General features: G+C 37.6%; 5 protein-coding genes across 11 annotated transcripts in view; 2 read left to right on the top strand and 3 right to left on the bottom strand.

Moving 5' to 3' along the window:
- Nucleotides 1–7,911: 7,911 nt before the first annotated feature.
- On the top strand, nucleotides 7,912–12,042 carry LOC107599602 (uncharacterized). Of its 3 annotated transcripts, none has more exons than XM_016291247.1 (5): nucleotides 8,008–8,368; nucleotides 9,397–9,509; nucleotides 9,629–9,851; nucleotides 10,019–10,175; nucleotides 11,538–12,042. In XM_016291247.1, exons 1-5 carry the CDS (start codon nucleotides 8,056–8,058, stop codon nucleotides 11,554–11,556), a joined length of 825 nt encoding a protein of 274 aa, XP_016146733.1. In that variant the 5' UTR covers nucleotides 8,008–8,055; the 3' UTR covers nucleotides 11,557–12,042. The 3 variants fall into 3 exon arrangements, with proteins under 3 accessions (XP_016146734.1, XP_016146733.1, XP_016146732.1); XM_016291246.1 differs by having other exon boundaries at nucleotides 8,027–8,368; nucleotides 10,016–10,175; XM_016291248.1 differs by lacking the exons at nucleotides 10,019–10,175; nucleotides 11,538–12,042 and adding an exon at nucleotides 9,943–10,018 and having other exon boundaries at nucleotides 7,912–8,368.
- A 10,133-nt stretch (nucleotides 12,043–22,175) lies between these two features.
- h2az2a (H2A.Z variant histone 2a) lies at nucleotides 22,176–27,230 on the top strand. Of its 2 annotated transcripts, none has more exons than XM_016291249.1 (5): nucleotides 22,176–22,268; nucleotides 26,300–26,377; nucleotides 26,557–26,670; nucleotides 26,762–26,891; nucleotides 26,991–27,230. In XM_016291249.1, exons 1-5 carry the CDS (start codon nucleotides 22,248–22,250, stop codon nucleotides 27,050–27,052), a joined length of 405 nt encoding a protein of 134 aa, XP_016146735.1. In that variant the 5' UTR covers nucleotides 22,176–22,247; the 3' UTR covers nucleotides 27,053–27,230. The 2 variants fall into 2 exon arrangements, with proteins under 2 accessions (XP_016146735.1, XP_016146736.1); XM_016291250.1 differs by lacking the exon at nucleotides 22,176–22,268 and adding an exon at nucleotides 24,422–24,581.
- purba (purine-rich element binding protein Ba) lies at nucleotides 22,275–23,541 on the bottom strand. Its single transcript, XM_016291245.1, has one exon. It carries the CDS (start codon nucleotides 23,312–23,314, stop codon nucleotides 22,340–22,342), a length of 975 nt encoding a protein of 324 aa, XP_016146731.1. The 5' UTR covers nucleotides 23,315–23,541; the 3' UTR covers nucleotides 22,275–22,339.
- Nucleotides 27,231–40,394: 13,164 nt separating the features above from the next.
- Nucleotides 40,395–49,918, bottom strand: neff1 (neuronal intermediate filament family member 1). Of its 2 annotated transcripts, XM_016291243.1 has the most exons (6): nucleotides 49,631–49,918; nucleotides 49,434–49,516; nucleotides 47,778–48,765; nucleotides 44,731–45,048; nucleotides 42,811–42,935; nucleotides 40,395–42,717 (listed from the first exon to the last, which is right to left on the bottom strand). In XM_016291243.1, exons 3-6 carry the CDS (start codon nucleotides 48,654–48,656, stop codon nucleotides 42,231–42,233), a joined length of 1,809 nt encoding a protein of 602 aa, XP_016146729.1. In that variant the 5' UTR covers nucleotides 48,657–48,765; nucleotides 49,434–49,516; nucleotides 49,631–49,918; the 3' UTR covers nucleotides 40,395–42,230. The 2 variants fall into 2 exon arrangements, with proteins under 2 accessions (XP_016146729.1, XP_016146730.1); XM_016291244.1 differs by having other exon boundaries at nucleotides 49,434–49,918.
- A 6,540-nt stretch (nucleotides 49,919–56,458) lies between these two features.
- The window catches only part of mxd1 (MAX dimerization protein 1), a 38,131-nt gene continuing 32,469 nt past the window's right edge, over nucleotides 56,459–62,120 (bottom strand). For all 3 annotated transcript variants that reach the window (XM_016291240.1, XM_016291241.1, XM_016291242.1), the window contains one exon: nucleotides 56,459–59,930. In XM_016291240.1, coding sequence (XP_016146726.1) covers nucleotides 59,737–59,930 — 194 coding nt within the window. In that variant the 3' untranslated portion in view covers nucleotides 56,459–59,736. The remainder of the gene's footprint in view (nucleotides 59,931–62,120) is intronic.

Raw genomic sequence — 62,120 nt, 5'->3', positions numbered from 1 at the left:
ATTTACCACTTAAAAGCTGATTTAATAATTAATTTTACTTTTACAAATCATATTTATTTTCTTAAAGTTAACTTAACATAAAACCAACCAAATCAAGTTTAAATTTCAATACCTAGAATTGTTTGCATTTCTGAAACAATGTTGAACACCAAAGTTGTAACCTTCCCAAAAACAGACTAAACAGAATTTGTTGAGTAAAATTAAATCAAAACTTAATTAGAATGAATGAAAGTCCCCCTGTTGTGAAAATCTAGTTTTTTGTTTTACAAATCATATTTATTTTCTTAAAGTTAACTTAACATAAAACCAGCCAAATCACGTTTAAATTTCAATACCTAGAATTGTTTGCATTTCTGAAACAATGTTGAACACCAAAGTTGTAACCTTCCCAAAAACAGTCTAAACAGAATTTGAGTAAAATTAAATCAAAACTTAATTAGAATGAATGAAAGTCCCCCTGTTGTGAAAATCTAGGTTTTTTTTGTTGTTTATTTGTCTATGTCGTGTTTTTAATATGCTTTTAGACAAACCATGTGCCAATCTATTAATCAACACCATTGCTGAGTATTTTCTCCTTAAAACTGTAGTTTCCCAAAGGCTGACCCAGAAATGCGGTTTGAAACAGCCCTAGGTTTGCTACGTCACAAACCAATAACCAATCACGTCTACCAATATCAGCACAAAACCAAAAATAAATTAGAGCAAAAAAAAACATGAAGCTGTGGTTTAATGTGAATTTAGAACCCGTGGCAACAGTGTAAAAGTCACTTCACATGCGTATGCTCGCGGGCGCGAATTAACAATCACAAATGGCTGCATTCGAGTCTTCAAGGCATTTTAGGACACAACATTGTCAAGTAAGTAACTTTAACGAATGTTACAGTATTCAATGTAGTTGTCCGCTAGTAAAAACATAGTTTTATCAGTCATTATCCGTGTATGCCATTGTTTTGCGGTTACTACAGTTCAGTGGATCAGGAGGCGCTGGCTGGTGTGACTGAGTGGAGGCGGGACTAATTTGCATATTCATAGATCTGCGTATAGTAAATGAGGCAAGGGTGTAGAGTTACAGTCAAGCTATGTTAAGGCATGAGATAATTATTTTCACAAGAAAAAACATTTAAATATGTCATTTTGATGATCAAAGAAGTTTATATATTTGATCTACAGGGGGACTTGAATTAATAAATGTCTAATTTTTAATTTTAGTTAAAAGTTTCTTGGCACAGCAGCTTTTCTGCAAACCATTAGGGACTGCAGGTGGAAAGATAAATTATAACGTGGTAAAAAGCATTTTTTTGCTTCTTATCAGAGACGGATATGGTGCACTTGTACACTGTCCCTATTAAATAAACTACAAATAATATGTGTATATATATATGATAAACTAAACCAGTTGTGTAATATCACATTAAAATACCAGTTTATACTTAAAAGATTTAACTTAAATTCAGGGTCTTATGGTGGGGCAAGTTAAAATGCTGGCTCAATTTGCCCCACAGCTGCCATTTTGAAATAAACTAGCTAGCTTACCAGTTAAGGTTAATATTTATCTAAATGATTTAATATGTTGCTAAATCACCTATTTGCATCATAAATATTTTAAGAGCTGGATGAATTTGCTTTGATGTATCAGCCAATATATCTGATATGCTAAATCTTTACTTTGACAAGCCAAAAAGTTTTTTAATTGGGTGCTTTCCACTCCTCTCATGTGAAACTGGGTGGGTCATCTTACCCCAATCTCCCCTAAAGTTGTCTTTAAAATGAATGTAGTGTCGCAGACATGCTGTGGCAGATGAGACTGTGTAACAGTCCCTGAGGTGGAACTGGATTTCCTGGAGCAGTTCTCAAAATGATGAGAAGCTGATGATGACAGGTCTGGATACTGTGGAAGATTTGTATTGGTCAAACTATGAATTGTTCAAGTATAAGCATTGTGAATATAACCATCTATGTATCAAGTTATTTTACTATTATAATCGTGTATTTGCCTGTGTGCAGACAGGCCTGCATAGGAATGGCATAGAAGTCTGTATGAGGGGCAGACACATGACTGGAATTCAATACAAGTTAAACTCAAGCAACAGCATTTGTGGCATAATAATACATTTCAAAAACAATCTAGGTTACAGTAAGACACTTTCAATGAAAGTGAATAGAGCTAATTTTTGGAGGATTTAAAAGAATAAATGTAAAGTTTACAATTTTAGAAAAAAACTTTTTTCCAACTTGTATTTGAGTACAGCTCAATTTGTTCTTGTCATCTTTAGTCAATTTAGTTGTTTAATTGTCATGTAACTTTTATTGGAAGTGCTTTACTGTAACCCAGTTTTCTTTATCTTGTCGAAATCACTCATTGTATTGAACCTGGAATGCTGTAAGGCATTGTGACATTATCGTGTGCAGTTAGATTAAATATTAACTCTGTGCTTGCATATTACATCTTTATCAAATCACATCTTAGACCACCACTTCTGTTTATAGCTGTTTATATAATTGTCGTCTTGCTAAACTCACAATAAATCTGTCTCTATAAACTTACATACACCTATAAAACTGGAATGGATGATTAAGACTTTTTTTTTTTTTACAGTGGAAAAAAATGATGAAACCAAACCTCACTTGTATACTGCACAATTGTCTTTCTTCATTTTTTTTATACTTATCTCTAAAAACCCAAACAAAAAAGTATATTTTTTGATGGAATAATATTTTATACACTATATACACTGGAAAAAATTACATCGACCTTGAAAACAGTAGTAAGTTTATTAGCCAGAATATTACCTTGGTTACTGTTTTGTAGACTGGGTGAGTTTGTGGGTTTGAGATTTACGCTGTTTGCTTTAATAAAGCACACATGGTTCAGTTGATCTAGTGCAGCAACTTCCAAAAAGCACCTTTCTGTATCTGACAACTGCGTCAATGCACCTGACAATGGTGGATGACAATAGTTGACAGTTGTCAACTAATAAACCACAAAGTTCAAAATGATTAATGAATGTGTTCCACTGCATGGGTGTTAAAATTCTTTCAGCAAGCAACATTTTGCATGCTAAAGCTTGTCCAGTAGAGAAATGTATCACCTGTCAAATGTTCAGTCCATGTTTCAGTGCTTTCATTTTTGAATATTGTCCAGGGTAAAATTTCCACTGACACTGTCAACATGATTTAAGTAATAGTTAAGCCAAAACTGAAAACGTACTCACCCTCAGGGCAGGTCTTTCTAGATCTAGATGTTTCTTCATCTGAACAGATTTGGAGAAATTTAGAATTACATCACTTGCTCACCGATGGATCCTCTGCAGTGAATGGGTGCTGTCTGAGAGTCCAAACAATTGATAAAAACATCACAATAATCCACACGAGTCATCAATTAACATCTTGTGACGTGAGAAGCTGCATGTTTGTAAGAAACAAAACCATTTTTTAAAGGAATCTCATTCTGACGGCACCCATTCACTGCAGAGGATCCATCGGTGTGCAAGTGCTAAATTTCTCCAAATTTGTTCTGATAAAGAAACAAATTAATTTACATCTTGAATGGCCTGAGGGTAAATACATTTTAAGATAAGTTTCATTTTTGGGTGAACTATTTTGAAGGAGTAAAATCCTGGATCCACGGCCGCTTACATACATGTCTTTTGTGTGGTTATTAATCTTTATTTAACCTCTTAGATTTTAGTTGATTGAATGTAGGTATGAGCTTTTGATCTTTTAGTAGTTAGTCAATCAGATGTATTCCGTTGCTGGAATGTGCTCTCTCCTTGTTTTTCAGAAAGTTCTTTCCATGCTAAACATATATTTACTCCTCAGGCCCACTTTGACAGCCTATGTCACAAAGGTCATCAGGGCCCGTCAGCTACTTGACTATCTCATAGTTAGAACATTCTTTCTATCTTCCATAGAACATATCAGTCTTTTTACCCCCCTCGAAATTGGACTTTAACTCGCAATTGCGAAAGTCAGAAAAAGAAAAAAAAGTCAGAATTGCGAGATATAAACTCGCAATTGCGAGAAAAAACATCACAATTGTGAGATAAAAAGTCGTAATTACCTTTTTTATTTTTTATTCAGTGGCGGAAACGGGCTTCCATAGAGATCTTTCAAAGCAGCTTCACAGTATTAAACAGGAAAGTAACAGAATCAATGATGCAAACTTCAAAACTGGGGCAAATCCTAATTCTGCTCTAAAGTAGCTGTAGCAAGACAATAGTGTCTTTATTCAGCTTCAGTCAGTTCGGTGTCGGTTTAGTTCAGTAACTATTTGAAGTTCATTCATTATGAAACCAGTTCAATTTAGCGATTAAGCAGCTCTACCGAAAACAGTAGTGACATTATTCAGCTAGAGAAATAATAATGTTGATTCAATTGAGTTCCAGCAGGTTGAAACATGAAGGCAGAGCTGCTGTTTAGATAGCAGTAAGCAACTGGCTTACCGATGGCCATAAAATGTGTTTTGGTTCCAGCTGGTCCTAGCATGATACGCTCATAGCTGGCTGTAGAGATCTGTGCCCAGAGCTCATCTAGTTCTTCGGTTTATCATCACATATCATCTCATCGGGGTCTTCACTGATTGTGAACGGCTGTGTTGGGGCCGTTCCTGGGTGCAGGTCCAACATCTGGTCGTATTTCTAAGCTGTTTATTCCCTTTTTGCTTCTTTGTTGTTTCTGGCCTGAGCCATTCCCACCTTTGTTTTCTAGATTGACCTGTTTTGTTTGTTGTTGTTTTTTTATTTATTGGTCTATAGCAGAGCTTCAGCCATGCACAAGTGCTTCCTGACATTACCGAATCCCATAACTTAGCAGAAAGGGCTTTACAATATATTGTCATAAAATTTTTTGAAGCTATTTGTGAGTGGGAAATGGATTTTGTTAAATTACAGTATGTAAATGAATGATTGCAGGCCATTTCAAACCAATTTTTTTTTCTAGACTTTAGTTCATTACCGCTCCTTCACCTGCTGTTTGGAATTGGTTGTCTGTTTGCTCTCTCTTTCTCTCTCTCTCTCGCTCTCACTTGTGTTTGTTCTGTTTAGAATCTGTTCATCTTGGATTTGATTGGATTTCAAAATAAAGGCTTATCTGAATAATTTGTCATCCGAGCTCTTTAGTACCTTTTTTGAAAGCCCCAATGAATACTTTTTAAACATTTTTAGTGGTTAGAGAGTCAGACTTGTAACCCGAAGGTCGTGGGTTCAATTCTCAGAACTGGCATGAATTTTAGGTGGGGGGAGTGAATGAACTACGCCGTCTTCCACCCTCAATACCCACGAGCAAGGCACCGAACCCCCGATTGCTTAAATGGCTGCCAGGTGTGTGTCCTCAGTGTGTGTGTGTTCACTACGCACTGCTGTGTATACTCACTTGGATGGGTTACATGCAGAGCACAAATTCTGAGTATGGGTTAACATACTTGGCTCCACGTAACGTCACTCACTTAGAATGTTTATTCAGCAGAATCTTACAGAAATGTCTTCTCTTCCGTGTCTTCAACATGTTCATGAGAATACAATGAAGCATGTGTGTGGTGTTGCTGATGCAGGAGCCGGCGTTCTGTTCTTTCTTAGTTCATCATCTGAACATTCTGGTTCAAACATGTAAGGCTGGGCAAAAAATTGCAAGTCGTCCTCTCTGTCGAAATCTTCAGACATGTTTTATGTACAGCATGTGTCTTCCTCTGCTGTAAACCAGGTGAGAAGCATCCGGGTTCTACATCAAAACGCTGACTCCTGCATCTGCAGCACCACACGCAAGTGTCTTGGTACTCTAGTGAACGTGAGTCGAAGACTGACACGGAAGAGAAGAAATTGTTGAATAAAGCTGTTATTTTTGTTTTCTTTGCGCACAAAAAAGTATTCTCTTAGCTTCATAAAATTAAAGGGGTCATATGATGCGATTTCAAGTTTTCCTTTCTCTTTGGAGTGTTACAAGCTCTTGGTGCATAAAGAAGATCTGTAAAGTTGCAAAGACTAAAGTCTCAAATCCAAAGAGATATTCTTTATAAAAGTTAAGAGTCAGCCACACCTAAAGCGGCTCGTTCTAACATGCCCCCACATATCTAGGTCACTATGTGGAAATATTAGCATAATGCCGCCCAAATGTGCACGCGAAGAAAGAAGGCGTGGTTTCAGGAACAGCAGTGTTGATGCCGCTATGTCAGGGAGACGCTGTGTTTCAGTGCTAAAGCAAAAGCACTTTATTTGGCCTTCCGGAAGTAGATGCAATTAGGAATCATTGGTTAAGATTTATTTACAACAGAACAGCACAACCCAGATGTTCGAATTTGTACAACGCATTTTATGGACGACAGTTTTTTGAACCTAGAAGAGTACAAAGCTGGCTGTGCACAAAGGCTATTTCTAAAAAAAATATGTTGTAAGTATGTAAGTATGTTTTGTTATTAGTTTAAGTATTTGCTATTGACTGTTCAAATGCGGAGTTTTGCGCAGCACAGAGTAACGCGTCGTGTGTGTGTGTGTGTGTGAGAGGGGAACAGGGTCACATCACAGGAGAGTGAACTGCCTGTCAGAAATCATAGCACGTCAGCTGTCTTAACCGCGGCTTGTGTACTGCATCATCACTGTGTCTGTCACGCGACTCTGTTGCCCTTTCGGGCTTGAACTGATGGTAAAACTAACGACATTATTAACCGTCTTGATATTTACTTTGAAAGCTGACGCTCACGAATATGGTAAGGGGCATTACATTTCCCACGCGTGCTTGCAGTGTTCGGCCAATCACAATGCACTGGGTCAGCTGGCCAATCAGAGCAGACTGCGCTTGTCAAAGGAGGGAGCTTTGTTGAAAACGACGTGTTTGAGAGAGGCGGGGCATAGAGGACCTACAATAATGTACAGTATTTGAAAAATCATGTGTTTTTTTAACATTAAAGCATGTCAAGTTGTCAACATATTCTGTTACACCAAATACACAAAATAATGATCTTTAAAATAGCATCATATGACCCCTTTAAGGTTGAACCACTGATGATGTCCTTACTACTTTTGTGGGCCTTGAACGTGGTAGTCACGTTGCTGTCTGGGTCAGAAAGCTCTTGGATTTCATCAAAAATATCTTAATTTGTGTTCCGAAGATGAACAAAGGTCTTATGTCTTCTTACCGACATGAAGGTGAGGAATTAATGACAGAATTTTCATTTTTGGGTGAACTAACCCTTTAAGGCAAATTCCTGTCACTGTAAAAAAAAATCATGTCACTGGTCAGATACAGTAAACCTTTATAGCAGAAAGAAAAGACCTTTCATTAAAAAACTTTTTATATATCAATCTCTTAAAGTAACTAGTTTCCTCTTAAAGTAAAACTAAACAGTATTAGTCTTTCAGACTGTTGTATATTAACTCAGTGTTTATTTTTGTTTATATATATAAAATGTTATTCGCTTTGTGTGTAAAAGTTGCAACAAACGAATTGTAATGCAAGTTGCACAAGGTACACATAAATACTGTACAGGTTGCATTAGATAACTTATTGTTTGCTTATCACTGTTCAGTCAGACTGATTTTTTCCCTACCTCAGTTCTGCATAAAGTATTTGGACACTTACGCCACCTGTAAGATGTACGTCAGTGCACTGGATAAATGTAATTGTCCTGCTCTATGCATGCATGCGAATTCATAGAATGGTTCATAAAGGATGATGCAAGTGAGACGGGTTGCAGTAAAAGTAGCGGAGTTTACGACTTCCTGTTACTATTCTTTCGCAAAATGTTTTATTTCCAATTAGTTAAATGACAACGATGATGATAATAATAGTAATAATAGGTTAAATCAGGGGTAGGCAAGTTCGGACCTAGAGAGCCGCAGTCCTGCAGAGTTCAGCTCCAACCCTGAAAACAAAACTCACCTGCCTATAGCCTTAGTAATCCTGAAGACATTGATTAGCTTGTTCAGGTGTGTTTGATTAGGGTTGGAGCTGAACTCTGCAGGGCTCTCTAGGACCGAATTTGCCTACCCCTGGGCTGAATGATCATTAGACTACGACAGATTATTTCCTTGTTTGTTGTGCATAGTGCCTGTGATATCCAATAAAATGCAATTTAGTTTACATTACATAACTCACTTGATTTTTGCTGATTTTTTAAATTTTGTAATTTTCCTTTTTGGTTCTCACTTGTTACAGTCTATATTACCTGTTTGTCTATGGATATTTTTGTCTATTAGTGTCCAAAAAGAAGCTTCCCAAAAAATGAACATCTGTTCCATTGAATCAGCGCTCCTGTCAACCAGTTGTGGAAAGTATGTGTGCATTGAAGGCAGGCGCAGGCGCAGGCCCAGGCCCAGTCAATCTCTTGAGCTGGTCACGGAAAATCGACAGGAAAAAGACCTTGAAAACTCAGCTAAAGGTCTGAACCGGTGTTGTTCCACTGAATGCTTCAAATGTTTCTTTGGTTATCTAGAACTGGCCTCAGTAACTCTTAAATTAAGATTTTTGGAGACTGGACTGTTTGGGTTCTTTCAATTCCATGTTCTTTTTTTTAAGTTATAACTAGTTGTATAATGGCGCAAGGAATGACAGTGATAACGTCGTTAGAATCGCAGTGATTATGTGTCTGTGACACAGTAATTAATATATTACACATAACTGTATAATGTGATGATTTTCATGTCATTTTTAGTTACTTGTTTTTTGTACTACTTGTACTTTGAAGTCAACAAAAAAGAAAAAGCAAATATAGCAGTTAGAAATAGTAAATCAGAATCCGAATGAGCTTTATTCGCCAAGTGCGCGCAAACACACAAGGAATTTGTTGTGGTTTCCAGGGGGCTCTGTGTAAATAGCTTCATATACATACATACATAACACTAAATAATAGAAAGAGCATTTAAATAAGTGAGATTAAGAAAATAAAATTAGAAAATATATTAAAAATGAAAAATAAATAGTTTCTTCATTGGAACAGATTTTGGAGAAATGGATCCTCTGCAGTGAATGGGTGCCGTCAGAATGAGAGTCCAAACAGCTGCTAAAAACATCACAGTAATCCAGTCAACTCCAATCCATTTAATGTATTTTTAAGTGAAAAGCTGCATGTTTGTAAGAGACAAATCCATCAGAGTCCATGCATAATATAACGCTTCCGTCAGTGAAAATGCATCCCCCGTTGTCCTCCCACATCAATCTTATGGATTATTGTGATGTTTTTATCAGCTGTTTGGACTCTCATTCTGACGGCACCCATTTACTGCATTAAAAGCTGCTGAGCAAGTGATCTAATGCAAATGTTCTTAAAATCTGTAACAAACTCATCTACATCTTGTATGGCCTCAGGGAAAGTAAATGTTCATTTTTAGGTGAACTATTCCTTTAATGAAAGTGTTTGCATTGTGACTTAATGTAATGCTAGTAATATGATTGTATTTTCTTCTTCAGTCAAGGTGTATCATATTTTGTATGGAACCAGAAAATGCATGGCTTTTTGCTTTGAGGTGAATAAAAAGTCAGTTTTCCCTGTTGTTACTCATGGTAAAGAGGTCAAATTTAAGGTAATGTCTCAGACACTGAATTGCAAAGAAATCATTTATTGTTAGACGTGGTGTCAAATACATTCTTGTGCTTTTATTTGATAATTTCTGATTTTATATAATGGCTCTCACGTATACAGGTTTTACCCACAGACAAGCCGATCACGGCAGGAATCTTTGACCAAACGTTCTTATTTCAATGGGATGAGCAAGACAGGCATGGAGACTGGAAGAGTTTGAAATCAGTGGCTGAACCCAGCATGTACTTGATTGATGAAGAAAATGGCAAAGAAAAGAGCAAAGTGATCATCACAAATGAGCGGAGTCCGATTTTTAAAATCTGTTACACAGATATGAAAATAGGTAATTTTGCCAAATGTTTGTGAGTGGAATATTGTACTTTGTGCATATTTAACATGTTTATGTTAAACTGAAGTGATGTTCTGCATTCTAGCAGGTTTAACACAATACATTGTAAAAACTACATAGCAAGGGACTCATCCATGCATTGATTTTCTAAAACATGGCAGATAATGGGTTGCAGAGTCTCTGTAGATCTGGCAAATTCCAAGAGAACACGATGAAAACTTCATGCAGAAAGACCCCCTGGCAAAGACGGGACTCAAAACAGGGACCTTCTTGCTGCAAGAGAGCAGCACCCACTAAGCCACTGTGCTGCTCTGAAAGGTAACTATTCTTATTTGTAGACTTCACGTTTGTAAAGAGCACTGCTATAAAAAGTGCTATATCGTTGTATATCGTTTCAGACACCCAAAAATGCTTTCAAAGTGAATAACTTATACCATAAAGATATAATTTATGATTGTCTCTGACTGTTCTTTAAAAAACACTTGAGCATATTTAAACAAGTCTTGAAATAGTGAGTAGGCTATTAGTACGCAGTATCCTATCAAGGTGATATCAACTTCCATCGACATTAACCCTGTAAAGTCTGACATGAAATAACAGCCTGAAAAAAAAAAATCTAATTTTTTGAAATGGAACACTTTGTTTAAAAAAAAAAAAAAGTGTCAGGCTTTTATGGAAAATAAGCACCTCAATTTTATTTACAGGCTCAAAAATATGTCATTTGGTGCAATTGCTGATGGATCATATTTGATACTTGTGATTTTTCATGTATGAATAATCAAGTAAGCCTAAGTTGCTTAAGTTCATTAAAGGTGAACTAAGCGATTTTTGCCAAATGATGTTGATATTTGAAAGCACCAAAACAAACATGCCCATACCCCAACAGGAACCCGCCCCTATTTTGATAACTCCGCCCCACACGTACATACACAACCCTGCCAGCGACGATGGCGGTATCTGCTATGCCTGCCGACTGCTGCATATAACAAAAGCTAACACAGAATAGTCGTGTGAAAAAGCAAAATCAATGTAACTCACCTATCAAAGCAACCTCGGCGTCCCATTCCCTTCCGCTCTTTTGAGTTCTCTCCACCGCTGGAAGCTGCTCCCAAATTTATGCGGGTCCTACCTCTTGCCTGATCGTAACCCTTCCTTTTAATGTTTTGTTCCTCTGAAATTTTCCTCCTTTTTAAAATTTTTTATCTGCCATATCGATCAGCTAATATCTGTTCTGTGCACTCACTGAGCGCTCTCTTCTCTACTAGACACACCCCTTACTGCTGATTGGCAGCGAGTGTGTTTTGGGACTCGGTCCGACACTGGTTGGGAAAGGGTTTTTCCAAATATTGCTTAGTGCACCTTTCATTAAGTGTTCATCTTGAAATATTAATAACAATATAAAAGTTATTTTTATGGTTATTTTTTTTTTTTTTAAATCATCAAGATTTCACAGCAAAAAGACATGCGTACCATGATCTGAAGGGGGACAGTTATTATACTAAGACCTTTTGCTTGCTAAAAAAGTATAAACTATGAAACTGATAACAGAAGGCATGTAGTAGATTGTGTACAACAGGTTTTTGATCATGTTGATCATTTATTGGCCTTTGAAATTTGAGTATCAAATAAGATGATGATAGCCTACTAAAGGGAATCTTTCTCATTTTCAATCTTTCACAGCAAAACCAAGAGGATGTAATATCAGTGAAGAGCTGAATGCGTTTCACAAGCTTTCACCAACAAAAGGGCTCTGATCAGTCTGCATCTGCTGCAGGGTCCTTTTCTTGGATGGATGCTGAGAACATGTGAGAGCAAGTGGAGTGATTTCTTTCTGGTTCTTTGAGGCATGGCATTTTATCCATTTATTTGCATGTTTGCCTTTTTGTTGTAACCTAGTAAATATTACTGACATGCAGTTTTAGGTTCAAACTCAGTTGCATTATTACTATACAAACTGGCACTGTTTAGTTTGTCACAATGAAAGTATTTGAGCTAATAATTACATGGCTTATCAAAATGTTTAAATAAGCCAAAGACGTTACACAGGAACCTAACCCTTTAGTGTCATATTCTGTGAATCACATGCCTTTCTTTCACTTTTAACTATGTTCAAAAACTATTTGTGTTGCTTAATATTCTTGTGGAAACCGTGGTATACTACCATTTAAAAGCTTGTGCTAAGTAAGGAAGCAATTATTTTAAATTGTAATAATATGTCACAATTTTATAATTTTTAATGTACGATTTTTGTTGCTTAATATTCTTGTGGAAACCGTGATGAAATTAAGGTCCTGCTGTCGGAGAGGTTCGTGCGGGGACGCTTTTTATTTAATAATGTGTAATTATTCTGTGGACTGTTGTTCAAAATTACTACTTCTAGAAACAACAGAACTAATAATAATAATAATACTAATTATAAAATAATTTTGTTGCTTAATATTCTTGTGGAAACCGTGATGAAATTAAGGTCCTGCTGTCGGAGAGGTTCGTGCGGGGACGCTTTTTATTTAATAATGTGTAATTATTCTGTGGACTGTTGTTCAAAATTACTAGCCTACTTCTAGAAACAACAGAACTAATAATAATAATAATAATAGTAATTATAAAATAATTAGGTTTCCAAATGTAAGAATAAACAACGAATAAATACAATTATATAATAAATAATAATACAATTATAAAAGCCGGTCTGCAAAAAACCCTGCATGTGATTTGTCATTTCTTTATATTTACAGAACAGGCGGAGATGCGTTTATGCTTTTTTTTTTCTATTTTACGCATTAGTAGTAGGCTAAATCTAGACTTCGCAAGTTCTCGTGTAAAATAAAATAATAAAAACCGTGGAATAAACTGTACAGGAAGCGAGTAATGAACTCTCCACATTAGGCTACTAAAAAGGTCAGTTTAATCTCGCAAAAATCCCGTTAATAAAACAAATCTGACCACACTGCACAATTAATCTTTGTTGCATCTTTGTTGTTTGATGAACTCGGTGCTTGCGCGTAGGTAACGTTACACAGCTTTTATTGTTATTGCAGTTTAGATATTCAAATAGCTGCAGTACTCAGACTTTACCACAAGGAAAAGTGCGTACACCTGAGACACATAAAGCCTATTCGCACGGGGTTAGTATTACCTGGTGACCTCCAGTCATTTGTAACAGATAATACTAATCCCGTGCGAATAAGACCGTTTTTATAAATATGAACGTTGCCGTGGATTTTAGCCTACGCACACTCTAAGATCAAATCTGTGCGTACGCGCATTTTATAAATGAGGCCCCTGGTGTAGTCATGTGGGACACAACGAAGAGTCAGTAAACATTCAGACAAGCGCGACCTCTGCTGGTGAAGCTGCCACTCTGATTACATGCTGTTGTGTAACGTTATCTGAGGCAGATTCTGCTGAACACAGATCAGCATTTGAGGACGACTCTTATCAGTAAAGTGCTTTGCACTAGAGTTGGTATAGCGTATGCTACATCTAATATGCATTGCTTTTCTAGTAGTGATCTGCAAATGTATATTCATGTATTTGTTAACCATATTATGTAAAAACTGCAAAGCAGCTCATTCTGTAAGCTTAGCATTCTGATGCATGTTGACTATGAATTATATATATATATATATATATATATATGCATGTATTTCTTTTTTTATTTACATATTGTATTTTTATTTTTTTGACAAAATAAGCACATCTTATTTCTGTATTATACATTGACTAAATAATATAGGCCTATATGTATGACTACCAAATAAACATATATTTTCTGGTTTATTTGGCTTGTTGTGAATGAATGACAATGTAGAGAAAGTGAAAAAGATTATCAGCTGCCCTTACACAAATCTCAAAACAGCTGACAAATATGGCATTTAAAAAATATATTTTTAATTCAATCGGGGGGGGGGTAAAAGTGCACAAATATATGCACTTTAGCTTGTTTCACTATAAATATGAGAGCATACATGGCAACATGAAAGCTAAATATAGCCCTGGAAAGCCGGCAGTGCACAGAAGAGCTTTTCGGTCATGAGTCACGTCCCTCTGATGCCCTGCTGCTCACGCTCCTCATCATCACACTCTCCTCTTTCTAGTGATGGAGTACTTGCCTCCAAATCACAATCCCTGTCCACTGTTCTGAATTATTTGTAGGTACTCATTTTGATAGACACTTTTATCCTAGGTAACTTATGACCTGCATCTAAAGAAATGTTCCATATTGGCAAATCAAGAAGTGAACACGGTAACACATTTGTTATTTACAAAAATGTCCTTAAAATGTCCTTGAAACATGGCCCTGCAGTACTGTGAGTATTGTTAGCTCTTGTTTGATAAAGTGCTTGTGAATAGAATAGAATAGAATGAGGAATTTGTTGTGGTTTCCATGAGTTCTGGGCAAGGTTATTATAGTTAACTAAAACCTTAAAGAAATGTATTGAAATATATATATTTCTAAACAAAATAAAGTAACAAAAAACAAAAGGAAAACAGAAAATATAAAAATATAGTATATTATATTATTATATAATGTAAAAAAATTATTTCAAAATATTAACAAAAACTAATACATTGTGCAACTAATATGTAGCCAATGGGAAGTGGAACTATTGTTAAATGCTCTGCCTGCTGGCACATAAGCACTGCAAGGTGAATGGAGATCTCTCAGGATTAGTGGATTGAGTGTGACTGTTCAGTATGAAGCTCTCGGCACAGTCTGAATGAACAGAACTGAATGTCCTGTAAAAGACAAATCATAAAAAGCCCATCACCTTCAACTCAACCTTGCCAAGACAGAACTGCTTGTGGTTTCAACAAACCCATCACTTCATCACAATTTCACCATCCAGTTAGGCTCATCAACCATAACTCCTTCAAAGACAGTCAGATACATTGGAGTTATGATTGATGATCAGCTGAATTTCTCAGACCACATTGCTAAAAATGCCCAGTCCTGCAGATTTGCTTTATACAACATTAGGAAGATCAGGCCCTTTCTTTCGGAACATGCTACACAACTCATTGTTCAAGCTCTTGTTTTGTCCAGGCAGGACTATTGCAATGCTCTCTTAGCAGATCTTCCAGCCAATTCTATCAAACCTCTACAACTAATCCAGAATGCGGCTGCAAGATTAGTCTTTAAAGAACTGAAAAGAACGCATGTCACACCTCTTTCCATCAGTTTACACTGGCTAATAGCTGCTCATGTAAAATTCAAGGCATTGATGTTTGCCTACAAAACCACCACTGGCTCTGCACCCCTTTACCTAAATTCACTACTTATAGACTTATGTGCCCTCTAAGCTTGCGTTCTTCAAGTGAACAACACATTATAGTGCCTTCCCAAAGAGGTACAAAATAACTTTCACTGACTTTTACATTAACTGTGGGGGGGGGGGTAAAAGTGCACAAATATATGCACTTTAGCTTGTTTCACTATAAATATGAGAGCATACATGGCAACATGAAAGCTAAATATAGCCCTGGAAAGCCGGCAGTGCACAGAAGAGCTTTTCGGTCATGAGTCACGTCCCTCTGATGCCCTGCTGCTCACGCTCCTCATCATCACACTCTCCTCTTTCTAGTGATGGAGTACTTGCCTCCAAATCACAATCCCTGTCCACTGTTCTGAATTATTTGTAGGTACTCATTTTGATAGACACTTTTATCCTAGGTAACTTATGACCTGCATCTAAAGAAATGTTCCATATTGGCAAATCAAGAAGTGAACACGGTAACACATTTGTTATTTACAAAAATGTCCTTAAAATGTCCTTGAAACATGGCCCTGCAGTACTGTGAGTATTGTTAGCTCTTGTTTGATAAAGTGCTTGTGAATAGAATAGAATAGAATGAGGAATTTGTTGTGGTTTCCATGAGTTCTGGGCAAGGTTATTATAGTTAACTAAAACCTTAAAGAAATGTATTGAAATATATATATTTCTAAACAAAATAAAGTAACAAAAAACAAAAGGAAAACAGAAAATATAAAAATATAGTATATTATATTATTATATAATGTAAAAAAATTATTTCAAAATATTAACAAAAACTAATACATTGTGCAACTAATATGTAGCCAATGGGAAGTGGAACTATTGTTAAATGCTCTGCCTGCTGGCACATAAGCACTGCAAGGTGAATGGAGATCTCTCAGGATTAGTGGATTGAGTGTGACTGTTCAGTATGAAGCTCTCGGCACAGTCTGAATGAACAGAACTGAATGTCCTGTAAAAGACAAATCATAAAAAGCCCATCACCTTCAACTCAACCTTGCCAAGACAGAACTGCTTGTGGTTTCAACAAACCCATCACTTCATCACAATTTCACCATCCAGTTAGGCTCATCAACCATAACTCCTTCAAAGACAGTCAGATACATTGGAGTTATGATTGATGATCAGCTGAATTTCTCAGACCACATTGCTAAAAATGCCCAGTCCTGCAGATTTGCTTTATACAACATTAGGAAGATCAGGCCCTTTCTTTCGGAACATGCTACACAACTCATTGTTCAAGCTCTTGTTTTGTCCAGGCAGGACTATTGCAATGCTCTCTTAGCAGATCTTCCAGCCAATTCTATCAAACCTCTACAACTAATCCAGAATGCGGCTGCAAGATTAGTCTTTAAAGAACTGAAAAGAACGCATGTCACACCTCTTTCCATCAGTTTACACTGGCTAATAGCTGCTCATGTAAAATTCAAGGCATTGATGTTTGCCTACAAAACCACCACTGGCTCTGCACCCCTTTACCTAAATTCACTACTTATAGACTTATGTGCCCTCTAAGCTTGCGTTCTTCAAGTGAACAACACATTATAGTGCCTTCCCAAAGAGGTACAAAATAACTTTCACTGACTTTTACATTAACTGTTCCCTCCTGGTGGAATGACCTGCCCAACTCAATCCGAGCAGCTTTAAGAATCGGCTAAAAACAAAAATCTCTAACATCTTCATTTGACCCTTTAACTCTAGCACTCTCTATTCTAATGCTAAAACAAACAAACAAACAAAAAAAAACACTTGACCCTCTAACACTTGCACTCTATTCTATTTCTATTCTTACTACTTGTTTTCTTTAAAAAAAAAGATCCTCTGACACTAGCATTCGCTATTCTTTTTTCATTCTATCTTCTTGTTTTCTTTTTATTTATTATGACAAAATTATGTAATTAATACATATTATATTAATTACATATAATAAAATCTAAAAAAAAAAAGTCTGCTAAATGACTAAATGTAAATGTCTGGCTGACAGTTTTTAGCATCTTATCCTCATCTCAGCAGGATGGCAGAGAATGTGAAATAATCTCCTGAATCAGGGACGCTCTGCCAGGCGTACCATTGCATACCCTTGAACTGTCATCAGTGAAGCTTAGCGTGTGTGTGTTTGTGTGTGTGAGTCTTACCATGACTGATTATGAAATCACGTCAGATGAGGATCATGGGGCTTATCTCAGCACTGATGCAATAGGACGTTACAGGACATGAGAATGAAGAGGGATAGTTGTTCTTCATTACTGTAAAGTGAGACACTGTATCACTTTACAGATTTAGCTGTTAGATGTATGAGTTGCTACAGTGGTGGTAACAGATATCCTACTATTCCAAACAACTGAGAACCTTTCTTCTTCCCTAAAAAGCTTTACCTCTATCCATAATATAGCTTTTTTTTTCTCAGCGAAAAGAAGTCATCTTGTCTAATCTTTTCACTTCACAAGACATTAAAGGTGGGGTAAGTGATTTCTGGTAGCCAATGTTGATATTTCAAATCACCAAAACAAACACGTCCCTACCCCAAAAGGGTCTCGCCCCTATTTTGATAGCTCCGCCCCTCACATACGTATGCAACCCAGACAACGATTAGTTCTATGAAATAAAGCAAAACCAATGTTACACCGTGTCTACACCAGACGCGAGCGGCGCGACAAAATACTATAGAACTCATTATAATCAGTGATGCTATCTACACTGAATGCGGCGCTGCACGACAAATCCCCGACAGAAAACTGCTGCTGCATTCTATTTATGATGTATTGACACAAATTTCTAATGATTTTCAACGGTCGCTTTATCCCGTCCACTGTAGACAGACTTTAGCTGTTGCGGCGCGGCGCAACAACTGTCCCGTCCAGTGTAGACACGGTGTTACACACCTATCTAGAAGAAACAAAACAAACTCAGCGTCCGATTGCAGGCCTTCCGCTCCTTGAGTTCTCTCCAGTGCTGGAAAGATTCTTGCCTTATCGTAAGCCTTTTTTGTTCCGCAGACGTTTTCCTCTTTCGTTTTTTATCTGCCATCTCTATCTTTCTGTCGCTTGGCTCAAGGCTAATGTCTGTCCTGTGCACTGAGCACTCTCTCCTCCGCATCATGAGTAGACACGCCCCTTAATGCTGATTGGCTACAAGTTTGTTTTGGTACTCGGCCTGCGTTTTTGAAAAAATACATACCCCACCTTTAATTGATGGACTGTAGCCATATGGGTTACTTGTGGATTATTGTGATGTTCTTATCAGCTGTTTGGACTCATTCTGACGGCACCCATTCACTGCAGAGGATCCATTGGTGAGCAAGTGACGTAATGCTAAATGTCTCTAGTTTCTCATTACTAGCAGATACATCATGAGATGTTTAAAATATTCTTCTTTCCTACTGATTATGTGAAGCATTAATAATATGTGAGTTATGAAATTCTTCATAAATGATCTGATAATCTGTGCAATTCTGAGCAAACCAACCTTTTGTAAATGACTGTTTACTTGTACATGACTGCTCTTGGGAAAATTAATGTACGGTTAAAATAGAACTCTAAATAGAAATAGAACTTCTTTCTTGAATATCCTTGAATATAATATAATTCTCCTTTCAGTCGCAGACAAGAATGCATTTTTCTTTGAAGCCAAAATAACCACATATCACTTTGAAAAAACTGATTATAGATTCCTAAGTACATAATATTCCTCATCTTGCACAACCTGACAGTGTAGCAAGATTTAATTTGACTTGCTTACCAGATTCAGTATATTCCCACAGGCCTTGAAATCCACAGAGGCAGCATTTCTGTAACTTGAACTCTGGTTTTCTTCAATGATCCTTACTGTTTTGTTACCCATTGACTTCCATGAACAAAAATACATTGGAAGTCAATTTGAACTGAAACTGTTTGGCTTTCTTCAAAATATATTCTTTTTATGTTCCACAGAAGAAGGAAAGTCAAACAGGTTTGGAACAACATGAGTAAATGATGACAGTTTTCATTTTTGGGCTGAACTATTAAAAAAGTTGCACATTTTATTGTCATCAGCATGAATTTCCTCAACAACCACATGATTTGAAGTATTCATGTCCAGTGAAGGATGTTTGTTCAAATCCCTATGTACTGTATTAGTGATGCTTGCCTTAGCCAACACCACTAATAAAAGGCAATTTCAGTGTTGTCACCAGCTGCACCATGCTAAGCAAAAACCTCTCTGCAGAAATTGCTTACAACATCCTTAAGGCCAAACTGGATCTGTGGCGTGGAACAAACCGAGTTTGCAAGATTCTGCTTCACACAGATAAGCTCTGTGAAGGAGCAGTCCTATTAAAACCAGACCTCAGTATGCATGAATTCAGATTTGGCTTTTCATTTTGTCTTTCTGGGCACCTTCTCAATCTCATCAATGCATTCAGCACTAGAAATTATAATGTGAAACAGCAAGACCATTGTAGTTCAGCCAAGCAGGGTTATTATAGTTAACTAAAACCATAAAACAATTTTTGGTACTTGAAATAAAATAAACTTTGAAAAAAATAGTAAACAAGAATGATTACAGCTTGCTGCCATGGCAGCTTTTCACATTTTTATTTAGTTTACCTTTATGTACTAAAATAACTAAAACTAAAACTGAAATAAAATTAACGAAAGCTATGTAGACATATATATATATCAATTAAAAATGACAAAAACACTAAACAAAATGACTAATATTTAAACTAAAATTGAAATAAAAACGGAAGAATAAAATAAACTTTGAAAAAAATAGTAAACAAGAATGATTACAGCTTGCTGCCATGGCAGCTTTTCACATTTTTATTTAGTTTACCTTTATGTACTAAAATAACTAAAACTAAAACTGAAATAAAATTAACGAAAGCTATGTAGACATTGATATATATATATATATATATATATATCAATTAAAAATGACAAAAACACTAAACAAAATGACTAATATTTAAACTAAAATTGAAATAAAAACGGAAAATATGACAATAAAAATTAATTCAAAATATTACAAAAAACTCAACGACACTAAAATAAGATGCAGCTAAGATGCATGACTATAAGAACTACTGCAGGTTATGGACTAAACATAAGAAGATTATGATTTACATTTTGTAAAGTGTAAATATGATTGTTTTGAGAGTTTGCAGAAGCCCTGGATGATTATGATTTACTGACAGCAGTTGCACGAGGCCTCGATAACCCACAATGAGCATTTCACTAGAAGCTGGAGTAGACTGGAAAAGCTGATTGAAAACATTATTTTTGCAAATCTGTTTGGTGATGCTTACGGTGCAGAAGAAACACAGCTGTCAAGAATTGTGAAAGAGTAAAACAAAAAACAAACTCATGTTCTCAGCAAAGTAATTCTATTTATTGTTCAAAGGAAGTCTGTGGAGAATTACAGCAGTACACACTTGACTGAACAGCTGCCTTTATCACATAACACAGTACAGACAAGAATGAGGTCAAAACTTATATGAATAGTGAAATTAGTAAAAAATCACTATGGCTCCCACGTGGTGTGTATGGCTACTTCTTGTGGTTACAGAAGGCCTGAAAATTAAAACGAAAGGGAGTTCACTCCTTTTTCTCTGATCAAATTATAAATGTATAAACACCCACTCAATATCAGTAAGAGAAGGATAACAGAGGGAAGTTGCTAACAGGCACACACATTTGGACAGATCTGGGAGAAGAGGAGAAAACAGGCTGCAGTAAGACTCAGAAATGTGACAACTTAATATGCAGCGGAAGAGACTATTGAGAAAAAAAAAAAAAGAATAGTGCTATATTGTCATTTGGGTTGTTGAAAAAAGGAATACAAACTAAACTGAGAACTAGTCTAGTTTGTATATTTCACAATTTTGTCATTATCTTCCTATAGGAAATGTATGGAAAACCAGTTAGAAATATTTCCCTATATATAATTGCATCCGAGGTTTATTTGTTTAAACAGCCTGTTCAGGAAGCGTTTATAATTGATTCTATGTCTATATATAAATATATTTCTGTATATATATATAATTTTTTTTTTTCTGTATATTGTTTTTAAAAATAAATCTATTTAAACCCAGTTGGGGTGTTGTTCTGCATTTGATTTCCTTTCCAGTTATGTCACCAAAGCTCTCCATGTATTAAATTCGAAAACTACTAATTTGTCCCGGCTTGATGTTTGCCTATCAGGCAGACCAGTATCATTCCCTTTAAAAGAGCCAAATCAAACCCAGTATCAATGGTAAATTTAGCCGCAACAGCACCAATGCACTTCCCAATTTAGTATATACAATCAAGAGAAATTTGCTCTCAAGATGCAGGAGGAAAACAAAATAAAACTCACCAGCCCGCGTGAACCTCAATCTTCACAGCGCGCCGGCTGAGCAGGGTTTTCTAGCACCATTTGAACTGTTTGTACATTGTTGCTTGAACTGTATTGTGTGTCCACAAGTTGAACTCTATAACAACCTCCAATTTTTACACTGTTTGAGCCGAGTCTTTTATATTTTTATATATATATATATATATATATGTATATATACACACACACAAATTAGCAGAGAACATGTCCTGAATGAGCTAACTATGAGATTCACACATCATTCAGATGCTGGTTCGCTCTCCATCGTATGGTACAACACCAAAAACACCTATAGTAGAGATATTCATCGAATCTTGATACACTAACACCAAACGTCCCTGTCGACTCGTTTGTGAACTCAGTAACTAAGTCTCTGGGTGAAAGGGTGTTTTTTTTTCTTTGTAAAGGGGACAACTTTCAAAATGACAAGACCTATAGAGCAGCCAGCAGAAATATCCATTTATCTAGCCAAACATTGTCTATACTGCTTTAAACAGGATTCTCTTACATATACATGACAGTGTTTCTCAGTCAAACATCTTTATTCGCCATAGAGCAGGGGTGCCCAAACTGGGTCCTGGAGGGCCGGTGTCCTGCAGAGTTGAGCTCCAACTTGCCTCAACACACCTGCCTTTAAGTTTCTAGTATGCCTAGTAAGAGCTTGATTAGCTGCTTCAGGTGTGTTTAATTGGGGTTAGAGCTAAACTCTTCAGGACACCGGCCCTCCAGGACCGAGTTTGGACACCCCTGCCATAGAGCATTAATGTTCTTCGTTTCATGCACGGTAATTCTTCCCCCTCCTGCGCGCGGTTCTCGCTCTGTGCGGTCGACCCAGCGACGGAACACCTGCGCGGGTCAGTCGTCCTCCAAGTCGTCGCCCTCCGACTCCTCTTCAGCTCTCCGTTCGTACACTTTATCTCTGTGCCGCTCCTGGATCTCCTTCATCTCCTCGGCGTAGCGGCAGAACGCTCCGCCGAACTTGCTCCACGCTTTGAAGGGTATCGTGATAGAGTTTCTGTAACTGGGCTTCACCTCGCTCACCCGCAGAAACACCCCGTACTTGTTGGAGCCCACGTCAAAGAAGAACCGCTTGGAGTCCACCGTGATTGACGTGCCCTCGGGGAGCTCCCCGTAACCTCCGGCGCAGCCGCCGCCGACCAGCTCCTCGTCGTCCCCGCCGTAGTCGTCGATCAGCTTGGCCAGGGCGTCGCGGAACTCGATGAGACCCTGAGCGGGAAGGGCAATGGTTTGCCCGGATTGCATGCCACCCCCGGGCACACCTCCTCCGACGCCAAAGCCACCAGGCCCGCGGTTGACGGTCTGACGGATCCGGAGGAACCTCCCCCGCTGGTTCTCCTTCAAATCGAGGTAGTATTTGCGGTTTTCCCTCACTAGGAACTCGCTCTTCAAGGCCCGTCTAGGCCCGCCGTCCTCGCCGCCGGAGGACTGAGCGATCTGCTCCGGGGAGCTGGGTCCGAGCTGGGCGTAGTGCTCAATGAAATCCCCCAGGTAGTCCCGAAACTCCGCCGCGACTGACATGGAGAGTGTCAAGCGACTTTTGGAGCCCCCAGCGCCGACCTCGGCGATTTTGATGAACCTGCCCTTCGAGTTTTGCTTCACGTCCAGATAGAAGCGCTTGTTTTGGATGTCAAGTCGTTTGGACGCCAGCTCCTGGGTCTCTTGATCCCTCTGGAAAGGCTGGAATCCGCTTCCTCCACCGCCACCGCCGCCGCCGCCGCTGCTGCTTCCACCTCGCTCACTCCCACTATCCCCATCCGCCATCTTCACCATCACCCAGAGCTGCGTTTTGTTTTCCCACCCGTATTTCATCAGGTCCCGCCTTCACGGCATGAGAACGTCGTATGAATGGCCCATTGCTCTGGAACGTCACCTCCTCAGGAACATCCGGGATTGGGCGTTTGACGTGTCAGTCATAAATCCGCTTCTCCAATTGGATCGCAGCCTGTCCGTTATGCGAGTAAACACCGAATCCTCATTCTCTTTGGCTCACTAGGACTGTCTGTCAAAGTGTAAAGCGCACCCTATTGTTTTGACAGTACCCTGGGCGATTGGTGTACAGCGGTGTCGATAACGTGTTAACACAAGCACTTTATTGCAGATAACACTTGGCCCTTCCAACGGTACACGGAGAATAATCCCTCAGTCAACCTTTTACCGTTTTCTAGCCATTTACATATACATGTAAGAACTTCTAAATAAAGTTGTCACAGAAAGTTTAGAGGAGAAAAAAAATATTGCGGAAAGGCTACACAAATACAGAAATGTTTACCTTCATGTTTATACATTGCCAGAAAAAAAGATACGCTGGCAACCTAACGCAAAGTAAATATTTTACAGATAATATTTAATAATTAGTTCTGGCCTTTAGTACAATGGTAGTATGAAGAGAATAATTTATTTACCGTACAACACGTTATTATATATAGCCTATATATATATATATATATATTTCATGCTAACTAGCACTTGCCTTTTTTACACATTGTATACATGTTTTTATGCACAGAAAATATACAAACGCGTTTATGTTTTCTCATAAGTAAGGGTGTCATATAAGAGGGTCCTTTACATTAAAAAAAAGTTTCAAAGTCCCTGACTTGGTGCAAATAAATTTCAGTTAGTGCATATAGTATTAATCCTCAGCGATTTATTATTAACCGAAAATGTTTTTACACTTGATTTGGCCTCGTGTAACATAATTACGATTGACAAAATTATAGTTTGATTAGAATTTTTATTTGGTTACATAATTCATCTTTAGTCATTTACATTACGACTTTTAAATGGAGGTTACGTGCTTTCTGTAAAATGTCAGGCAGTCACTGTTAAGTCCCGCCCACGTGCTATCCGTACATCGATGGGGGATGGTAGACGCAGATACATGCCGAATTCTCATAGGCCTTCCCGAAATTCGAACCAACAACAGACATTTTGATTGGCTAATTCCACCGATCGGTCTGCCTCGAGCGTTCGCTGCTGAACGGGCCGGGGTTTATTGTTCCTCCGAGTCAAGAGGCGAAATAGATTGTAGACAGACCTCCCCGGATCCCATTCAAAGTAATAATTTGCTGAAATGGTATGTAATGCTTCAATACTGTTCCGTATGACTGTTTTCTATAACTCGAAATGTCCCTCCTTTTTGTTTGAGCTTATTTTGTCGTCTTTTTAAAGATTCTGCCCTAGCTCTGAGCTAACGCTGGCTGGATTTTGCTCTTGCTAGCTCGCGGGAGTAGCTCGTGCTAATAGCCGTTTAGTAGTTACTCGTAATTTAATCACGACGTATGTGGTCCCTGCTTAAATGATTCGCGCATTGAGCCTGACTATCGTTTTGATTTGAACGGTTTTGTTGATAGACGTCGCAGCTGTTGTGACATTTCTCCAAGCAGGATAGCTAACGTTAAGCTAAACTCTATCCATTAGCGGCAGTGTGGAGCTCGCGCTGATCAGTTCATATAAACTTTATTTACTGTAACTGTACAGTTCTTCAGAGACCACCGACTCCTGAGAATTGCGTTATGATTTTTTTTGTGTGTGTGTGTGTGTGTGTGCGCAGGTTAATGTCAGAAACACTGATAAACTGTATCGTAAGTTTAGCGTGGCAGGCAGGCAGTCATATGAGCGGGAGATTTACGTTACCTGCTTTAACATGCTGTTAATCGACTCATTGGCCTTCATTGAAGTGGCAGATGGCATTGCTGAAAGTTTTTAGGTTAACTTTAATTCATTTGAAGGAAAAGCAGGATCCCATACCTACTGGGCGGGAACAGTGCAAAGTGTCAAGAGAAGTGGAGTATTTTCTCCAAAACCCGCATTTTTTGTTGTTGTAGAGCTAAAGTATTCGGGTAGTTAGTTACTTATGAGTAATACATTAAAAATACATGTTTTGATGACTTGCACAATAGTAGACACACTTAACTATAACACGCAGTTACATATATATTATTTTTACATGTAAAGAAAAAAAAGCATTATTTTGTGTAAATATATACTGTGTAAATTATTTAATATTCTGCAATATTAAATTTGCGTGAAATTAAATTGCATGTAAGTGTGAATTAAATTGACATGTGGCCAAGTATGGTGACCCATACTTGGAATTAGTGCTCTGCATTTAACCCATCCAAAGTGCACACACACAGTAGTGAACACACACACACCCGGAGCAGTGGGCAGCCATATTGCTGCGGCGCCCGGGGAGCAGTTGGGGGTCCGGTGCCTTGCTCAAGGGCACCTCAGTCGTGGTATTGAAGGTGGGAGAGAGCGCTGTACATTCACTCCCCCCACCTACAATCCCTGCCGGTACGAGACTCGAACCCCCAACCTTTGAGTTACGAGTCCGACTCTCTAACCATTAGGCCCCCGGAAATTTTGTACATATAAAAATGAAATGTAAAAGATACACTATGCATTTTAGTTATATTGTTACATATCAAATATTATGCATTATATAATATATTGTTACATATCAAAATTACTTGTTACATTAAATGTTAAAGGAAATTAAGTTTTGTTAGTAAAAATTGTATATATTCTGCAAATGTTATTTTTTACATAATTGTACATTTATTTTTTATGTAATTTAATTTTTCTATATGAATTGTAACTTTTACATATAGAAATTAAGTATTACATATTTAATTTTTATATGTGAAATGCATTGTTTTATTTTTCAGTATGCTTTAAATATGCTGAAGGAAATACAAATAGTCTCATACTGTTATTGATTATTCTGATTGTTTTGTGCACTGAAATGCTTGAATATGTTTGTATCTGAGTCTATGTATCGTTTTGTAGGCTGGAGGAAAGGCAGGTAAAGACAGTGGCAAGGCCAAGGCAAAAGCAGTGTCTCGCTCACAAAGGGCTGGACTTCAGGTAAGCCTCTTTTATTTTTTATTTATTTTTTTTTTCTGTGCTGGTTTTACCTTGTTTAAATGACCATTTTTTTTTAGATATCCTTCAGTCAGATGGGTGTAGTTGAGGAATTTGTTAGGTCACAATTGTCACAATTTCGGATACTACTTTCTAAGGGAATGCATATCTGAAATTTGTAGTTCCCAGTGGGTCGTATCCACAGGCACTTGAAGACCCGCACTACAAGCCATGGTCGTGTAGGAGCAACAGCAGCCGTCTACAGTGCAGCCATCCTTGAATATCTCACAGCTGAAGTAAGATTCTGTGCCACTCACTTTCAATACTGCAAAGCAAATTAATGCAGATTTGCAGCACGCTACTAATCGTGTTTAATTCTTGTCGTAGGTTTTGGAGTTGGCAGGAAATGCTTCAAAAGATCTGAAGGTGAAGCGTATTACTCCTCGCCATCTACAACTGGCCATTCGTGGAGACGAGGAGTTGGACTCCCTCATCAAGGCAACCATTGCTGGTGGTGGTATGTTGGAGTTTAATTTATTTTGTGCTGGTTGCAAAAATGCTGCTCTCTTGACAAATGAGGATTTTAAGCACTTGTATGTTTGCTGACTTCTTGCAGGTGTGATTCCTCACATCCATAAGTCCCTGATTGGTAAGAAGGGCCAGCAGAAGACTGTGTAATTCCTGTTGGGGTCGCTATGCTGACATGGACTCAAGAACTTGCGTTTGGGATGTGTGACCAGATCGGCTTGTTCATGTTCATCCATTCTCTTTTTTTTTTTTTAAGTTAATATTAATGTTATACTAGCTAACCACAAGTGATTTGTAGAGTTTTGTGTTAATGTTATATCGCCAAAACTAGAATGGCAAATAAGCCCCGCCCCCCTCAACCCAAATGTCAGGTATTTTAGAGAGAGACAAACAGGAAGTGTCTGATCTTTCCTGCTGTGGCAGTGGAATTGTTTGAATTGGCCAGACCTATGGAGCTGTTTTATACTGAAAAATGGAAATAATAAAAACATTTTATACAAAAAAGTTATTTGTTCTTTTGTATTGTCTGCCTTGGTCTTCCATATTTAAAATATATCTTAATGTTTGTGGGTGACGATGTGAACCAGGATTGTGTTATGTGCAATCACATTTAAACATATATTTATAGAGAGAGAGCGATAAATACACTTCAGCATACATATCTATATAAAAAAAGTAATTTGTATATAAAATATTTTAATAAAAGTTCTCATGTCCACTTGTTTAGAGCTTGTTAGTAGTAGGATATGTATGGAAATAATTTACTTTAAAGGGGTCATATGATGCTGCTAAAAAGAACATTATTTGGTGTAATGAAATGTGGTTTAAGGTTCAAAAACACATTATTTTCCACATACTGTACATTATTGTTTCTCTTCTATTTCCCGCCTTTCTGAAACGTGTGGATTTACAAAGCTCATCGGTCTGAAAAGCAAGGTGTGCTCTGATTGGCCAGTTATCCAGTGCGTTGTGATTGGCCGAATACCTCAAGCGTGTGACGGAAATGTTACGCCCCTCACCATACTGTGATGCCGTGTCCGGCCGAAACGACGAGACAAAAACATTAAAACCCATTATAAACGAGGCATTTGTTGCATCCAGAGGGGACATAATTACGGATTATGACTTTCCATAAAATGTGCTGCACACATCTGAATATTTGGGTTGAACTGTTCTGGAACAGTGTTGTAAATACAACTTAACCACTGATTTCTAGTTGGAAGACCAAACAAAGTAGTTTTGCTTTCACAACGAAACACACAGCGTCACACACGGCGGGCTAGAGTGAGCGGAGGCCGACAGCGCAAAGTTGTTGTATTTCCTCAGCGACCAGCACGGATCATCCTCTATCGTCCTCTTTTGGAAGGCCAAACAAAGTAGTTTCGCTTTCAGAATGAAACACGCGGCAACAACAATACTACAGCGAGAATAAAAGTTACGCCTTCTTTGTTTGCGTGAACATTTGGGCGGCGTAATGCAAATCTTCCCACATCGTGACGTAGACATGTGGGGGCGTGTTAGAATGAGCCGTTTTAGGTAGGCGTGGTTGACTCTTTTATAAAGAATATCTCTTTGGATTTGAGAATTTATTCTTTGCAACTTTACAGATCGTCTTTATGCACCAAGAGCTTGTAACACTCCAAAGAGAAAGGAAAAATTTAAATAGCATCAATGACCCCTTTAAAATAATTTACTTGTGTGAAATGAATTTTTTTTTTCAGACACTTAGTTTCATGTTATTTACAATTAAACGAAAATGTGTTCAAATTTGTTGAATACAAGTAGTTACTCTGTACAAGTACTTCTTGGCATATAAGCGCACCTTTACATGTACAGTTATTTTGTTTTTGAAATATAAAGTACTCATTTAATTCAATTAAGCACATTAAATTCTGAATTTTAAACCACCGGATCGTCCGACAATGTAATCAACGATTCCAACACTTTTTCATTTTATATAGATTTCCCTCCTGTTTTCATATTATTTTTCTATGAGTAATGTCGTCACAAAGTGTGGACATTAGGTGGCGATCGAAGACCACATAATCGCGAGTCGGTTTGCATGCTCTCTTAGAGATTTTAAATATCCTGTTTGCGTGTGGGAGGATATACTTGTGATTCTAAAATAAATAAATAACATGCATTAAAAAAAAATCATAATTCACTTCACCGTGCATTAAAAAAAGACATTTTGATGACAGCCACTCGTGTGTGCAGTTGACAGGCTTAGATGCAGCCAACCAGCTAAGTTTGAATATAATACAGTGTTGTTCTTGTGTGCACCTGTCTTAGTTAAAGCATATTTCACTCTGAAATACACTGACGCGTTTAACAGTAAATCCTCCAAGTGGGTTCTTCTGGATTTTCTGCATAACCTTGAGTATGTTTACACACGGTCAGACTCCAGTCATGATAGAGAACTGGCGGATGCACAAGCTCCGATTTATTGCCTACCTAATATCATTTGACCACACTAACCTAGGTACCAAATTAATCTAAAGGAAGTCTTTGTAGCATCACAAAACTAAAAACATTCATACAGATGCAGAATGATGGTTTTAAATGTCCTATACAGCTGCAGCAAGGGTAATATCGTTTGTGTGTGCATGTGTGTGTTAGACCTCACTGTTCTGCTGCGTCATGTTGCATATTAGATCTGCAGTCAATCTGTGTGTGCGTGAAAGACTGAACAGTTTTAACCTGGGAATTAAAACAAGATCTCACACACGACTGCAGGCTTTGAGTTATGGGACATCTGCAATGCAGAAGCCTATATATAGCAGAGAGATGGAGGAGAGCGAGGGAGGGAGGGGGCTGAGGACAAGATACAATATTATCAATGGAAAAGTTGCCAGTCCCACAAATATTATTCAGTACTGCAGGTTTTTAGTGCTTCTTTGAAGTTCTATTTTAAGATAGCAGTCCAGAGTCATTGCATATTTTTTGTTATAATGCATAATGAGTTTTAAAAGGTGATTAAAACATATACATATATGTCACAAAATCAAAGTATTAATATGAAAATTGTGCATATCATTTTTTAAGAATAATTAATAATAAATGTTCTTATCATGTGCCCTTGTGTTTAGTGCTTAGTTTCCTGCATTACTTCAGCAATGAATAAATATGTCATTATTATTTATTATTTTGCTCTACATTTGAATGTATAATCATAACCATTAATGTTCACTGAGATTATTTCTGGCACATAATCATTGCTGAGATGAAGCCGTCTTTTAATAATTTAACTGATTAAATATTTCAGGACTTCTTTTAGCAGGAAATGGATATGCTTAGAGTACTCTACATTTGAGTTGGTGGTTGACCATCTGCAATATATATTCACCATACAATGCGTGATGTGGTAAAATATTTTTAAGTAATGACCATTAAACTGTATTTGTGTTGTGCCAGTTTCTTCTTGCATTAAGAAATCACTTAAACAAATCAATAATTCCATGTATTTACATTTTTATTCCAGAAAATAGCCATAGAAGTCAGATAATGTGCAGTCTGTCGGTCATTGCGACAAAACAATGACAATGATATCCCTTATTTAGAGTACTGTTAAAAATGTTGGGGTCAGTAAGATATTTTTAATGTGTTTGAAAGAAGTCTCTTATGCTCATCAAGACTAAATTTATATTATTACATTTATAAAATGTTGTAAAAGAATTTAAAACAACTGTTTTCTATTTGAATGTATTTTTAAAATAGAACTTATTGCTGTCACATCAAAGCTGAATTTTCAGCATCATTACTCCAGTCTTCATTGTCAAATGATTCTTCAGAAATTATTCTAATGTTTATTTTCCGCTCAAGAAACATCTCTTCTCATTTTATTGTTGTTGAAAACAGTTGTGCTGTTTAAAATGTTTTATGGAAACTGTGATACAATTTTTGATGAATGGAAAGTTCACAAGAACATCATTTATTTGAAATAGAAATCTAACATTACAAACGTCTTTACTGTCACTTTTGATCAATTTAATGCATCCTTGCAGAGTGAAAGTTAAAAATAATAATAATAATAGTAAAAATCTTACTGACCCCAAACATTTGAACAGTATTGTATGCTATTTGTGTGTATGCATTTACTGTACATGAATGTGTTAAGTAGACTATATCAGAACTACCCAACTACAGCGCACTAAAGTTTCAATGCAAATCATTCAAAGTTCTAAAGTCATTATCATTCTGTATGACTCTCTCAGAGGTAAATGAGAGGAATCTCATATGGAATAGCCAAATAATGAGAATCACCCACTGTCACAGATTTTGATGTGATTGATTCCCAAAGCATTACATTTTGGAGTTGCTCTGGATTCGTCCAGCCAAGAACAGGAGATGTGCCGTCAGCAGAACGGGTGTTTGCTAGATGCATAATTTATAAGCTCTGTCTAGTCTCCCCTCATAGGATATTCAGTAATAAAATACACCTCAGTCTAAAGCCTACAAAAAAAAAAAAAACCTAAAACCTTTCATGCTAACTGCCCTCCCTCTAAATCTGATTATCCATTCATCCATTCCTACTAAATAAGAATGTACACACAGAATAAACCATGGTACTGAATGATTACCATATTTTAGTGCTGTCAAACGATTAATCGCATCCAAAATAAAAACATTTGTTTACACAATATGTGTGTATACTGTGCATATTTATTATCCATAAAAGCATGACATTAATATAGCATTATGTTCTAAAAAATATATGGTACTTTCTGGTTCTTTTTTATAGCCTTCATTCAGTTGTTTGTTCATCCCCTTCAGTCAGTTAAAGGGTTAGTTCACCCAAAAATGGAAATTAGGCCATACATTTCTCACCCTCAAGGCATCCTAGGTGTATATGATTTTCTTCTTTCAGACGAATCCAGTCGGAGTTATATTAAAAATAGTCTTTGAGCTTTCAAGCTGTTTAATGGCACTCAGCGGGTGTTGCAGTGCTTCAGTCCAAAAGAAGTGAAATAAAAAGCGCCCCTCCATTTAAAAAAAGTGTCTCACACGGCTCCGGGGGGTGAACAAAGGCCTCCTGTAGCGAATCAATGCAATTTGTAAGAAAAAGATCCATATTCAAAACGTAATAATCACTTTAATGTAGCTTGCGCTCACTGTTGTACATTGGAAGCAGTTCCGGGTGGATGACGTATGAGGTCAGCATTGCACATGCGCCGTTGAGTCTCAGCTTGTGTGATAAACCAAATAAAAGAGAATTACAGTAGTCGATGCGAGAGGTGACAAGTGAGTGAACTAGAATGGCAGTACTGTGGGGAGTGAGAGATGAATGAAGGCGAGCAATATTATGGAGATGAAAGTAACAAGACCGGGTTATACTATTAATGTGAGCTTCAAATGAAAGAGTGCTGTCAAAGATGACCCCCAAGTTCTTAACCTGGCGAGAAGGAGAAACGGAGGAACCATCAATGGATAAAGAAAAACTACAGGACCTAGAGAGAACAGAGTTAGTGGCTACAAGGAGTACTTCAGTCTTAATGCCATTAAGTGGAAGAATGGAATCAGGCTTAGTAGATACATAAAGTTGTGTATCATCAGCGTAACAGTGAAATTTAATACCAAATTTAGAAAAGATATTACCAAGTGGGAGAAGATAGATTAGAAACAACAGAGGACCTAGGACAGAACCTTGGGGGACGCCACAGCTAACAGAAAAGGGATGGGAATGAAAACTTTTTAATTGTACGAACTGTGTACGATTGGAAAGGTATGAAGTAAACCAAGCGAGAGGAATACCAGAGATACCAATAGCAGATAAACGGTTTAACAAAATATTGTGTGAAATGGTATCAAAAGCTGAACTCAAATCAAGCAAAACAAGAATAGATAAGGACCCACCATCACCAGCAATAAACAGATCATTTGTTACTCTCACCAAGGCGGTTTCGGTACTATGCTTGGGACGAAATCCTGACCGAAAACACTCATGTAAGTTATTATTACTAAGGTGAACTTGGATCTGTGCTGCAACTGCTTTTTCAAGAATTTTCGAAATAAAAGGAAGATTTGAAATGGGACGGAAGTTATCTAAATTGTTAGGGTCCGCACCAGGTTTTTTAAGAATTGGGGTCTAGAGAGTGTAACATTAACATTGAAAGAAAGCAATTTATGATCGGATATGGGTATTGCAGTTGCTGTACAGTCCAGAGGTGTAACACCTGAACAGCAAACAAGGTCCAGAGTGTGGCCTTTAGAATAGGTTAGAAAGTCCACATATTGCTGGAGACCAAAACTGTCCAGGCAAGAAATGAAATCCCTAGTGAGCGAGTTACTAGCAATGTCCACATGAATATTAAAATCACCCAGTAGAATAATATTAGGTGATAAGGTACACAGTGAGGTTAAAAATGCACAAAATTCATCTAAAAATGTATTACAGTATTTGGGTGGTCGATAGACAACAGCTAGAACTGTAGGTGTTGGACCACTGATGGATAAAGCAACTGATTCAAAAGAAGCGTACGTTGATACAGATACAGATGCTTTATAAATCGATTTGTGAAGTATCGCTAGACCTCCGCCACGTCTTGAGATACGAGGTTGCGAAATGTAAACAAACTCCGGGGGACACGCATGATTCAACTCTAAAAAGTCATTCTCTTGCTGCCAGGTCTCAACCAAACAAAAGAAATCAAACTTACAATCATCGACAATGTCACTGATGAAGAGACCCTTGTTAGAGAGTGAACGAATATTAAAAAGTCCAACTTTCAGCTCATTCCCACCCAGTGAAGAGCTAGCCGATCTGGCTAAGCTAGCCAGGACGCTCTGGTCAACAGTCCACCGAGTATTCCTTGCTGCTCGGGGAGCTGAAGTCCAGAATGACCATATAACCTTCGAGCCATCATACCTGAAACCCCGTCGAGACCCACGATGGATATATTTCGGGCGGGGACGATGAACAATGTCCTGATAGAGGCAGAGCGAAGGTGGAGGCTCAGCAGAGTAGCACCGCAGCTGGTAGAGCTCGGTCACTGTATTTAGAAATGGTGAGGTCGCCGAGTGGAACAGTGACAACAGAACAATCCAAGCGATGATGAAAAAAATGGTAAGTCCACATTGTGTCCGTTGTTTTGTTTTGATCTCTCCGCTGCGCTTCTGCGTTCATCACTTCTGAGCGGCGCATGCACAAAACCGAACTCATACATCATCCGCCCAGGACTGCTTCTGTTTACAATAGTGAGCACAAGCTAGATTAAATTGATTATTACGTTTTAAATATGGTTATTTTTCTTACAAACACGCATCGATTCGCTACAGGAGGCCTTTGTTCACCCCCCGGAGCCGTGTGAGACACTTTTTTTTAAATGGAGGGGCGCTTTTTATTTCACTTCTTTTGGACTGAAGCACTGCAACACCCGCTGAGTGGCATTAAACAGCTTGAAAGATCAAAGACAATTTTTAATATAACTCCGACTGGATTCGTCTGAAAGAAGAAAGTCATATACACCTAGGATGCCTTGAGGGGGAGTAATTTATGGCCTAATTTTCATTTTTGGGTGAACTAACCCTTTAAATTATTCATTCATGTCTGAGCCTACTTCACGTCTGAACGGTTATTCAAATAAAGAGGTGTTATTTTACAGCCTTATAAATTTATGACAGTGTCCGATGTATAGGCTACTATGGACATATGGTTACATGATTATGCGGACAACATTTTATTCTATTATACAAATTACACCCTTTGCAAACAATGCTACATACAAACTATGCGAGCAAAAAAAAAAACTAGGCAAACATACTACCGTTCTTTTTGTCATTGTAGTTTTCAATTCTGGAGTAACAATAAATAAAAATAAGCAATGATATTTGTAGAATATAGTGTAACACGGGCTACATTACCTGGTCGGTGGACATGGTTTCCAAACAGGGTTTCTCCATTCGCCAGATCAGTCAGCTTAGTCAACGAATTAACGTATATAACTTATATACAGCGACAGTATTTATGACACTGGTAACAGACAATTGCGCTTATCAACCATATAGGGGAACCGTGAGCAAAAGTTACATGGTGTTGCTTTTAACAGTTGAAAATTTTTATTGATTGGTAAGAGGTATGAGTATAACTGCAAACTATGAAAATCTCATTACCTCATTCTAAAGCTTTTACTTTTACATTTACTGTTGCTTGAGCAAAATCAAAGTCCCTTTGGCAAAAAGTCATTTGAAAAGGAATCATGCAAAAAAGTTCCCTTCGTAGATTTGCAATGCTGACCAACGAAAATCTACTTTATTTAAAAAGTGACCAAAGTGACCTTCAGGGCAAAACATCATAGGCCCTGTCCCAATTTGCTCACTTCACATGCACTTGCGGTCTTGCGGATTTACAATGGCCGCCGCATGCGCGTGTCCGTTAAGTCCCTGCCATAGGCCCTGCATTCCATTCGGAAGGGCTCATTCCTATGCCCTAATCATCTCTTCAAAGGGTTTACCCTCTGGAGTGAGAGCTTTGAAGGGATTAAGGGTGTAGGGGTAAAAAAAAATTTTTTTTTTGAATGCACTTCTGCGTCACCTTAACGAGACGATCAAGGAGGCACCTTCGTCACACATTTTGTACGCTGGTTGACCCACAATCATCTTTTACATTAAATTTAATCTATATTTTTGTATGTAATGTAATGTAATATGTATTTGTAATGTATATTGTGTCTATGTATTTGAAATATTTGAATGGACTGATAAAGGTAGCTGTAAAGTATTTTTGTTGAAGAACAATGTCGTTTTGACCATAACAATGTACCAAATCTAACTCGTATAAATATTAGAGTACACTCTAAAAAAATGCTGGGTTAAAAAGGGACAAACCCAGCTATTGGGTTGTTTTGACCCAGCATTTTTTAGAGTGTAGTATAGAGAAATACTATGCATACATTTTTCGGTAAATGACGCCAAAGGATCACATGGGCCTGAAGTGTCCATCAGTTGTACCCTTCAAAATTCTTCATTCCGATGGGCCCTTTGAAGTGGCCAGTTTTGAGCACTTTGGTTTGGAACGACCCTTCAATATGGCAGCCATTATTGTTTTCACTCCGAAGAGCCCTTCAGAGGGCGATATATCCCGTTTGAAAATGCACCGAGGGTGTCTCATTCATCATTTTAGCTTTCATTTTAGCTTTTCAGCCTTTGTGGCCGCTATGCGCCCTCGATGTGCACTTCTGCCGAGCCCGCTCTGAGGTAAGCTCCACAGCAGACTTCTACCCGACGGTCAAAGTGGCATTACGCCATGAAAGTAGCTGGGTTTGTCCCTTTTTAACCCAGCATTTTTTAGAGTGTAGTATAGAGAAATACTATGCATACATTTTTCGGTAAATGACGCCAAGGGATCACATGGGCCTGAAGTGTCCATCAGTTGTACCCTTCAAAATTCTTCATTCCGATGGGCCCTTTGAAGTGGCCAGTTTTGAGCACTTTGGTTTGGAACGACCCTTCAATATGGCAGCCATTATTGTTTTCACTCCGAAGAGCCCTTCAGAGGGCGATATATCCCGTTTGAAAATGCACCGAGGGTGTCTCATTCATCATTTTAGCTTTCATTTTAGCTTTTCAGCCTTTGTGGCCGCTATGCGCCCTCGATGTGCACTTCTGCCGAGCCCGCTCTGAGGTAAGCTCCACAGCAGACTTCTACCCGACGGTCAAAGTGGCATTACGCCATGAAAGTGTGGACTCTGAGGTAGACTGCAAGGGTTTAGGGTGCGATTTGGGACAGGTGCCCAAACTGCAAACTTTCCTGGCTTTGTTGTCATTTTTAGCAGCCATTGTGCAGAAAAATTCATTATTTTATAATACAGCAGCTGCCTACATGCGCAAGAGGCAAGCTGTGCTTAGAACAATCAGCAACAAAGACGTTCTTGCTTTTCCTCGCCATCGTGCTCGCTGTTGTACCTGCCAGTGACTAGAAACCAACTTCCTGTTGAATGGTCATATGACATGCATTTTCGGTTGTGTAGTGTGGACGGAGACGTTTCTGAAACGCAGTGTAAACGCCAGTCAAGACAATGATCGTTTTCATTTTACAAAGCTGTTTTAAAACGAAAACACACTAGTTTAAACAGGGCGCTAATCGCACGTCTTTCTACAGCAACCGGAGCTTCGGCAGCTGCAGTGACATGATGGCTTTACCAATTAGTGATTGGCTCTTTTATCTAGAAGGCGGGACTATTCCACCATTTTGCACGTTGCACTTTCTCCCATTCCTTCTTTGTATATCTAAAGTCTTAAAGGTGCTGTATGTAGGATTGACACCGAGTGGTTGAACTAGGTATTGCAGTCCAAATCCTCAGTCTTGACGCACACGCAGGTTGCCAGATTGACGACACCAACAGGAACGAGCGCACCTGACGATGGAAAGCATTGAGCCTTACCAACGGACTTAGTCAAGTTGATGAGCTAATGTGTACGTTTGCAATATTTGTATTGTTTGCCAATTATAAACCACCTCATGTGTATTTTTATAAATCTGAATCTGCGTCTCATTTCGGAGGCTGCTGCTGTGTCCTCCAGAGGTGGCATTTTTCGGCCGCATACATTGAGGCGGTTGTAAACGTAATCAAGTAGACAGTTATTCATTGTGAGGTGTAAAATACTATAATTTATTTCTGACTTTGAAATCTAATTAGGATGGGCAGAAAGTTCTATTTCCCGCTCTGACCCCTTTCGTTTGCCAGCTTTCATGACTTTAATTACGCTGTGTTTCCCGCCAACTGGCAACCCGGGGTGCCGAGATACAATTGGGTAAACTGGCAGTGGGCGGGTTTCACAAACCAAAACACAGCCCGACATTCCGGCCCGGAACGCACATTTTCAAAGGAGAATAACTGACTGTAGCATTGTTTTTCAGATAAACAAATATGTTAACTTAGCATGTTTCTTAAATATCTGCAAACATATTATGGTATTTTTATGCTTTAGTAGAGTCAAAAACTTACATACAGCACCTTTAAATGTGAAAGGTGCTGTGTGACTACACTATTGACAATGAACGACTGACCATTTTTGTACGTGGAATTTTATCGATATATAAAACCGCAAATTTTCTATTGTCAATGTAAAGCTTTCTTTTGTTCAATGCGGTGAATACGCGCCACCAACTTGAACCCGTAGCGAAATCTGCACGTTGAAAATTTAGTCATGATGCGAAATTACATATGGCTTGGATTCCTGGATGTACATTAAAGTCGGCATGAAATCAAAATTGACTTTATTTACTTTACTAGTGCACATTGCTAGTAATGATGTGAACAATTAATCCGTGCAAGTTAATCACACCCCTCCAACCGTTAGATTGCTATGCGTGAGAGACAGAGAGGAGGAGCAAACATAAAACCATGCCCTCTATTCAATATTCCGTTTCAGCTGGAAATACGTCACTACACTGAAATAAAGTCGGCAGCAACTTCCGGTTCACGCAGACTTTAAGTACTCTTTTGATAAAAAAGCTGCAAAAAAAAGCTAATATTGAAACTACATAAAGAGTGATTTTTTATTATTATTATATATCACAATTACTAAACATAAGCATTTATTCATTTGGCAAAGACAGACACAATCACAATGTCAGTATTCATTTTAAATAGTTTTGGTGTAGTTAGCTTTTTTTGTTAGTAGGGTGTAGCACTTTAACTAAAAAAAAAATTTTTTTTTTTTTAAACAATAAAATCTATCTCTACATTGAAGACAACTGAGCTGATACTTTAAAAAAAGTAAAGGCATTTCAAATTGTTAGCTAAACTCCCAACATTGCCAAGTCACAACTATTTGACTCTGGTGAGTTATAGTTTCTGGATAGTGTGTGTATAGGTATGTTCGTCTGATATAACACATCAATTGGAGACAAAGAGGCAGTGTATGGTACGTTTGGTTGATGAATGGCTTTATTTGGCTTTAGGGGAACATCACTGTATCAGTTAGCAGCCATACAGTTAAAGTGTCATCACTCCTGAACCATCTCTAAAACACTGTTGAGATGCAGAAAACATGAGGACTCTTTTAAGCAGTTTAGATTCATGATTAAGGCATTTACATACATTTTTACACACATCAAGCAAATCTATCCCACCCCTTCATATTGTCAAGCTCCAAGTGAATCAGGCCATGCAAATTGAACCTCCTCTTGATTGATTCATTTCATGAATAATCTGTACTGTTTTATCACATTTGTTGGAAATCTTGCTCTTCCTTCCTTTACTCTTTTAAATTGTAAGTCGCTGCAAAAATGAGGTCAAATCCTGCAGTAAACTTGCTTTAATATCACTGTCACCACAATTCACTAATTTCATCCAAGCTTTAATATAACAATTCTGGTAAACACAGAACCATATTCTGTGGGCAGACATTAAACTTTTTATATGCACAAAGGCTTATGTAAGAAGAAATGATGAAGTCACACCAACTGAGATTTGATCTGAAACAAGCCACCCATTCAACATCACAAAAATGCATAAATAGAAAGAATTTCTTGTAAAATATGACAAAATGCTCAGTTGGTTTCATTAGTTATTTTTCCATCCATGATGTTGCTATGTATAAACCATTTTTAAAAATAAATATATAGCAAAGTATTGCATGTTGTTTGTTTCATAAGTTTATTTATTGTGACAGATGAAGATCAGGGCATATTTTAGAAACAATCCCGATGCTTTCTCACAGCTCTAAATTTTGTAAACCGAGACACTAGCCCGAAATGTCACATAATCTGCGTTCTGTAATCTTTCAGTCAAGCAGGCCTGCATTGTGAAGGGTCATTAGCGGTGGTTCAGATAGCTGTCTGAATGAGTTCTTGTAATGGTGGTTTTTCTGGAGTAATCATGTGGCGGTTAATAGCACTTCACATTGGCTGTTGGTGTGACTGTCTGTGACCCCTCTGCCCTCTCTATGTCCTGCCTGTCACCTGCAGGGAGAGAATAGAGCCGGATCCATCACCGCCAGCTGCAGAGCTGCAGACAAACACGGGTGTTTACAGTGCTTCTTGAAGCAGGAAAGCTCTTGTATACACACACACACACACACACACACACAACAAACATGCACAAACATAAAAAATAATGTACACAGACTCATTCTTTTTCTCTTCCATTTGAGTCCAGAGCATGCCCAGACCATATTTATCCCCAAAATCAAAAGAAAAGAAAATTTGTGCATAAAAAAAGTGTGTGATGATTAAGATTTTTTTGCATTTGCATTCAAATTAAACACCTTCCTCCCAGTTCCAACTACTATAAAGTGATAAAAAATTATGCTTTATTTAAATGGTAAAGCATTTATACATCATGGTAGCATTTGTTGTACTGCCAATAAAATAATTTAATTTAATTCAATTTAATTTAATATTACAGCATTTTTACTATAAAACATACCAAGTATTATAGTAAAAAATATTATTTATTGTTCTCATTATTTTTACTGTAATACATTGGGTGTGGGAGTAACAAATCTTAAAAGTAATCTTCATTTTCTTTTTACAAAAAAAATGTTTTTCTTCTGATTTCATTAGTGGCCAGGGCATATAACAAAATTCACCCTTTTGTGAGCAGAAACACACAAAAAAGGGCTAAACACAGGAAACTTATCCATCTTTCAGAAGGAAGTCATGCCACGGATTAGAAAGAGAAAGCTGGAAAAAGACACTGAGAAAGAGAGAATAAGGGAAATACATAAAGAGGATGGAGAGGAAGATTTACTTCAGAAATATAGAGATCTGCTCCAGCAAGAATGAATCAATCAAGAGGAGGTCATTTTTGAACACAGGAAGGAAAAGAGGGATATTTAGCAGCAATCGTCTCTAAAGCGTCAGAATCTAAATTGCAGAAGGATTTTCCCACACTACAGATGCACAATGCACTCTTCTCTCCCAAATCTAAATGCTGAAACCCTCCCCAAGAAATCCATAAATATTTAATCTTTTATCTCATCAACCTCGTTGAACTCCATGCCGCCACGTTTGCCGTGCTGTGACCAGTGCAATTAAGGAAACCATAAATGGATGGACGGATGCATACATTAATGTTCAAAAATGATGGATGCTTTGCATGACAATGTAAATGAAACATTCTTTAACCTATGAGTGAACTTAATTAAATGAACTTGGACACTTTCATTCATGTGGGTATAGATGCCCTTAAATTGCTGGAAAATTAGGAGAGGTGCATGTCCCTGTGCTTGGCTCGTGACATACATTCAGGACTCAAGTGAAGCTCTATATAATGGATATGCTTTTGCTCTATGAGTAATTACCTCTTCCAAGTCCAAACTCATTTATTTTTAAAATCAAATAGCACCGAGAGGTTGGAACCTGCACACTTGGTCTGTTTTGCACCGATTGCCTGTGCATTTGGATTGCATGGCATCACCTTCCCTTGTGCTGTCATTTGCACTACTGGCAATAATGGCACGTGAACACCAGGTGGGACTGGGGTCTTTGCTGTCTTGATGTGAAAAAGTAACATTTTGCCATCATTTACACTCCCTAATGTCATTCTGATCCCATATTATTGTCTTCTCTTTAGTGAAACACAAAGACTGGCTTAAACGTAAAGTTCTTATTTTCCATACAATAGAAGTGCATGAAGTGGTTTTTACTGCCAACCCCCACCCAAAACAAAAAACCGTTATAAGCTTTTCTGGATCTTTTAAGTTTTAGTTACCTGGATTGACCAAAGTCTAATGGTTTTAGAATGACATGAGTAAATGAGACTAAATGATGACAATATTTTAATTTCTGGGTGAACAATCACTTTACGTTTTGAGCGCAAGGGAGATATGAAGATTATAAGTGAAAAATGATTTATATTTCAGACGTTCTGTCACACAAATCATACAACTTCAGAAGACTTGCACAAATTGCATGAACAATAATTATGATCCGTAGATGCTGCTTATTTGTCTTTATGGAGCTTGGAAGTTTACTCAGCATCCACTTCTGTTGTATTAAAAAACACAAACTCCAACATTCTGCCTAATATCTCCTTTTGAAAGAAAGTAAATTATGACAAAATTGCCATTTTTGGCTGAACTACTTCAAATACTCTCTGCATAGACGCTGTTTAATCTCTTGAGTGCTATACAGAAAACTAGCCAGCCTTCCATTTTAGTACCTTCATTACCGACTTGTTGCTTTCCCGCAGAGATCCTGATACATCAGTAGATGAAATCAGCCATACCTAGTGAAATGAAAGTGAAGATGAGTGGATGATGTTTGTTTGGTGGTGGTGAATTTGGCAGAGGGACAGAGAGGTAAGGAGGACACGGAGGGGTCCAGACGGATGTGTGAGTGAGTGAAGTACAGCAGTGGCAGGATCGGTGATGGTACGCAGCTTTACTTGCTCTTGACCGCAGCGGCCTTTTCGCCCTTGTTATTGTCCCCCTTTTCACTCTTGCTATCGCTCTTCTTCTCCTTTTCCTTCTCTTTCTCCTTTTCTTTTTCTTTCTCTTTCTCCTTCTCATTCTCTTTCTGTTCCTTTGGGCTCTTCTTTTCTTCCTTTTCCTTCTTCTCATCTACTTTTTCCTTTTCCTTCTCATCCTCCTGTTCTTCCTCCTCCTCTTCCTCCTCACCTCCTTCTTCCTGTTCTTCTCCTTCCTCTGCCTCCTCTCCTTCCTCTCCTCCCTCCTCCTCCTCTCCTTCTTCTTCTTCTTCCTTCTCCTCCTCCTCTTCTTGCTCTTCCTCTTCCTCTGTCTCAGGTTTGGCTTCAACCTTTCTGTAAGCGCTTAGGGCATAAGTGCGGCTCGATGGATAAGAGTAGGCAGACTGCAGCATGGCTCCGCCCACAGAGCTCAGACGGCATTCCTCACCTTCCAGCAACTTCCTGTTGGGAACGGCCATATATGGATAAATATGGAACACTGATAAATTACACAAAAAAATTATTACGTCAAATGCGAATAGTTCTGAGTCTGACCGGTAGGCTGCGATCTCAATGTCCAGTGCCATCTTGACATTCAGCAGGTCCTGGTATTCACGCAGGTGGCGGGACATCTCACCTTTTGTGCTCCTCAGAGCAGATTCCAGCTGCTGAATAGTGTCCTACAGAGCAAACAAGACATTTATGTCTCCAAAAACTTATTTCCGATAGGAAATCTTCTGCATTTCTTTTGAAAACACATTAGATAATGTCTTTTATTACAGCGGGATCCAAAACTTTGAGAGCACATTGTAAAGCTATTTTATTTGAACTTTTTAGAATTTTTAAGTCACTAATCACATAATCACTAATCACTCAGGACACTCTGTAGTTCTTATGCTGTTAGACCTTAGTGCAGCATTCGACACAATAGACCATGGGGTTCTTATTTCCCGTCTTGAGGAGGTGGTTGGCATTCAAGGCTCTGCTCTCGATTGCTCTCAAATAGGAGTTTTTCTGTCAACATTGCTCAGACTTTTTCATCCTCTGTACCACTGACATGCAGGGTCCCTCAAGGGTCTATTCTCGGCCCTATTTTCTTCTCATTATATATTTTACCTTTAGGGTCAATCTTTTGTAAACATGGAATTGCTTTCCATTTTTATGCTGATGACACAGAAATTTATATGCCCTTTAAGAATATAGAATAATGATGGAAATGCCCTTAATTATCTTATGAAATGTTGAGGTTAAGACCTGGTTGTCGTCAAATTTTTTTTTATTTTAATGAGAGTAAAACAGAGCTTGTCTGGTTTGGGGATCCTGCACTTCCTAAACTGTTAAATTTAGGTGAGCTGACCACTTATTGTAAACCTGTTGTCAAAAACCTAGGGGTTTTGTTTGATAATGATCTGAAATTTGATAAACAGATTAACTCAGTAGTTAAATCAAGTTTCTTTCACTTACGACTGTTGGCAAAGTTTAAGTCGTGTCTCTCTTTTAGTGATCTTGAAAGCCTAAGGTCTCACCTTCTTTCCTTAGCGTTTGAGCCAGCAGAGTGTTGAGGTATTGTTTATGTTATGTTTTAGCTGTCTTGTTTGTGTGTTATGGTGTGTAAATGTGTTTTTAAACTGTGTTGATTTTGTACAGCACTTTGGTCAACGCTTTGTTGTATTAAAATGTGCTATATAAATAAACTAACTAACTAACTAACTAACAAGCAAATTTTGTGACGCTGCTCATGTAAAGTCAGATGTTCTTTCAATGCTCTTTGGATCACTCTCAAACCACGCAGGATCACATGATCAGCAGGTTATATTTATATTCATAAATTAATATTTTTTCATTCTTATCACAAAATGCAGATGTGGTTCACAGGGTTATTATCGTTAACTAAATCTAAAGATAAAACCATGAAAAAGCATTTTCATTACCTGAAATAAAATAAACATTAACTGAAATACAATAAATTATAAAAAAAATTGACATTTTATTTGTTGCCAAAGCAACTTTTTTTTTTTGTTAAATGTAAGTACTACAATAACTAAAGCTAAATAAACTAAAGCTAAAACCTAAAATTTAATATAAAAAAAACTATATAGAAAAAACAAAAACCAATAAAAGAGACAAAAGCACACTACAAAATTACTAAAACTTTAATTAAAATGAAAATGAAAACAGAATATATAAAAATCTAATCTAATTCAAAATATTAACCAATACTACAATAATATATCAATATGCTAAATAATATATTTTTAATTAAATTAGAAAAATGCAAAATATAATTTCTGAAGGATCATGTGACACTAATGTAATGTCTGCTGAAAATTCAGCTTTAATATAAATTAAATTTTTTAATACATTAAAACAGAAAAATAATAGAATTTAATTAATTAAATTAGAAAAATTCAAAATAGGAGCAAATTTACTAGTGGCCTCAGATTTGTGCTGTACGTATCATTAAAATGCACTCACCTGTAGCTCGCCGATCTCGTTGTTGTGGCGGTCCTCCATCTCCGCTAGCTGTCTCTCTAAGGCCTCGTTATGGGCTCTCAAGGCCTCGATCTCCAGCGTGCGGCCCTGCAGCTGTCGGCGGTACTCAAACAGCTCATCCTTGGTCTGCTTCAGAGCGTCGTTGTTGCGCGCCGCTGCCTCCGTCACAGTGGTGAACTTGGAGTGGTACCAATCCTCTGACTGCTGCTGGTTCCGGGCAGAGAGAGACTCGTACTGAGCACGAATGTCCTTCAGGGCCACAGCAAGGTCAGGCTTACTGACGTCCATCTCAACAGACACCTGAGCATGAAAAACAGTCAACAAACGAATTGTTATAATAGATATAATGTTAGATTTAATATAAATCTAACATTAAAATATAAATCTAATGCTAATAGTCTAATAACACTAATATACAGCCTGATCTTAAAAAAATATTAATAGGTTGTTGACAGCCAAAATAGGATTTACTACTACCATTCAAAAATTTGAGATCTGTAAGATTTTTTCAATATTTAATTTATACTTTACTTAATTAATACTTTTGCAAAGGATGAATTAAATTAATAAAAAGTGACATTTATAATGTTACAAAAGATTTCTATTTCAAATAAATACTGTTCTTCAAAGAATACTTGAAAATGTATCACAGTTTCCACAAAATTATTAAGCTGCACAACTGCCTTCAACATTGATAATAATAAGAAATGTTTCTTGAGCAGCAAATCAGCTTATTAGAATGATTTCTGAAGGATCATGTGACACTGAAGACTGGAGCAATGATGCTGAAAATTCAGCTTTATCACATGAATAAATTACATTTTACAATATATTCGAATAGAAAACAGTACTCCTATACTTTTCAATGGTGGTGAATACAATAAATAGTCTTTAGTTTGTCAAATTTACTAGTATTGATCTGGTGAGGAAATTGCAATTTAGTTGCTGATTCATTATTGATTTCTAATGAATAATTAATTACCTTAACAACTCCTTTACATTTGAGCTAAAGGGAAAGTAAATTATAGCTATTCATATAGTTGCTTTTGCATATATTTATTGGCATAAATATGAGACATTCTTTACATATATAGAAAATTGCTTAAATGTGTCAGTGATCATTTGAATATACTGATAAATAAACAGCTTTCCAGTGAATATAATCAATAAACCAATGTCCATCAGGTAGTGAAGTTGCATTGGCAGTGAAAAAGCAGTAGAGCTGATATATGCTGTCCTTATGTTGGCCATGGCACATTTAATCAGCCTTTGAGTGTAATGTGTGGTAATGAAGTTTTGAGCCCTTGGGGCTGCGGGATGGAGTGCATACTCAGGGGTTTTAATGCACAATGAAAGATGAAGCTGCCTGAATGCTTTCACGGGATGCAACAGCAATTCATCAACCACACGCAGAGAACAGCAATCCATGCATGATGAGCATCAGCTTACATCAGTTACATTCTAATTCTCTAGCTTGAGTTTAATTTCAGATAAAACACGGAAGGGAAGTTTATTACTTTTATCCAAGATACTTTTAAATGAAACTCAGCTGGAAATGTTATCTTCTGTAGTGTAGAAATACTCTCAGAAGTAGCTGAGGGAGTCTAAAGTGAAGCAGTCTCTCTCAAGGACGCTGCGCCGCGGGGTCCTGCTGCACTCTGCAGCCACACCTAAAATCCTGCGCTACTGCATCAATATCTGCCATTGGCAAGAGGTAAGGATGTTTAAACCTTCCCATCACCAGCAATCTTCTTTTAACTCTTAATACATTTCTCCCTCTCTAAGTGCTTGTCCTTGTCTTGGTCTGATTAAATATACTTTTCTATATGTTAAAGTTGCATGAGAGAAGGGACTGGCACTATAAATGCACATTTTGACGGAGATCCTGGTGCAGTGCAGGGTCAGATTCTCAATGTCGGAGCTGCAGTGCTGTAAATTCTCCCAGACACACACACCGCCCTCAATGACACTGCACAGTCATGCTACGCATGCCCACACTATGAGTTATTAATAAACATAGTATTTCATTGCATTTCTAAATACAAGATTTTTATATGCTTTTCATAATCACATCTTTTCAAATATGTTTTATCATACATCGTAAAAAGGTGTTAGCTTATAAAGATATTTCTTCCTGATATGACCTTTAAATGACTTTAACTGATGTAAACCAATGTAGTCAGGTTGAGTCACTCATATGCAATATAAAAATATAATATAAATATAATAATTTAAATATAAACATTATAATATTTAAAATAATAATCATGTTTAAATAAAAGGACATTTTTGTTTCCTGACAAAACATTTTACAATATATATCATGTAGCAATTACCAAACCATCTAAAACATGAAATATTTGTCTTAACCACAACTTGTTTGATTTTACAGGAAGTTAATAAAAATTTTATTCCCATAGATCTGCATCTTTATGCCACTGCATAAATCACACTGTCATGAATGGCACTGCAAAACAGTAATATGAGATGTTAATGACAAATGGTACAAATAATAACTTTTGCAGTTAGTATGTAAAGCATATTTTAGAAAAACTGACCAAATCTTTTTTTATGCTGCATAAAAAATGTTTGTGATTTAAATTACATCTACAGCATATGCACCATTTGGCTTTCTATGATTTTCATAATTTTATTTCTAATCTTTTCTTATCAAATAAGATTTACACTGTAAATTGAACATGTTCTTATATAAAACATATTTTATAATAATTGAACTTTTTTTAAACATTGTATATTATGTAGATTACAATATAGTATGTGCATAATTTGTCTTAGCTTAAAAACAACTCAGACCAGACTGGTCTGCAACTGGTCTAGCTTGTCTCTCAGCGTGGCCAGTCTTAGCTGGTTTCAAATGGTCTCCCAGACTAGTAAAACAGGTTTTAACTGGCATCCCAGCCTGACCAGCTGAAAAGTGCCCAAATCCCCTCTAAAACCATTCACCAGACTGGTCTAGTTCAATCTTTTTTTTCTTTTTTAATGTTTACATACCTTTTAGTTTTTCATACCTGGGTGGCCTGAAGCGACGCCTGTAACTCCTGCAGCTCCTCCTCGTGCACTTTCCTGAGGAACGCGATCTCATCCAGCAGGGACTCAACTTTCTTCTCGAGCTCCAGGCGGGACAGGGTAGCGTCGTCCACGTCCTTGCGGTATCCCTTCAGGCTGTTCTCGGCCTCCTCCCGCAGTCGGGTCTCCTCGTCCAGCTTCTCCTTGACGCGCTCCAAAGCTTCGTTCATCTGCATGCAGTCCAGGTGCATCTGGCTCTTCTCGTGCGTCAGCTCCTCGACTCGTGCGCGCATCTCGCGGATCTCCTGCTCGTAGAGGTCGTGCAGGCGCGACGGCTCGTTGTGGCGCTGGCGCAGCAGCGCGACCTCCGCCTCCAGAACTTTGTTGTGCTGCTCGAGGTTGTGCACCTTCTCGATGAACGTCACGAACCGGTCGTTCAGGCCCTGCAGCTGCTCCTTCTCGTTGGTGCGGATGATCTTCAGCTCATTGGTGATGGCGGTGGTCTGCGTCAGGTCCACGGTGTCCGGCATGGGCTGGAAGCCGCCGCCGCGGCCGGATGCGAGTTTGGTCCGGTAACTTGAGGAGGTAATCATGGGGGATGGGGAGCCGTAGGTGCGGTGCTGCTGCTGGGGTCCGGAGCGGTAACTCACCGTCACCCGGGACGGGCTGCTGCCCACGGGGACGCGCCGTGGCGCATCTCCAAAAATCTTCCTGTATGAGCTGCTCGTGTACATGTCGCCGGAATAACTCATGCTGAAATGGTCGAGATCACAGACCGAGTGAGTGAAGTGTGTGGATGTGGGAAGACAGAGAAAGAGAGAGAGAGTTCCAGTCGGGATGGCACACCGGCATCTTTTATAGGCTGAGACCGCGAGCATCATCTGACGCAGGGGCGGTGGTAGAGGGGGAAACCTGCAACCCCGAGCAAAAAGACAGAGTCCCAGGAGAGAGCTCAGTCATTCACTGTCTTTGCTTTCGTGGCCACTCATCCTTTTTCATGCGATGGAGATGTAGATTGTCATCGTGCAGAGAATAAAAGTGAGGATAAATAAAGGACAAAAGAAGTACAAATGAAAAGCTACATTTTGGGGACTTTTGGAGCATCGCTGGTCGCCCTTTCAAAGGCCAAAATGGAGCCTAAAAGTGCCTGAGCTGTAAGTGGTTCATAAACTAGTTTTGAGGAACTTGAAGTCCCCACAATAGGGAATATGAGGCATCTATTTCCAGAAGATTCTGGGGAACCAAAATATTCCATCGAGTATCTTTTGCAGTGCAGCTTATTATTGATCATAATAAGGACCTTTATTATATTCATTATCATGAATATAGAGATTGTTAATCTCAGATATAAAGACAGACAGACAGACAGATAGACAGATAGATAGATAGATAGATAGATAGAAATAAATAATATAGATAAAATGGAAAAAGTAAGGCTGCAGAAAAATGAAGCATAAATGTGACAGAATCAAACTGATTTTGTGAGTGTATGGCATGCTACTTCATCGGCTGATGTGTGTGAGCAGAGGTGCTGCATGTTCACGTGGTATTGAAGCATGTTGCAGTGAGAGGGAGTGTCTGACTCTGTGTGTGTTGTAATGCGGGTGGCAGCGTGTGCCTCTGCAGTGTCTGAATACTGAATGAGACAGAGGTCTCACCCTGATGACCCTCCTTGATGCAGAATCCTTTGCAGACTCAAAATCAGCTGACATTCTGCATTCTTCTCAAACATACAGTGCATCTAAAAAAAAAGAAAGAAAAAAAGGTTACCGAAGACATGTTATGGTGCATGCCACAAAATGCATATGAGCGCTGTAAAAGTCGGTGTTCTTCATGAAGCTGCATCACATCGCACTTTTTCCTGATGAGTCATCAGTATTGGCTGTCGGGGAGCGGCGTGGGGGGTGTTCTGAGTGCAGGACTGTCGCACCACACAGACTTGGGATGAGGCCAAGGGCAGGAGCCACACCTCAGGACGGGCTTTAGCATTATCCCACAGCAACCTCTGGAGATGTGCTGCAGGCCGATGTTTCACTCTAGTAGAGAGAGAAAGAAAGAGACATGGCAAAGACCTGAGAACAAGCATTTTCTCAATTTGAGGTTGACAGGCTCTTTAGACCACTGCGGTGAAATCAGCCCAACATGGACTGTACAATGAACCATTAAAATTGTTCAATTTGTGGCATTATTTGAATGGAAACTAAGCACAAATTCTTAATTTAGCTTATTCTTAATATAAAATTTGTGTTACTGTAATGCAAAAAAATGTTGATAAAGATTAATAGATGGATAAATAGATATAGATCAAATACAAATATATTATTTTAATACATTAAAATATTCTTATTATTTATATGCCTGTTTTCCTGGATTTTTCCCTCTTGTCTCGCCCCTGTGATTCTGTCTGCCAGCCCTAGGAATGTTCTTGTGTTTTTGCCCACCATATACCTGTTTGCCATTGTTCGACCCTGCCTGTTATACCACATCTCTTTAATAAAAGCTTGCAGATGGATCCACACGTCTCACGTCTCGTCAGCCCCGTTACATTACCAATCATGCCAATAAAGCTTATAAGATAGAGAAACTGATAGACAGACAGAGATGGATAGATAAATATAAAGAAAGAGTAAAGATATAAAATCAAAAGTAATAAATTTTTTAAAGATAATTTTAGATGATTTATAGATAGATAGATAGAATTTATAAATAGATTTAAAAAAACTAAAGAAAGGAAAAATAAAGTATATTTTTAGTACCATTAAGATTTTTTGTGACATCATTTAAATGGAAATTAAGCTCAAGTTCTTAATATAGATTTACAAAACTAACTAAAGCAAAAATAATTGAAATGATGTTGCCAAAAATGATGCTGACAGACAGACAGATAGATTTTGTACCAACAACCAAACTGTCAGTATTTCTATAAATCATCCACTAGAGGGCGGTATATACTCATGAAATCAGACTCTGCTCTACTGATCTGTTCTACAGCTAGAATGTGGCCTTCTTTGCTCATTTCATTATTCTGCAAATGTCAACAATACATATCTTATTCTATTTATAGTATTGTGGCATTATGATGCAATATATTATTACAGGAGATTATTTACTTTGTTACAGCGAATTTATGTCACATCCCCATAAATGGAATGGAATATGTCTGTATGTCTAGAACTGCCTGTTGTTTAGTATCTATTATGTGAAACCCCATCCCACTATGTATAAGCACAGAGACAAACATAACTCACCCCAAAACGTTTCAGCTGGTTAAAGAGTCAACTACACCACTAATGTATTCACAGAAGCCTCTCTCTCTTCACACATACACACACACACACATACACACACACACACACACACACACACACACACACACACACACACACACACTCTTGCGCACATGACCATCACTCTCAAGCCCTCCTTACTGTGTTGAGACTAAAATAGAGACTTTGTGTTCAGGGAGGGAATTCCTTGTGAAAATCCTCTTAAAGTTTAAAACAGAGGACAAATGCAAACACCCTTTATAAATAGACTAGCTTTGAAGAAAATCAAGAAAGCGATTGCAGTCTAACACTATATATACTGTATATACATACACACAGAAGCACCAATTCTTGAAACTGAAAGTTAAGCACTATTTATAATTATTTTATTGCAAATAGATAGATAGATGATAGATAGATAGATAGATAGATAGATAGATAGATAGATAGATGATGGATAGATAGATGATAGATAGATAGATAGATAGATAGATAGATAGATAGATAGATAGATAGATGATGGATAGATAGATGATAGATAGATAGATGATAGATAGATGATAGATGGATAGATGATAGATAGATAGATAGATAGATCGATAGATAGATAAATAGATAGAACTTTCAATGATGTGATTCCAAAAACTATATTTTATATATAAAAAAAAGTTATATACAGGGAAGTAACTACTTACATGTAACTGCGTTACACAGTTTAATTACAAAATAAATGTAACTGTAATCCATTACAGTTACTGAGAAAAAAACGTAATGTAATTAAATCGCAGCTACTTATGAAAATGTTAACAATTACAAAGGGGGTTATATCTGAATATTTCTTGTGTTAATATTTACTATTTCTAGCTATGATTTTAAATATGTAATTAACCTCAGAACAATCATAAAAGTAAAATGAGGTGCTAAAGTCTGATTTTGTGGTGGCTGTGCTTTAAATTATTATTATCTTAATTCAAGTGATGAAGGATTTTGAAAGTCTGACAGTAATTAGTGTTGAGTTCTACTGTAAGGTCAACCCTGCCTGCTTTAAATGTTTGAAAATGATTAACAGTTGAAAACATTCATTAGAAATGTAGAAAAATAATCAAAAAGTAATCAAATGTAATCAGTTACATTACTTTAAAGTAATTGAAATAGTTATACTACTTATTACATTTTAAATAAGGTGATTTGTAATCTGTAACCTATTCGATTTCCAAAGTAACCTTCCGCACGCTTGTTATATACATACAGCTATAATAATTACACATTATGGTATTATTTGTTGCATTGGCTTTAATTTATGCTGATTTAAACAAAAAATAAAATTTAAATAAATATTAAAAATATTACTTGTTTATAATACCTGTTCTATTACAATTTAATAAGATTTGCCATTAAGAATTATTGGAATTATTAGAAAAAAAATCTAAACAAAAAAAAAATAGCAACTTAAACTTAAAGTGTAATGGTATTTTAGGCAGGATTTGTCTAAACATAAAGAAGATAATGTCAAATAATGCATTTTCACTATTCCTGAATTACACTAAATACATTTTTATTTTGGATGAAATATGACCTGTTTTCATGGGTTCCACACATATAAGTAGCCTATAGATGATTGCTCAGATGTGTCAGTGTGCTTCAAAGGCAATACGACTCATGTAGTCAGTGTGGTGTGCGGCGGAGGGTGGATCTCGCTTTTGTTGCCAGTCCTCTCGCTCCCCCTCAGTTCTGCTCCCGTGAGATCACAGCCCACATCCAGCCTCTCTGCTCTCCATCTGTTAGCTCACAGCCCTGTGGCAGCTTCACCATGTTGTTTCCTGTATGACTGTGGAGGAAGGCGCTCTGCCCACTCACACTGACCGGACAACAGTTCACCATCATCTGTCACTCGGTTTGATTGTGATGCTGAGAGTGTTGCTCGTCTAATTGAACATGAATGTCCTCAGGTGGTGTGAGATCACACATATATATAGAGGATGGGATGTCGCACCTGAGCACATTCATGCTCAGTCATGAATTACTGATGAATATTACTTTCATTTTACAGCACTGATTAAAATATAATAGGCTTTATAAAAGCATGACATATGCAATAATATGAATTATACATTTTTTAAAAATGTGTCTGGTGTCTGTATACACACACACACACACACGTATAAAACTTTACAAGGTTTAGTTTGTAAGCATTTTTACAGCATTTATAAATCTAGTGTTACTTTATAAATATTCTATGGTAAAAAAAAATAAAGACATTTACAAAAGATTTATATTTCAAATAAATGCTGTTCTTTTGAACTTCCTATTCATCCGTGAATTAAAAAAAAAGTTTCCACTGTTTCCACAAAAATAAAAACTGTTTTTGACTGATAATAACAGGAAATATTATATAAACACCAAATCACCATATTAAAATAATTTCTGAAGGGTCATGTGATACTGAATACTGGAGTAATAATGCTGTAAATTTAGCTTTGCATCACAGGAATAAATTACATTTGAATATATATATATATATATATATATATATATATATATATCTTATATCATACAACAAATAGAAAAGCTTAATTGAAATTAAATTAAATTAAATTTAAATTAAATTACATTTTAATAATATTTAATAATATTTTTGATCACATAAATGCAGCAAATAAGCACAGCCTTGGTGATCAGAAAAGAAAAATAAAAAAAAAAAAAAAAAAAAAAAAAATATATATATATATATATATATATATATACATATATAATATATAATAATAATAATATATAATAGTTCAGGCCTACTGATCTGAGAAACAGTGGGGGTTGATTCCTTCATATTCCGGTGTGTGTTTTAGGGTGCTGGTGGGAGCATGTGTTAATCAGGGCAGCGATGAATGCTGCTGTATATATGGAGAAGTGAAGGTTGCTGCAGCTGGCTGCTGGATAAACTGCCGGACACACACACACGCACGCACGCACGCACGCACGCACACACACACGCATGCACAAGCACAAACAAACACACACTCAAACCTACCCACAGACAGCAAAACTAATGCTCAGTTCCTGTCAAAAATATTGACCCACAAATTGCTGCTAATCCTCTGAACTATACCTTTGCACTCTAGTCTCTCTACTCAAACAAATATTTCTAATCAATATTTCTTTGACTTGTTTTCCAGTAAACCATCCACAAAACAAGATCAACCCAGAAAGCAAACACTAGTCTTAAATTAACATTGAATCAATTAGCAAATATTTTATTCAAAGCATCTTGTGTCATGTTTAAGGTATAAGGTGTATATATAAACTAAATATAGAAATATATAGAAAAAAATGAAAATGTAGAAATCAAAATACGCTTTATACACTATATACTCAACAAACATTCTCTCAAAATGAGTTTTACCTCATGCAGTTTCACTTCTCAGGCAAGTTTATCTTGCTTTAAATATATATATAGGTATTCCAGATACATCATTTTACTGGAAAGTAATGTTTATTAATAATACTCTTCTTCAGTTACAAAATAATGAAAAAATATTTTTCAAAGAAGATTATTGGAATATGTTCCACTATAAAGCAACTTCCACGGAAGTTATAAGATTTTTCTTGGAACCATATAGATGCCAATAAAGAACCTTGAATTTGAAGAGCGTACTTCTATTCTTTGCTTAGAAAACACTAAGTATTCTTAGAGAGGGGAGGGAAACGGATCCTTTATGGTGACCTTAAAGCATTACAGCTTTGCAGTCATAATCCAACCAGGCTGTCCAAACCCTGATAGCACTCATCTCTCTTCTGCTTAGTCTGGTCTATCACTTCCGCTTTTGTACTCTCTAAAAACGACACCTACCCTTCCCCCTTCATGCTTCCATCCTCGCTTCTGCTCTCTGATCTAGTTATTGAATGACAGCTGAGATATTATCTGCCTATATTCAGGGACTTGACCGCATATTAGAAGATCTGTGGGGCCAGAGAGCAAAACGGCCACTTATTCACATAACCGGCATGGTTATTATCAGTACAGTCTTAGTCCAATTGTCAAATCCTTAAGAGATCTTATGAAATCACAATTGTAGATTTGTGGCTTTTAGTTCATGCATTTTAGCTTTGATGTCATCGATATAATATTAGAGTCTTTTGGTCCAAAAAAAGCATGTATATGCATTTAAAATGTACAATATTTCTCTTTTGTGAAAGTGGGCTAAAATGATTGATGACGCATCTTGTATTCTACATTTTTTTTGTCCCATAAAATCTCTCTACTGACAACATCCCCCGCCCCATACATTATAATGAGCACCTGCCACCAGCAACTAGCAAGTGCAAGAAATTCAGGATTTGTTGGTGCTTTGCATGATTTTTCCGCAGGCGATTTCATTGGTCAGCTCGGTCATGCAGTCACCTGTCAAGAGAAGGTCAGACTTCAGATTCAGTTCAGAGTTCAGAAATACTATGGATGGATCTGATCACAGCCATCATGATGTGCTACCAATGTTTTTTTAAGGTTAAGGTTAAGACTTAGGGGTTAGTATTTGTTTCACACATTGACATGAACAATGACATCTTTAGAAACGGCTATGGGGTTGTGCTTAACTTGTTAGGGGGGGAAAAATCATGCATGACACTGGTTACACTAACTTTGCAACCACTTGATGGTTGGGAAAGGAAAGAAAGGAAAGGACAATTTCTTTTGTTCATGGAAGAAGCTGTCATGTTCTTGCTAGGCTGTAATATTACATAAATACTACTGTTTCTGTAACCATATGTTTTAAATTCTTATTTGCCAAAGCAATTTTTTTCGGATGGCCCTTAAAGAGACAGTCACCTAAAAATTGTCATCCTTATACTCAACTCCATGTTGTTCTTAATCTGTATGCATTTGTTTTTTTCTGTTAAACACAAAACAATTCAAGTCTTTTATCCATACAATGAAAGTCAATGGAGTCCAATATCTTTGTGTTCTGCAGAAGAAAGTAAGTCATACAAGTTTGGAACGATCAAGTTAAAGTAAATGACAGAATTTAAATTTTTGGGAGAACTATACTTTTAATAAAGGACTTAAAAGGCAAATAGTCCGTAAATTCTATCAAATGAGCGCACAGAATAAATGAACTCGGCTGAACAAAAATACCACTATTTTCTCTGGTAAAACTGCTATATAGTTGAAACTGAAGGTGTAGTTATAACCAAACGTATTGTTTCCTAATTGAAGAATACTGTAAGATGAACACTGTTTTTTCTGTTTATTACTTTAAAGTTGCTTTGAATCAGTCTTTATTGTAGAAAGTGCTATTTAAATGTGAACGCTATCTTTATCTATGACCGTTTTTGCCACTGAATCAATCAAAACCACAAAAAACAAATTTTTTGAAGAACAGAAACAAATACGTTCTACATTTTCAGTTTTTTATTTTAAGTTCATTCCTTTTAACCACATTTAGCAGTCAACATCAAAGTAGCCCAATTCTTAAAAAGTAACAGCATAGAAATGTCCATTTCTGATTGGATGTAAAACAGACAAAAACCTCTTTCGTTTAGCTTACAAGAGGCAGTACACGTTCAAGGATGACTGTGTACGTGTATGCGCGTATGTGTTTATGTATATTTGGAAAGGTGTGAAACACCTGAGACGCAGTCACGATCAGTGGGAATGACTGGCGATGGGTTCCTTTTTAGCAGACCACGTTTGCAATCAGTTTCTTATATAACATCTATTGTTTCCATACATTTGTGTGTCTTAAGGCTTTAGCCGATTCGTACTCTACGTACAGTACATAACCCATATATACAAATCAAAAGTAGTACATCTACCCCCCGCGGTGACATCATTGACTTTGACAAGCACAGCGCCGGGACAAAAAGGGTTCGTGTTATAGCGGGAATTCACATCTGTGTGAGTGACAGCACCGTAGAGTCTTTCACGTAACATTCGTAAGTGCAACACGTTAGCTATGTCCCGCCACTGGTGTTCACAGAAGATGGCGTATGAGAGGACTAAAGCAGATTTGGAAAGTCAAGGGGAAAAAAAGGTCAAACTGCACAGAAAGTCAAGCCTACTTTGGTGGGAGTGGGTCGTGAGAAGCTTCAAGACACCAACAAGACCCAATCTTGAGAAGGAAGTTCACTTTTTGTTTGCACTTTTTTTAAACACTTGTAACAAAGAAAAACAAGACAAAAAAGCATATCAATACAAAAGGGATACAGCCCTAAAACCCCCTGCCCCCACCACCTCCAAAGAGGAAAAAAAGAAAAGAAAAATCAAACCCTTTCTCTCTGTCTGTAGACAGTGACGTCACAAACAAGCAAACATGTATATATTTATATACAGTACAAACCACCCTTCGACCCCCCCCTCCAAAATACACGTGCTCTAATGCTCTCATGGCTACAATTCACATAAAATGTATACGTATTTTTTATTCATACATTTTTTGGGGATTTTATTTGAAATGTTCAAAACTACCCAACAGCAGCATTCCGTATGTTAAGAATGAACAATCCAGTTTGTTTTTGGTGCATCTGAAGTTCCAAAAAATGAAAAATTCTACAATTTAAGATCTTAGTTTGTGATGCAACAGTAGATTTCAGTACATTCAAACATACAGATCCTTCACTAGGCTCTTAAAAAAACCCACCTTCCTCACTAGTGTTATAGAAAAACGCTTCTCCCTAGTCTGATCAGGCACGATAATAACAGGCTACTCTGATTACCCACTTTCCACAATCGCAGTGCCACCAACACGCTAGCAAATACGTCCCAACCATATTTTTTTTTTATGCAGTTTTATGCAGTACATTTTTATACTTTTTTTAGTCAACACGTTTTAATTTTTGTGCAGGAAAAAATATAGAATGAACGATTTTAGGATGTGTAAAATAGGATATATATTTATACATGTCTATATATAGTGCAAATCAACTACACATTGAAACTAACGATAAGGAGAACCGAAGCAACTAAGCCAATCACTACTTAAATATATTCTCATATATATTTATAGTCTATGTTTTAACATATAATGTGATCAAATATAAATACTTTATTCATATACGTACATATAGGGTAGATATCTCTCTTTTTCTGTCAACTATATACATATCATGACTACATTTAGCTGAAATGGTAAATAGCTGGGCAGCAGGAGTGAAACTGCAATGCAGTGCTGCAGCCACCGACGAACACACACACAAACACACACTTAAAATGAGCCTGATGGCACAGGAGCAGAGGTCTGTCGCTCGTACAATAGGTAATCTGAAGCCTCAGACCTTTGTGTCAGCGTCTGCAGTCCATGCAATGACACAAACCTCTGCTCTACCATGGAATGTGCTTCTAGAATCGCCCATGGGGCTGAACAGTCGAGAGAAAAGAAAACAGACAAACACGAAGAAAATGCATCACACACACCAAAAACGCCACTGTCCTTAGAGAGAGAGGAAGAGATACCTGAGATCCAGACGTCACAAACCTTCCCACCCTGTTTCATAAACCCAACCCACAAAAACCTTTGAAGAATCTCATGCTGCAAACGCTTCAGTTGTTTCGCCCCACGGATGTAGTAGTGTAAAATTCAAGGTGGCAGATGAAGGGCATTTAAAGTAAAAAAAACAAAAAAAAGAAAAAGAATAGAAATTTTCTCTTGCTTGGGATGTCAGGAATCCACCTGTGAGTCCAGTTGAGGGGTCTATCGCTACCGCCCTGATGATTTCGCACAGCATGAGTATTATTAGTGCTTGCTGGGTAAAAAAAGAAAAGAAAAAGGAAACAACAACACGTCAGTATTCTCTGCCCACGCGGGAGTGTCGGGCGTGCGGGTATTAGACATTGCAGGTAGATATTTTTTAAGACTAGCTAACACACTACGCCTGATACATCACTAAATTAGCTGCAGTCCCTTCGGAGAGACGGTTTAGAAAACAAAACGACATGACAGCACATCTTTTGACACAAAGTGATCTTTGCCCGTACGGTAGAAGTAGCCCTTTTGCTCTGATCTCGCAGCTTCCCAAATCCGTCCTCGGTTATTACGCAGGATGAGGCAAAACTGGCTTGGGACGAGTGTAAAAAGGCCACTCCTACAGACGTCATCATCTAAGTGCAAAATATACCATGCTCCGGTAGGTTAGCTAACTGGTCAGGTGACCCAGCCCTGTGTCTGGATGGTACAGTTTTGATTGAAGGAACGTAAAGGGCTGCGTAAAACAGCCTGGGTGCGATTGTCCCAGAGTTTGGGAGTGACTAGGCAGTGGGTGTGGTATGGTACACATTCTTCATCTGGCTGTGAGGTCTTTAAGGTTCTCTTGAGGGTCTTTCGGGAATGGGAATGTCTCAAATCGAGTGCCTCTCTCCAGGATGGTGGGATGGGAGTGAAGGCAAATGGATGGGAAGATCTGATTGGACGAAGGCGAGGGGATTGGTGAAGAAGGTCAGCCTTGAGAGGGCGGAGCCTTGGTTGGCCTTTTCTCCCAGTTAGTGCTGCATATATGAGGTCTGGTTGGTGGACGGCACATCCAAAGTCCAATACTTTCTTCGTGCTTCCTCCTCTTGACTGGATTCGTCAGAGCAAGAGAAAGACCATTTGGGTCACAAAGGAGACAACACCGTTCAAGTATTAGAGGAGGACCTGGCCGAAGGTGATTGGAGGTACAGGTTGAAGTGGTGGGAGATGAGTGGCTGAGGAACCCGGGGTGATCTGTGCTCTTATAGACTGCAGCCCAGCACTGGGCTCTTCTCCTGAGTGTTGGCGAGGCGACGGAGACTGGCACTGGAATAGCCTTCATCGCTGCAGCTACTGCGCAAGCTTCCCTGCTCGTCCGAGTCACTTACGCTGCTGGTGGTCCATTCCAGATCTCCCAGCAGATAGTCTGTTCCTTCCACGTCAACATCCACATCTTCTGTAAAGCAAACACAAGGAAAAAAATGTTAGGGTTGTTTGGTGGATACTTCCACCACCTCTTTATCACTCCAATGTGTGTAGAGCATCAAAGTGAAAACTAAAAATGATGAAAATTGTGAAAAATTATTATTAATTGCAATTAGATATTTGAATTAACAGCCCTAATATGATGGTATATTGTGAATGCAAAGTAAATCACGTTGGGGAAAAAAAAATCTGCCAAACAACTAAAATAGGGCAGCAACAACACACTGACAGCATCAATAATCATTTATAATTAAAGTAATTTACAGATTTCATTATCAATTGTAGTGACGTCGCTATATAATAGTGTAAAAATACCATTTACAAACATGAACATTTCATTTTAACAATTTATATGATCATATTGTATTATAAAAGTGTATATATTATATTCTTAGGATTGTTTGGCAGATATTCCCTCTTTATCCTTCCTATGTCTGCAGTGCATCTCAAAACTGAAAAATTATGAAAAACTATAAAAACAATTATGAGATTAATCAACAAATTTCATTATCAGTAAGCTGAGTCTATGCACCGTGCATAGGAAAGTGCTATCAGTGACATCACTATACTACAGCGGAAAAAAATTAATTTATGTGGAAAACATTTACAAAGGTGTTGAAATCCTAGCAGAAGATTATTTGATGTTAACATTTTATAACATAATATATTTATTTTATATTATTTCCACTTAAATATCAAACAATAATAAACGTATAATATATTATTTACACTTGAATAATAAACATTAACCATTTTAAAAATATATAATTTAGTGATTTATTGGATGATTTAAAAAAAAATAGATACAGAAAATTACAATTTTATTCAATTAATCAAGAAATCACCAATAGGTTGATCAATTATCACAATAATTGTTATGCAGCTCTAGACTAGATGTAAAGGTAAAAACAAGACATTTGCAAACCACCGAATCTACAAAGGTTTGACGGATGATGTTAACACAGATGTCTGACAGCGTGTACAAACAAGACTGATCACGTTCTAATCAATGAAGCCATCAACAGTGTACACTAAAGAGTCCGCTTTGTTGATTATAAAGAGAGCAAGCTACTTTTGTTCTGATGTGTCATTCCGCTTGCCTGTCATCTATATTAACATCATCTGTCAAAATTTCCTGGATAATCCTTGTCTTTTGTTACATACGCATAGTATAGTCACCCAGCTTTTTGTTGCATTTGTTTCTTTAATATAAAAAAATCTATTCACATGCACATAATTAACAATTTTGTGGAAACGGCATGGTGCGAGCTGTAATTTCATTTAAAAACTTGTTTTCAGTCGATTGTTATTAAGGTTATAGCATTTTCATGTGCATTTTGAAGAGTGCTACGTTTAGTCAATCTGGCCCATTATCTCCATGGCAACATTCCAATTTAGGTGTTAAAGCATTCATCATGGTGCTGCATGCTACAGTCTGTCTACGTGCCATCTGTTTGTAGGACAGGCCACAGCATATACAAAATAATCTCCTCAAGACAATTACTTGTCTCAGTTCTGGGAAAAATCATGCAGACTTCCTGTATGATCATCAAACCTCCACTGTGTCTCTGCTAGGGGTTGCACCGACTAATCGACTAGTCGACTTCAATGCTCTGCCATGACGCTTTAAGCTTGATGTCGACTAGTCGCTGGTCCTATAGAGGGCACAACAGGATAAGAAATCTTTGAAGGACTTCCACATTTACGCTCCATTTCCAAACAGTTCAAATGACAAATAAATGCATACTCTGAAAGCGCTCCACAAGACATGTGTGATTATATTACTGGATGCTCGAAATTGAACGGGAGAATGCACGTTTTAAACAGCTTATTGTACAGGTAAGTTAATCGCTGTTCTAATCTAATGCGCTGCTGCACTGTAACGCACACACATAGGCTACAGACAGTAGCACGTACATCACACACACAGAATCATTCAGCGCGGAAATGTATTGTCAACACTGTTCTGTGATTTCTCAATAAAATAGCTTAGAAACGAAAAGGTTCAAGCATATATTTATTAATAACTAAATTCCACAGCTTCACTACTAGTAGAGAGACGCTGCCAGGTAGAATTAATTCACACACGCAATCGCTCTCACTAATGCATTCATATTAATGTAATCTTTACTGTGCTACTTTATCTGTATCTGATTTAGAA

This window comes from Sinocyclocheilus grahami, unplaced genomic scaffold (genome assembly GCF_001515645.1).
Source record: "Sinocyclocheilus grahami isolate Dianchi unplaced genomic scaffold, SAMN03320097.WGS_v1.1 scaffold269.1, whole genome shotgun sequence".
Classification (NCBI taxonomy): Eukaryota; Metazoa; Chordata; class Actinopteri; order Cypriniformes; family Cyprinidae; genus Sinocyclocheilus; species Sinocyclocheilus grahami.
This window is presented reverse-complemented; position numbering and strand designations above follow the sequence as displayed.

What these genes read in the sequence shown, in the direction of transcription:
- LOC107599602 (XM_016291246.1), top strand. Translation starts at nt 8,056, where the DNA reads ATGCAATTTAGTTTACATTACATAACTCACTTGATTTTTGCTGATTTT. An exon ending in GTAAAGAGGTCAAATTTAAG is followed by an intron (nt 9,510 to 9,628) that starts GTAATGTCTCAG and finishes TCACGTATACAG; the next exon opens with GTTTTACCCACAGACAAGCC. An exon ending in TTACACAGATATGAAAATAG is followed by an intron (nt 9,852 to 10,015) that starts GTAATTTTGCCA and finishes TCTAAAACATGG; the next exon opens with CAGATAATGGGTTGCAGAGT.
- h2az2a (XM_016291249.1), top strand. Translation starts at nt 22,248, where the DNA reads ATGTTCTTCGTTTCATGCACG. An exon ending in CACAAAGGGCTGGACTTCAG is followed by an intron (nt 26,378 to 26,556) that starts GTAAGCCTCTTT and finishes TGAAATTTGTAG; the next exon opens with TTCCCAGTGGGTCGTATCCA. An exon ending in TTGAATATCTCACAGCTGAA is followed by an intron (nt 26,671 to 26,761) that starts GTAAGATTCTGT and finishes TTCTTGTCGTAG; the next exon opens with GTTTTGGAGTTGGCAGGAAA.
- purba (XM_016291245.1), bottom strand. Translation starts at nt 23,314, where the DNA reads ATGAAATACGGGTGGGAAAACAAAACGCAGCTCTGGGTGATGGTGAAG.
- neff1 (XM_016291244.1), bottom strand. Translation starts at nt 48,656, where the DNA reads ATGATGCTCGCGGTCTCAGCCTATAAAAGATGCCGGTGTGCCATCCCG. An exon ending in CGTCGCTTCAGGCCACCCAG is followed by an intron (nt 45,049 to 47,777) that starts GTATGAAAAACT and finishes TTTCATGCTCAG; the next exon opens with GTGTCTGTTGAGATGGACGT. An exon ending in ACGAGATCGGCGAGCTACAG is followed by an intron (nt 42,936 to 44,730) that starts GTGAGTGCATTT and finishes TTTGCTCTGTAG; the next exon opens with GACACTATTCAGCAGCTGGA.